This window comes from Macaca nemestrina, chromosome 17 (assembly GCF_043159975.1).
Source record: "Macaca nemestrina isolate mMacNem1 chromosome 17, mMacNem.hap1, whole genome shotgun sequence".
In the NCBI taxonomy this organism is placed as follows: domain Eukaryota; kingdom Metazoa; phylum Chordata; class Mammalia; order Primates; family Cercopithecidae; genus Macaca; species Macaca nemestrina.
This window is the reverse complement of record NC_092141.1, coordinates 59345175-59415472: the sequence shown is the minus strand read 5'-3', so window position 1 is coordinate 59415472 and position 70298 is coordinate 59345175. Positions and strand designations below refer to the sequence as shown.

The 70298-nt window shown below is 44.3% G+C and overlaps 1 protein-coding gene across 2 annotated transcripts; it reads left to right on the top strand.

Annotated features, from left to right (window-relative positions):
• Positions 1 to 14750: 14750 nt before the first annotated feature.
• On the top strand, positions 14751 to 55839 carry LOC105472354 (lysine acetyltransferase 7). 2 transcript variants are annotated; one of them, XM_011725510.2, is made up of 15 exons: positions 14751 to 14914; positions 18570 to 18717; positions 23787 to 23963; positions 25376 to 25615; positions 31523 to 31605; positions 35275 to 35364; positions 37697 to 37795; positions 41974 to 42084; positions 43982 to 44173; positions 47485 to 47574; positions 47798 to 47938; positions 49349 to 49442; positions 52745 to 52891; positions 53436 to 53542; positions 54144 to 55839. In XM_011725510.2, exons 1-15 carry the CDS (start codon positions 14900 to 14902, stop codon positions 54243 to 54245), a joined length of 1836 nt encoding a protein of 611 aa, XP_011723812.1. In that variant the 5' UTR covers positions 14751 to 14899; the 3' UTR covers positions 54246 to 55839. The 2 variants fall into 2 exon arrangements, with proteins under 2 accessions (XP_011723812.1, XP_011723814.1); XM_011725512.3 differs by lacking the exon at positions 35275 to 35364.
• Positions 55840 to 70298: the final 14459 nt, after the last annotated feature.

Sequence of the window (70298 nt, the reverse complement as noted above, 5' to 3'; positions counted from 1 at the left end):
AAAAAAAAAAAAAAATCACTTTGGGGGCTCCCCATTCAGTAAAAGAGTTTAAAAAATTAGACACATAGAATTAGGTATAGTGCCTTGGAAGGGGTCTGTGCAAGTGAGGGGCTCTGACTCCCTAAGTTTCACTAGCATCACTGTATATCTACTTCTCACCCCACCCTCTGGCCTCCCTCTGTTGCCCAGGCTGGAGTGCAGTGGCGCGATTTCAGCTCCCTGCAACCTCTGCCTCCCAGTTTCAAGAAATTCTCCTACCTCAGCCTCCCAAGTAGATGGGATTATAGACATGTGCCACCATGCCCAGCTAATTTTTGTATTTTTAGTAGAGACGGGGTTTTGCCATGTTGGCCAGACTGATCTCAAACCCCTGGCTTCAAGTGATCTGCCTGCCTAGGCCTCCAAAAGTGCTGGGATTACAGGCATGAGCCACTGCGCCCAGCCACTGTAAATCTACTTCTGACTGAAAGAATGAAGCCCAGTTATATCCCACCCAACACTTCAACCCTGACTGAATTTGGTGTCTATTCTTGGTTTTTACTGTGGATTTCCTGTCCCCAATACATCTACTCCACAAGATGGCCCTGGCTCAACAAAATGGCCTTGGCAGTCAAGTCTCCCTATCTGATGAAAAAATCCCAAAGGGCTGACTGACATTCCTCCCACTTAGTAACTTAGTGGCTCTTAGAACAGTGCTCCTTTCAGCAGGTGATTTCTCCTGCTGTGCATGGTGGAAGATGAGGACCTTGTACCCAATTCTGGAAGCCCCTGATGGTTCAATGCCTTGAGGAGTTGCGTTGTGCAGCAGAAGGGCCTGGAATGTTCCAGTACCTTCCACTAGTGGCCTCTGTGACCCCTGCTTCCATTCAACTTTGGCAAAGGCCTGGTAGTCTACAAAGTAGCCTGCATTCTGCTGGGGTAGGAAGCAGCTTGGCCTTGCTTCTTCCTTGCCACTCTGATAATATCACACAAGTTGGCACCCTCCCTGGAAGTCCCACCCAAAAGCTCAGTCCAACTCTCTGGCCTCCTGGGTGTTTGCCCAGAATGCCAAGTTAGGGTTTAGATACCAATCCTGTCGATTTCTTTGCCCTGTACACCCAATTCTGAATTCTTCTCCTGATTAGAAACCATGGGATTCCTGAACCAGTGGTGGGTTTGCATTCCTTGAAATGCCAAAAAAGCACCACCCCCCTCTCCTCATACGCCTGTGAAGACAGTAACATCAAGGCTCCAGGAAGGAAGTAACACAGCCAACAGCCATGATGTAACCGGCCACATTCCCCTGCTTTACAGCGCAGAAGGCTTCCACTTGCTGGGTGCTGACTACAGGCTAAGCAGTTTACACACATGGTCTCATTTGATCCTCATGACTACCCTATACAGTTGGTATAATCATCCCCATTTCACAGGTGAGGAAGTCGAGGCACAGAGAGGTTAAAAAATGTACTGATGGTTATATAGCTAAAAGGGACAGGTCCAACTGCTTTCAAAGACTGTGCACAACCACTACTGAGGGGCTCAGTGGACTAGGTCAGAGAGACCCAGACCCAAATAAGTGAGAAATACAAGCCAGACCAGTCATTCCCCTGCCTCTCTGTCGCCTTCCCCATCCCTAAACACTCTAGAGCTCTGATTTTGTTTATAATGCTAAGAAATTACGGAGGTACGTCTAGAGGTTTCTAGCTGCTCCTGGTATGGGAGTTGAACTATTCTTTGAAAGGATTATTATTTAATATTATGTCTCTGCCTCCAGAAGACTAGCCTAGGACCAAATCTACTCCCTTTCTCCAAGCTTCCTACCTTGGGGGAGGAGAGCAAGATGGGGAAAGCTAAGGGGTTTCCATGAAGGAGAAACCAGAAGATTAAAGGAGGAGGAGGCTGGCACTGCCCTTTCAGAAAGCCTGCCAGAGCTAGGGAACCGGGACTCCTAAGACACTTCAATAGTGTGCCAGGGAAAGTAGGAAAGCTCTTTGTGGGGTCAAAAGTGAAGCTGCAAGAGGAGGCCCTAGGGGAGACTTGGCGGAAGGGGGTAGAAGAGGAGGTAAGAATCTATGCAGGACCAGAAGTGTGTTTGGATTCTGAAACTACCAAAAATCAAAAGAGAAAAGGACTCACTCCTTGACTCTGTCTCCCCACCTCTTGGGTGGGGCAGCCAAATAAGGGGAATTCTTGCGGGACTGTGCTCTCCATTGCCAGAAAACACTGGCTGCATCGCCTGCCCAGCCTGCCAGAATGCTGCTGGAAAGAGTGGCTGGCCGCTGTGTTTGGTTGATAAATGATGGGCACCCCTGCCTGCTGCCCATTCTCTCTTTTCTCCCTGCTTAGCTTGCAGCCTTCTGCCTGGCAGGAAGCCTCAGGGTAGGGGTGGGGGAACAGGGTCCTCCAGACAGTATTTAATACTCAGTGATTTATAGGCTGCTGGAAGGGGAGGGGTGGGAAGCAAAGAGGGAAGCCCCAAGCCTAGTTTTCACGAGGCACCAGTGCACCACTGACAAGAGTCAAGGTATGTCTTTTCCTGATGCCTATTCCTTCAGACCTAGCTTTGGGACAGGATGCAGCCTTTACCCCTTGGGGCCTGGGACTCTGGTAGTATCTTGTATGAGACCTGTGGAACTGGCTGGAATGAGGCTAATGGACACACATCCAAATCCTTAACCTTTTCTTTAAGCTCCACACTGCTGGGAGAGGGAAGAAATAAGTGAGGCCAAGCAGCTCAATAGCTGTTTTTGGAGGATTTTTTTTTTTTAATGTTCAAGAATTCTTTTGAACCCTCCATGGCTCCAAGAAAAACTATTTGAAATGTCCCTTCTTATGGGGCCAGGGGGTTAAGTGCCAGGGATGGAAGGCTAAATGCCAGGGATGCTGGTTGCAGGGATTCTTGGGACCGGGGCTAATGGCCTCCCTGCTGTGGGCTCAGGAATACCAGGCCCAGGCACTGGTTGCCCTGAGAGATGCAGCCATTTTTACTTCTGACTGAAGGGCACCACCTTCTGGGATTTTCCCTTCTCTGGTGGGAAACAGAGTAGAATATGCCAAGGGACCAAGGGTCTGTGCCTAAGAGTGGAGGGCACTGAAGGCGATAGCATGGAGGCACTGGGGTAGGGTGAGACCAATGACTTATACAGCTTAGAATTTGGTCCTTCCTGGTGGGAAGAAGATGCGCTTTGTGGGAGCACACGGTAATTGCCCTTCGTAAGGATGATCTCAAAAGGTCAACGGATGGGCCTTGAATAGCCCTAATGTCCCTGAAACAGTCCATTGTGTAGCTATTGTCTATACATGTAAAGGAACCCTTCTTGACCCTATTCATACTTTTCTTTTTTTGCCTCTGGGGTTTCCCAAGTGAATAATTGCATACTACCTTATTTATCCTTCGACTCAAGTCTACCTCCTTTAAACTAACAACAAAAATAGTTCAGAACACATTTCTTGAGTCCCTATTAAGTGCCAGGCATCATGTTAGGTGCTGGAGATACACAGATAAATAACACACGGTCCCTCCTCTGGGGAATCCACAGTCCAGTTTTTCAAAAATGACCCTTAGCGTTGACTTTTGGGATCTGGAAAACAAATCTGCATGTATCACCTTTATATTTTCATATACATGGATCATGATATCAGCCTTTATCTTTTCACAATCTTTTAACATTTTGCCTGGTATAGTAGTCTCCACTTAGATCAATTTAGATGACTTTCCCCGACTCTGATATATCTTCCTTCGCAGGTAGAGTGACCAGATATAGTGCCAATATATTAGGCACTATATTTCACATGCAAATACTATATAAATGTATGTATGAGAGTAACACTATGTTTTCTAACTTTCTTCATTTACCCACTTGCCATTCATGCATACATCCGATAGTTATTGAATGCCTACTAAGTGCCATGAACTCTGCCAGGTCCTGAGAACGCAATGGTAAGTAAAATGGACACTGCCCTCATGGAACTTACAGTCTAGGGTGTGTGTTGGGGGAGACAGAAAGTAAAGAATCCAAATATCACACACATAAATGTATAATTACAAACTGAGACAAGTGCTATGAAGAAAAGCACAGTGTGCTATAAGAGCATAGCAGTGGGGGGCTTGATTTAGCCTGGAGGGTTCAGGAAAAGGTTTCCTGAGAAAATGATATTTGAGCTGAGATCTGAAGGATTAGTGAAAATAGGCCAAGAAGAACATGGAGGAAGAACATTCCAGGCAGAATAAAGAGTATGTGCAAAGAAGGAAGAAACCTGCACACTCCTAAGGAATTGCAGGAAGGCCAGTGAAGCTGCGGCACTGAGAAGGAAGCAGGTTTGTGTGAGATGGGCCTGGAGAGTTAGCCAGAAGACAGACCACGCAGGACACTGCAGGCCAGGGAAGGATTTCTGTCTTTATTCCTCCATGGACAGGCACGTGGAATTAAGGTCTTTACAGAAGAGCTGCCAACGGTTCTTTCTCCCAGATTACTAATGCTACTTATAGTTGTCTGGAAGGAGAACAGTCATGATGGTCTAAGCTGCTAGGAACTTTCCCAGCATCCTGACATGGTGTGGCTATGCCTGGCTGTCACTGGGGAGACCCCAGAACCCATGGATCAGCCCTAGCCTACAGCCCTTATGCAAGGGATAGCCCCCACCCGTGTGGACAGAGGGGCAGGGCAGAGGGTGGGTGGAGTGCTTTGCCTGAGATATCAGCTCCGCATGACATCTGGAACAGCTCCAAGACTATGGCTCTTGTTCCTAGATAACTCTATCATGCGTATCCCCCATTTAAATGGCCTGCCACCCTTCCTACAGCAGCTGTGCTCCCCACCCAATCTGGAGAAGGTCCCTGGATAAGAACTCTGACTCTGCCCAGAGCCTTGGGTCTTGACCTGCTGAGTTTAGGCCTCAGGACTGTTGGGAACCATGGATATAAACATATCCTTGATAGTTTTCCAGGGGTATTAATGGAAGAATAATACCAATCTTCCATTAAGATGGGAGAAGAGGGTCACAATGGTCGGACTCGGTCTTTCTAAAGCTTGTCCTTTCCTTCCAGTCATATCTTTGGAAAATGTGGTTTGGTGTAGTGACATCTGCTGGCAAGGCTAGGCACATAATACAATGACTGGATGTCCACTCATCCTCATGTAATTTCCAGACTAGCAAGAAAATCGTCCTTAACTGCTGAGATTGGATTGGGCTCAGTAACCTCAGCTGGTAAGAGCAAGACTAAGATGTCCAAAGTTGTGGGTCTGAACTATGTATGTGCTGGTTTGCCTTAAATAGAGAAAATGTGTTTCCTAGTTGTGGCTTATACCCCTCCCATTGGCCAGTTGATTCATATTTGGGTACAGTTAATCACAAGGGAGATTGGGCAAACATGTATAAATGACTCAGAGGAACCCGTTCCTAGCCACCATGCCTGGGAAAGCATCTCCCAACAAATAAAAAGACCCACATTTTACAAATGGCAAAATGCAGTGTCATTTTTGTATCCTCCTGAGGTTGACTAGTTTGGGAAACTTTTTAGTTTCTCCCAGGTCACCAGGAAAGCAGTGTCTACAGAATCATCTTCATGGTTCTTATAGTGGGCAAGACTGATTATGGCTTTTATAATGGCCCCTCCACACATGCTGGGGTAAGGGCAGTGGTGTGATCTCAGCTGACTGAAACCGCTGCTTCCTGGGCACAAGCAATTGTACCACCTCAGCCTCCCAAGTAGCTAGGACTACAGGTCCACCGGCTAATTTTTTTGTATTTTTAGTACAGATGGGGTTTTCCCATGTTGGGCAGGCTGGTCTTGAGCTCTTGGCCTCAAGTGATCTGCCTGTCTCAGCCTCCGAAAGTGCTGGGACTACAGGTGTGAGCTACCACGCCCAGCCTCTCCTCACCACTTTTATCCATGCCATGTACACATTCTGTTTACAATCTCTTCTTTTTTCTTTTTCTTTTTCTTTTTTTTTGAGATGGAATCTCACTGTGTTGCCCAGGCTGGAGTGCAGTGGCACGATCTAGGCTTGCTGCAAACTCCACCTCCCGGGTTCACACCATTCTCCTGCCTCAGCCTCCTGAGTAGCTGGGACTACAGGCGCCTGCCACCGTGCCCGGCTAATTTTTTAAATTTTTTAGTAGAGACGGGGTTTCACCGTGGTCTCAATCTCCTGACCTTGTGATCCGCCCGCCTTGGCCTCCCAAAGTGATGGGATTACAGGTGTGAGCTACCACGCCTGGCCTCTGTTTACAATCTCACCCTGTTTCAGTAGTATGTGGACTTGACAGCATTCACCACTAGATGTAATTCGGATGACAGAGGGAAAGAGTGAGGAGAAAATCCTAAAGAAATGAATCTGAAGCAAATGTTCTGCCTTTTTTTTTTTTTTTTTTTTGAGATGGAGTTTCGCTCTGTCACCAGGCTGGAGTGCAATGGCACAATCTCGGCTCACTGCAACCTCTGCCTCCCAGTTTCAAGCGATTCTCCTGCCTCAGACTCCCAAGTAGCTATTACAGGTGCCCACCACCATGCCCAGCTAATTTTTGTACTTTTAGTAGAGACGGGGTTTCACCATGTTGGCCATGCTGGTCTCGAACTCCTGACCTCAGTTAATCTACCCAACCTTGGCCTCCCAAAGTGCTGGGATTACAGGTGTAAGCCACCATGCCCGGCCATGTTCTACCTTCTTAGTAACAGTAACACTGACCCATAACTGAATGTAGCTCAAAGCATCGCTTTCTCTCACTCAAACTTAAGAAAATCATCAAGATAAATTGGTAATGAATAGGGTTTCCCAGAAGAGGAAACAGACCTAGTAAATAAACACATGAAAGACTGAAGTATATCCTCAGTAGAAATAAAATCAAAAGCATATTTGGGGTGCCATTTTCATTTTTATTAAAATTACAAGATTTTTAAAAAGTGGTAATGTTTAGTTCTGGAAACAATGACTTAAATTGGCACCCTTACACTGATGATGACACTGTAAATTGTGCGAGTCTTTAAGGAGAGGAAAGAAGCAATATATAAGTGGCAGAAATAAAAACAGGAGAGAGCTATGGATGCATGCAGACACTTACTGCAGCATTATCTGACATAAAAGAGCTTTAATAACTCCACAACAGGGGAATGAGAGCACATTACATCATAACACCACAGTGCAATGTCACCCAGTGAGTATAGTTACAATTACGAGGACTCTAGGGAAACACAGAAAATGCTGAGAAGATGTATAAAATATAAAATTTCGGCCAGGCACAGTGGCTCATGATTGTAATCCTAGCATTTTGCTTGAGTTCAGGAGTTTGAGACCAGCCTAGGTAACATAATGAGACCCCATCTCTACAAAAAATAAAAAAATTAGCGGGGTATGGTGGCATGTGCCTGTAGTCACAGCTACTTGGAAGGCTGAGTGAGAGGATCGCTTGAAACCAAGAGGTCAGGCCGGGTGCGGTGGCTCAAGCCTGTAATCCCAGCACTTTGGGAGGCCGAGACGGGCGGATCACGAGGTCAGGAGATCGAGACCATCCTGGCGAACACGGTGAAACCCCATCTCTACTAAAAAATACAAAAAACTAGCCGGGCAAGGTGGCGGACGCCTGTAGTCCCAGCTACTCGGGAGGCTGAGGCAGGAGAATGGCGTAAACCCGGGAGGCGGAGCTTGCAGTGAGCTGAGATCCGGCCACTGCACTCCAGCCTGGGCGACAGAGCCAGACTCCATCTCAAAAAAAAAAAAAAAAAAAAGAAACCAAGAGGTCAAGGTTGCAGTGAGAGGTGATTGCACTACTGCACTCCAGCCTGGGTAAAAGAGCAAGATCCTGTCTCAAAAAAAATAAAAATAAAATTTCATGTAAATAATGAGTGTATCTATATTAAAATAAGCACATAAAATGTATGCATGAGGAGAAAAAAATGGAAGGTAATATACAAAAAATAAAAATAGTTGGGCTGGGTGTGGTGGCTCACGCCTGTAATCCCAGCACTTTGGGAGGCTGAGGTGGGTGGATCACGAGGTCAGGAGATCGAGACCATCCTGGCTAACACAGTGAAACCCCGTCTCTACTAAAAATACAAAAAAAAATTAGCCGGGTGTGGTGGTGGGTGCCTGTAGTCCCAGCTACTTGGGAGGCTGAGGCAGGAGAATGGCAGGAACCCGGGAGGCAGAGCTTGCAGTGAGCTGACACCACGCCACTGCACTCCAGGCTGGGTGACAGAGACTCGTCTCCAAAAAAAAAAAAAAAAAAAAAAAAAAAAAAAAATTGCTTTGTGCCAGGCATGGTAGCTTATGCCTGTAATCCCAGCACTTTGGGAGGCTAAAGCTGGTGGATCACTTGAAACCATGAATTTGAGACCAGCCTGGGCAACATGGCAAAATGCTGTCTCTACTAAAAATAGAAAAATTAGCCAGGCATGGTGGCACGCACCTGTAGTCCCAGCTACTCAGGAGGCTGAGGCAGGAGAATCGCTTGAACCCGGGAGGTGGAGGTTGCAGTGAGCTGAGATCACGTCACTGCATTCCAGTCTGGGCAACAGAGCTAGACTCTGTCTCAATTAAAAAAAAAAAAAAAAAAAAAAAAAAGCTTCTGTGGCAGCAGTGAGATTAAGGATATCTTTTATTTTCCTCAAATTTTCATTTAGTGTTATTACACTGGGTTAATCATTTTGAAATGGTGTAGGGGGGTTGAGGGCAGGTGAAAGTGTTCCTCTAGCCCCTTCCTGTACATACTTGTCCTAAATTGACAGAGAGGAAAGACCATGTCTGCTTATTCAGCTTCTGGCCAATGCCTAGCACCCATCAGGTGCTCAATAAACATTTGTTGAATGTATAAATGAAAATGCCTGCAGTCTAAATGTCTCAGCCCATGGTGACCGGGTACTTTCCACCCTGGGGAATAGAGCAATTTGGTTTTGCTGGAATCAAAAAATGAAGGCTCATCCATAATGGCAATTCCCTGGTCTTCTTGGTAAGTGAATTTGGGCATGGAGAACCCAGGAGAGACAGTCTGTTAAAGAAAACCCAATTACCATTGTGGAACGTATGTTGCCCTGAGGCCTCTGCTGCCATAACAACATCTTGTAACTATAACTACAGCCCTGGAGGGCTTTGGCCCCATCGAATATGGAAAAGGATGTCTTCATCATAAGACAGCTTTGTGCTCAGATTGACTTCCCTAGGGAGCTTGGATCAGGGAAGGGAGGTAGATAAGTGGAGGAAAGGGGGAGATGAAGGGCAGAGGTGGGAGAAGAACTGCTATTGAATTAAGATCAGAGTGATTTTTTTTTTTTAGCGATTTTCAAAATGTGGTTATTTGACTGTTTAGCTTTGGTGGTTATTTATATCCCCAGCTGCAGAGGCGGGGAGCTGTGCCTGAGCCTGCTGGGATCTGTCCAATAACTTCTCCCAGGGTGAGGCTGCGGCTGGGGGCTAAGGGTGCTACAAGATCCAAATCAGGTAGCCAGAATGTAAGAGAAGCTCCAGGCCATCTCCAGCAAGAGTAAGGAAGAAGGGCCTATTAGTGACTGTGCTGACCCTTTTAAAGGCAGCTGCAAATGAAAATATTTTAATAGGAATTATAGTCACATCAGCAACCCCTGAGATTCTCCCAAAGGGACAGAGACTAAGCCTCAGAAGTTATGAGATTGGCCTGGCTACACTAGCATTGGCTTTAAAAGGCCAAGGCATGCTTCCCCCACCTTACAAGACTGCACACAGAGGAAATGGCTATCCCTAACCCCTACCAGCCACCTCACTGGTCAGAAAGAGGCTTAGAGGAGAGAGCATGGCTGGTTCTGTGCAAGCCTTTCCTAGCTGTGTCAACAACTGGTAGTGGGGTGAGAAACATTCAAGTTGGTGCCACCCCAACTACTGAGCCCTTTTGGGTGCCAGGCAGCAAGGGAGAAGCTGGAGATGCTGTGGCCATCCAGGCAAGGCTCCCAACCTCTGGGAGAAGCAAACAATGAACAACTACATTTTGTATTTGAAACATGGTACCTATAATTTTACTGTCAAGGCAACATTTTAAAGGACATCCAGGGATCTTTCAGGGAGCTTACAAAACTGAGGAGACAAGACACTGATACAAGTACAGAAATACACAAGCACACACACACATACAAGATTGCCCCCACTCCCAGTGCCTATTTCAGTCCCTTCTCGTCTCTGGCTAAGGCTATTTCAGCAGCCTTCTAACTGGTCTCCTGCCTTGGGTCTCCCTCCTACTCTGATCAGTGCCCTTCACAGCTGCCAGAAAGAGACTTCTAAAATGCATGTCTCACTGGGGGCCTCCTCTGCTTAAGGACTTTCAGAAATTGCCTACCACTTCCAGTTCAGTCTCCATAGGAGGGTGTTGAACACTCTGCATGAACTGGTTCCCATGCCTCTTATGCACCTCCTAGGCACCCACAGATAATGCTCCTCCACACCTCTGTACTATTGTACATTCTGTTTTCTTTGCATGTAAAACACATATATTGTCCTTGTTTACTGGCAAACATTCATCCTGTGAAATTCCACTCGTTTCATGTCTTTTATGAAACCTTTCCTAAACTTTCCAAATGAAACACTCTACCTCCTCCTCTGTAGCACTTCTGAACCTTGCTTATCTTCCTATTTTCCCATGTAATACTCTACATTTTCATAACTGTGTGCTTACTAGCCTGTCTTCCCTATAGGATTCTAAGCTCCTTTAGGGGAAAGATGGTGTTTTGTCCATGGGGTGTAACTCAGTGCCTGGTACCTGGGTGATTAATGCCTGGGTAATCACTCTGTGTGTCTTCAGTTAAAGTGGTTGAACAGAGGTTGAACAGAGTTAAAGAGGTTGAACAGATAAAAGCAAACAATCACTGAGACCATGTAAAGATATAGTCACTAACATTAGAATGTTATAGCCATGACTAGAGTGACTGGAAATAAAAATAACAATAGCCAGCTATTGAGCAATTACTCTATGTCAGGAACTGTGCAAAGTGCTTTACAACACTCATCTCCTTTATTCCTTACAACCTTGTGAGGTGGCTATTAATGTCCCCACATCACAGGTGAGAAAACTGAGACACAAACAAATTTAAAACTTGTCCAAGGCCGGGCATGGCTCCTGCCTGTAACCCCAGTGCTTTGGGAGGCTGAGGTGGGAGGATTTGGCTTGAGGCCAGGAGTTCGAGACTAGTCTGGACAATGTAGCAAGATCTTATCTCTACAAATAATTTAAAAATTAGCCAGGCATGGTGGTGTATACCTGTAGTCCTAGCTACTTGGGAGGCTGACGTGGGAGGATCGCTTGGCCCAGGAGATCAAGGTTGCAGTGAGTTATGATTGTGCCACTGTACTCCAGACTGGGTGACAAGAGTGAGACCCTATCTCTTAAAAAACAAAAAACAAAAACAAAAACTTGTCCAAGAGTAATGCAGGTAGGAAGCAGCAGAGCTGAGATTAAAATTCAGATCTGACATCAAAGCCTTGTACTGGACACTAGTAGAGCTGATGATACAATAAACATGATTTATGTATGTTTCTATTATCTATTTGGGAAGGGAAATGAACAGAATTATCTAGCAAACTGTACAAGGAAAATAACAAATCCAGCAGTTAAGTGCAAAATAACGTATCATTATGCCCTACTACCTTACAAAGAATGAATCAGAAAAGATTTTCTGAAAAAATACAATTTTACCATCCTGGCTAACACAGTGAAACCCTGTCTCTACTAAAAATACAAAAAATTAGAAGGGCGTGGTGGCAGGCGCCTGCAGTCCCAGCTACTGGGTAGACTGAGGCAGGAGAATGACATGAACCCGGGAGGCGGAGCTTGCAGTGAGCTGAGATTGTGCCACTGCACTCCAGCCTGGGTGACAGAGCAAGACTCCATCTCAAAAAATAAATAAATAAAAATAAATAAATAAAAATTTAAAGAGGGTTAGGAGATGTATCCAGGCAGGAAGTAAAGTCTAAGAAAATAGAAAGGCAAGGAGAACTGTCCAGAGTGTCAGTGGTGAAGTCTGGTGGTTGAGGATGGCCAAGGGGCAACCTGTCAGAGGCTTTGAAATCAACATCAGTTCCTGCTTGGAAAGCTAATTGTGTTGTGATGAGCATGACCCTCAAAGTAAATGTTATATTTGGTTTAAAAAAAGAAAGGAAGAAGGAATAAGCTTTTAACATCCTCCCCTTCCCCATTCTAAATATACCTAGCTGGTCTACTTTCAAGTACTATACACATTTTTTTCCTTATGATCATGTTTCTATCCTACTGGTGTTAGTTTTTTCATCTTTCTGCCAGAGTGTACATTTTCCAAGGACAAGAATCATATCTAAATGAAACTGTAAACTCTTTAGCATCAGCTGCAGTCTTAGGGAATCTAGTGTAAGAAATTAACTAACGACTAACTCCTGTAATGCTGGTATTTGTGTGATGGATGCGAGTCAGGATAAGATCTTATTCTAAAACACTAATTTCCAGGGAGGGTAACTTCACCATCTCTGAGTGCTATACATTCAGGGACTGTAAAACAGTAATGATATTCTTACTGAGCAGCAAGAATTTACTGTGGGAAGAACAAGGTTTGAGCACCACTAGAAAGGATGGTAAGGGGCGGGCGGGGTGGCTCATGCCTGTAATCCCAGCACTGTGGGAGGCTGAGGCAGGTGGATCACCTGAAGTCGGGAGTTCAAGATCAACCTGACCAACATGGAGAAACACTGTCTCTACTAAAAATACAAAAATTCGCCAGGCGTGGTGGTGGGCGCCTGTAATCTCAGCTACTCGGGAAGCTGAGGCAGGAGAATCGCCTGAACCCGGGCGGCGGAGGTTGCTGTGAGCCAAGATTGTGCCATTGCACTCCAGCCTGGCAACAAGAGCAAAACTCTGTCTCAAAAAAAAAAAAAAAAAGAAAGGCTGGTATGGCTGGGAGTGGTGGCTCACACCTATAGCCCCAGCACTCTGGAAGGCCGAGACAGGCGGATCACCTGAGCTTAGTAGTTCAAGACCAGCCTGGGCAACATGGTGAAACTCTGTCTCTACAAAAAATAAGCCGAGTGTGATGGCACACGCCTGTAGTCCCAGCTACTTGGGAGGCTGAGGCAAGAGAATCCCTTGAGCCCAGGAGGCGGAGCTTGCAGTGAGCTGACATTCAACCATTGCGCGCCAGCCTGGGCTACACAGCAAGACTCTATCTAGGAAGAAAAAAAAAAAAAAAAAAGAAGAAGAGAGAGAGAAAAAAAGAAGGATGGTATGAAATAATTGAGATATGCTCTTAATATAAGAGATTCTTACCACCAGTTGGGGAGCCAGAACATTCAAATGTAACCTCAGGAACATATCAGTAAGTACAAAATAACAGAGTAATGGTATGAAATTAAATGCTTAAGTGGTGAGGGGCTACAAAGGAAGATGTGAGCCATTTTCAAGTAAGTTCTTACGTGCAGTTCAACCTAAGTAGGTTATCAAAGGTATTTATACTAAGCACTAAAAGCTAAGTATTAAATACTAAAAGCTGCCTGTGTCAACACTGGCCCAGGACATCCCCAAGGAGAGTGCTGGCTAAGGGTCTGGAACTTTAACTCTTTTGAGTTCTTTACTTAGCACATCAATCAGATGTTTACCTTCTGCTACTTTGTTCTTTAGCCCCTGGGGAAAATCTCCATCTGAACGGGGGGGAAATCTCCATCTAAAGGGGCCTCAGATTGAAATTGGGGTTAGGGATCCTAACTTAATGACTGAGCGTGCCTGGGTTCCACCCAGCCGCAATTGGGCAAGACTTGGTCCTCTCAAGGCCTTTCCTCCAGAGAGGTTAAATCTTCAACGCCTGCTCTCCACTTTCCAGCCTTTTCTTAAGGCTCTTCTTTCAGCCTAGTATCAGTGACCAACCTCTCCTTCCTAGGCCCTCTCATTATTATTCAAATTTCCATTCTTTTGGGGGCTTCAGCTTCAGTAAAAACATTCCCTCTTCTTCCTCCGCCTCAAGCATCTGGATTCCAGAGGTCATTTGAGCTAAATGGGGTTCAATGCTTTTCTGACTCTGGTACTGCATTCCCGGGACACTTTCAAATCACATTTTTCACCCCAGGGCCCCCAGTGGTCTCAAACCCAAACACAGTGCGGGAAGGAAGTGGGCGCTCGCCACAGAGCTAAATTGGGAATTCTTTGAGCTGCAGCTTCTGGAGAATGGTTTTGCCTCCTCCCCGCGACATCAACTAACTTACTTGCTGTTAGCTAAGAGCAAGGACAATGTCTCCTCTACCATACAGGAAACTTCCTGATGGCGGACGCTACCCTTTAGTTCCTTTTTCAATTCCCCATTCCCACCCCTTCGGCACCAGGATGGTTCTTAAAATACAAAGTTTCTTTCACAAAACATCCCTCTGCAACTTTTGAGTTTATGTAATAAACGGAAACGTCCTTTAAACAATCAGGCAACGAAGGGGTTAAATCTAATCTCAGCAACCTGATGGATTCCGGGGGGTTTCCTTCCTCGACTCTGGAAATTAAAACGACCGGGAAGGGAAATTTTGCCCTAGGTAAAGATGAGAACCGTTTACATCAACTGTCAGGCTTCTGCCCCAAACAAGAATGGCTACCCACGCCCACAAACAGCGCCACTCACGTTAACTAAAAATGGCTGGCCCCGGATTCCACCACTGGAGTCACTTTCTGCCCAACTTCAAAATGGCGCCCACTAGCTTCACCAAAAGGATCTAATCTCCCAGCACCCTCTTTGGCCCGTAACGTCAGGGGACGCGAGACCCAGCCGGAAGTGAAGGAAAAAGCGCTTCAGCCCGCGGCGCCTGCGCAGAACGCTCCAGACGCTGAGAGGCAGGAGGCACTAGGGATCGTCCGCAGGATTGGGACTGCTACAGAGGCCGCCACGGAGCCCGCCGGAGCCACCGTTCCTGCTGCTGCTGCCGCCGCTGCCCGAATCGGAACCGTCGGGCCGCAGCCGCCGGCAATGCCGCGAAGGAAGGTGAGAAACGGGAGAGGAGGGATGGCGGGTTTCTAAGGACAGTCGATTGAGCACCGTGACGCAGTTGGCCACGCCTCACAGTGCTTGGGTCCCAACTTCCCGCTCCCCCGAACCTTGCTCAGCCACCCTCTCTTCTGTCCATATCCAACAGAAAAATGTGGGCCCGACCCTGGCCTCGGCCTATGCTTGCAACTATTCCCGCCCTCTGCTTGCCTGGATCGGAGGCGTTCTTATTAATTGGTCGCTGAAACGTCAGGAAGCATATTGATTGGCTGGTGACGCCGCCTGTTTGGGCTCAACGGTCACCTCCCCGCGTGCGGGGGCGGTGTCTGGCCCCGGCCCTAGCGCTCTCCCACTGGCTGGAGAGAACGATCCCTCCTCTCCTGATTGGTCGGGGTTGGTAGTCTGTCCTGTGGGGGCGCGGCTTAGGCGGACCTCGATTGGGTGGCCCGAATCCCCGCCTTTCCGAGCGGGGACGCTGATAGGTGCAGAGGCGGGGTTTTGGAGGCCTCGTTACTTTCCAGGTGAGGGGCACAACAAAGCAGAAGACTGGGTGGTGGGAAGCCGGCGCCCACTCCCAGGGGATCCCACTCAGGCCAGTTGCCTCCAAGCTGTAATCTTTACTTGCTAGTTCGACAGCTCCTAGAAAATGCAGTTGGTAAAAACCGAAAACTTCTAGAATTAGAAGGGACTTAGGAGGTCACCCAGGAATGGCCCCCTACTTCTTACAGTTGAACTAACGGAGGTCCATGGAGTGCCGCAAGCCACTCAGGCAGTGGCAGATCCAGAATATAGAACAAATCTAACTCAATTGAACAAATGTCTATTGATTACTTTCTGCGCGGTGGTTGCTGACGATTCAGAAATTTTTTTTTTTTTTTTTTTTTTTTGAGACGGAGTCTCGCTCTGTCACCCAGGCTGGAGTGCAGTGGCCGGATCTCAGCTCACTGCAAGCTCCGCCTCCCGGGTTCACGCCATTCTCCTGCCTCAGCCTCCCGAGTAGCTGGGACTACAGGCGCCTGCCACCTCGCCCGGCTAAGTTTTTGTATTTTTAGTAGAGACGGGGTTTCACTGTGTTAGCCAGGATGGTCTCGATCTCCTGACCTCGTGATCCGCCCGTCTCGGCCTCCCAAAGTGCTGGGATTACAGGCTTGAGCCACCGCGCCCGGCCTCAGAAATTTATTAGATGTGATCCCTGGCTTAAGGGTATCACAGCCCGATAGGAGAAAACAGACATGAATAACCTTAGGACGATCTAGTAAGTTCTGTGCTTGGAGGTGTATACAAAGTGTTACAGGAAGGAAGTGAAGGAGCAGTTGGTCTGCTCTGGAGTACAATGGGAGGTATACTGGTAAAAGCCACAGGGAAGAGCTGAGTTCCAGGATCAAGCCAGGAAGGAACAAGTCTCACATCAAGGCTTTAAATATCTAGGTAATTAGACTATAATGGTGACTTTTAAGATTCCCCCTTCATTTTAGCTGTTTTCTGTGATTCTTGCTTATTTTAGACATTTTCTGTGATTCTTGCTCATTTCCTGGCAGGTTACCCTTGAGATATTTGGAAAACTGGGTGGTATTCTTGCTCATTTCAGTAGAAATCTTTCTCTTCACAGAGGTTTTTCAGGCTGAAAATGTATGCTTTTTAATGTCTCCTAAAATGATCTCAGCTGGTGGGTGGTATGTATGGGTTTTTTTTTTTTTTTTTTAAGATGGAGTTTTGCTCTTGTTGCCCAGGTCGGAGTGCAATGGCATGATCTCGGCTCACTGCAACCTCTGTCTCCCGGCTTCAAGCGATTCTCCTGCCTCAGTCTCCCTAGTAGCTGGGATTACAGGCGGATTCCATGACGCCCAGCTAATTTTTGTGTTTAGTAGAGACAGGATTTCACCATGTTGGTCAGGCTGGTTTCGAACTCCTGACCTCAGGTGATCCACCCGCCTCGGCCTCCCAAAGTACTGGGATTGAAGGCATGAGCCACCGCGCCCAGCCGGTGGTATGTGTGTTAAGGCTCACCAAATGCAGGAATAATATTGGTGCCTTGAAATAGGGCCCCAGTCTTCTTTCTTAATTTCCTGAATACCAGGAGTTTCTTGAAAATGTACATTTTTTTAGTAACCTGTTTGGCGGCAAACCTGTCTTAATCTGTCCTGAGGCTACTTACGGTTTTTGTGTGTCTCATTTAGTGTGACTGTTTATATCTTTTGCTGCAGAAGTATTATGTTTTGTTATTGCACCCAATATTTGCAGGATACATGCAAAGTACTCCCCTTCTAAAAATAAAAAAAAAATACGAATTCTAAACACAACTGGCCCTCAGGGTTTTGAATAAAGAATTGGGACTTACAGCGTGAATCTTTGTATTTTTAGCAAATATTTTTTCCTTTCTGGTTTTGTAAAGGGTATAGTGTTAGTGCTCAATTGATAAAAGTTATCTTTATGGCTAAGAAAGAACTCCTGAGGAGGTTAATAATTGACAAATAATTGTTCATTGAAAAGATGGTTTTGAAAACAACTGTTTTTGAATACCCATGAGTCTTCATGTGCAAGCTGCCTTTTTGAAAGATAGATGGCTTTCATGTGGAGAAACTTCAAGGATAGATGGCACTTTGGGAGGCCGAGGCGGGTGGATCACGAGGTCAGGAGATCGAGACTATCCTGGCTAACATGGTGAAACCCCGTCTCTACTAAAAATACAAAAAACTAGCAGGGCGTGGTGGCGGGCGCCTGTTGTCCCAGCTACTTGGGAGGCTGAGGCAGGAGAATGGCATGAACCCAGGAGACGGAGCTTGCAGTGAGCCGAGATCAGGCCACTGCACTCCAGCCTGGGAGACACAGCAAGACTCCGTCTCAAAAAAAAAAAAAAAAAAAAAAAAAATTGGTACTGCATACGCAGTAACAATTTTCGTCTTTTTCTGCTTAAATTCTTTTGGGATCAGAGTTGTGGTCCATGATATTTTGAGATGGTATATGGTTTTAAAAAAATATGATAGCTTTTCATGGAGACATTTAACAAAAGCTACTCTAAAGTTAAATGAGGTCTAGCACCAACGATTTTTTCACTACAGTGGACCTTTTTTTGTGATACTGATCTCCGAATGATCTTGGTTCATACTTAGTGCTAATACAGTAAGAATTAATTATCTTCATGGCTGGGTGTGGTGTCTCACGTCTGTAATCCCAGCACTTTGGGAGGCCACGGCGGGTGGATCACCTGAGGTCAGATGTTCAAGACCAGCCTGGCCAACATAGTGAAACCCCATCTCTACTAAAAATATAGAAGTTAGCTGGGCGTGGTGGTGGGTGCCTGTAGTCCCTGCTACTTGGGAGGCCAAGGCAGGAGAATCGCTTGAACCCAGGAGGCGGAAGTTACTGTGAGCTGAGATTGTGCCCTTGCCCTCCAGCCTGGGCAACGGGAGCCAATGAAATGGAAGCTCTTCATTTATTTAACAAAAGTCCCTTATTTGTACATTGTTCCATTTAAGTGTTCTAAATAAAGTGAAGTTGCCTGGGTGGGTGGGAGGATGGGAAATGCTTGTGGAATCCTTTCTTAGGTTTGAACTTGGTGTTTTCGGTGTCACAGCTTGTTTTATTTTCAATGTTAATGCAAACCCTCAGACCAAATGCTTCTGTGCTAATATCTGGATCTATGGTATTACAGAGGAATGCAGGCAGTAGTTCAGATGGAACCGAAGATTCCGATTTTTCTACAGATCTCGAGCACACAGACAGTTCAGAAAGTGATGGCACATCCCGACGATCTGCTCGAGTCACCCGCTCCTCAGCCAGGCTAAGCCAGAGTTCTCAAGGTAAAAATCTTCATTTTTCCTTACCACTCCTCACATCTGACTGACTGGCCCATCACATTATTTTCCTAGTTAATGTGGAAACTGGTCCCTTGGCTTGGTGTAGATGACGGTGCACCAGATGATTGGTAAAATGTGGAGTGAATGCAGAGTTGTCAGGTCTTTAACAATGCTTCTGTTGGGGGCTGCTATCCAGTTTGTAGACCCAAAGGAACTGTGGATGGTATAATGGATAGAGACACATGTATGTCTTGAGTCATTTGTGTTTTTTTGTTTGTTTGTTTGTTTGTTTTTTTACATCGCCGTGTCTCCATCAGTAAAATGAAAATGTTATCCCTTCACTTTCTGTTTGAATGGTTTAGGCTTAGGGACTTGAAGTCCAGATGGTATCTGACTTATGGTGGTTTGATTTAATTATTATTATTTTTTTAACTTTACTGTGGTGCTAAAGCAATATGCATTCAGTAGAAACTTTTCGAATTTTGAATTTCAGTCCTTTCTTGGGCTAGTGATATGTGGCTGAAATATTTTCTTGTGATGCTGAATAGTGGCAATGAGCTATAACTCCCAGTCAGCGAGCCGTAACTCCCAGTTAGCCATTTGATCATGAGGGTAAACCAGTACTCTTCAGTGTACTGTCTTCAATAAATTACATGCAATATTCAACACTTTATTAAAAATAGGCTTTGTGTTAGATGATTGTGCACAATTGTAGGCTAATGTAAGTGATTTGAGCCTATTTAAAGTAGGCTAGGCTAAGCTATGATGCTCGGTAGGTTAGGTGTATAGTGCTTTTATTTTCTGGAGACAGGGTCTTGTGCTCTGTTGCACAGGTTGGAGTGCAGTGGTGTGATCTTGGCTCACTGCAACCTTGACCTCCTTGGCCCAAGTGATCCCCCCACCTCAGCCTCCTGAGTAGCTGGGACTACTTGGGAGATCTTATTATGCTGTCCAGGCTGGTCTCAAACTCCTGGACTCAAGCAGTCCTTCCACCTTGGCCTCCCAAAGTACTGGGGTTATAGATGTGAGCCATCATGTTCAGCCTGTTAATACTTTCAACTTATGATGGTTTTATTGGGACTTAACTCCATTATAAGTCAAGGAGCATCTGTAGTCTCTTGGACTTGTTATTGGCAGAGGCCCAGTTCTTCTAAAACCATGTTTAATTCTGGAATGTAATCCAATACACACTTGATAAATATTAATAATTGTACCAAAATATCAGTGTGGAAATATAGAATTTTGCTTTGGTAATAAAGAATTGAGAATCTTGGGGTTGGAAGGTAGTTTGAAGTATCTCTAGTGCATTTTAGGCATCTGGGGTTAAATTTGGAGGGTACCCTTGACCCCTCCTGGCTCTTCTCTGGTATTCCCTGAGGAGGAAAGAAGGTTGTAGCTAATATAGAGAGCTGATGATCAATAGGTGGTAATAGATTAGGGGAAAAAAGCTTTAACATGTTTTGAGCACTTCAACAGTGTTGCTTTGGTTACTTTTTTTTTCCCTGAGATGGAGTCTCGCTCTGTCGCCAGGCAGAGTGCAGTAACGTGATCTTGGCTCACTGCAACTTCTGCCTCCTGGGTTCAAGCAATTCTCCTGCCTCAGCCTGCAAGTAGCTGGGACTACAGGCATGTGCCACCATGCCCAGCTAATTTTTGTATTTTTAGTAGAGGTGGGGTTTCACCATGTTGGCCAGGATAGTCTCAATCTCTTGACCTCGTGGTTTGCCTGCCTCGGCCTCCCAAAGTGCTAGGATTATAGGCGTGAGCCACCGTGCCCTGCCGCTTTGGTCACTTTTATATCAGTATGTTGCACAACGAGAGAAAAACCATCAGTTTTTCAGCAAGAAAGTGGGAATATCCTCTTTAACAACTGTTCTTAACTTTTTTTTTTTTTTTTTTTTGAGACGAAGTCTTGCTCTGTCGCCCGGGCTGGAGTGCAGTGGCCGGATGTCAGCTCACTGCAAGCTCTGCCTCCCAGGTTTACGCCATTAACTTTATTTTTGAATTTAGGATTTCAGCTAAAGTATTGCTATTGTCTCTTGATTTCTTAAGCTTTAAATTTTTACCACAATGAGACTATGGATAAATAGCTACTATAACTCAAGCACTATGTTATGTCCTAGGAACCATGATAGAAAAATCATAGTTCCTGTCCTCAAGGATCTTACAGTTCAGTGCAAGATATAGATATGAAAATTGGTCATGGGAATATATTATGGCAAGGGCTGTGAGAGGGGTTTGCATAGAGTACTACAGAAGCCCAGAGGTGGGATAGCCAACTTAGGGCAGCACTCCCACAACGATGAAGTCTTTTTTGTTGTTGTCGAGACAGAGTCTCGCTGTGTTGCCCAGGCTGGAGTGCAGTGGCATGATCTTGGCTCACTGCAGCTTCCGCCTCCTGGGTTCAAGTAATTCTCCTGCACCAACCTCCCATGTAGCTGGGATTACAGGTGAGCGTCACCATACCTGGCTATATTTTGTATTTTTAGTAGAGACAGGGTTCGCCATGTTGTCCAGGCTCGTCTTGAACTCCTGATCTCAAGTGATCTGCCCACCTCGGCCTCCCAGAGTGCTGGGATTACAGGCGTGAGCTGCCGTGCCTGGCTGCACACTGACGTCTTAAAGGCTCTGATAGGAATTTACAAGTTGAAAGATGGGAATATGTTATTCTCGGCAGATGGAACAGCATATGCTAAGGAAAAGACATAATGTTCGTAGAAAGTATAATTGACCATGCCCTAGACACCTAAAAACTAAATATTCAAAACAGCTAGGAAATGCGTAAGCCCTGGGTCTTGACCTCATGACCACAGAGTTGCACAACTCTGGGGTACCATTTACAATGTCATCAATGTAAGGTGTTCCTCCCTAGAGCAAAATGTAGATCATATTGTGAAAGGAGGCCCCTGGAGATGTACAAGTTGATAACCTTGCTGTGTGCTAACTTTTCTCACCCGAAAGTTTGGAAATTTTCAGTTTTCTTCTTTGGAGAGTCTATAAGATTTCTTCAGATTTTTTGTTGTTAAAATATCCGTTGGGGGGTGCAGCTGCAAGAGAGTGAGGCTGACACCTGGCCTGTGCATCCTGCCCTCCAAAAAAAAAAATTAATTAATTAAAATAAAATATACTTTAGAGAGGATTTTGAATGTTCTCACCACAAAGAAATGACAAGTGTTTGAGATATGGATATGCTAATTATTTTGATTTCATCATTACACAATGTATACATCTATCAGAACATCACAGTATACTCCATAAATATGTACACTTATGCGTCGATTAAAACAAAACTAAGACTGCTAGGGGCTTACGCGGAGGGAGTTGAGCCAGCATCACCACGATGATGTTGGAGAGCGAGCAGTTCCTGATGGAGCTGACCAGACTCTTCCAGAAGTGCTGGAGGTTGGGCAGCATCTATATCACCTTGAAGAAGTAGAGTGGTCGAACCAAACCTGTTCCAAAGAAAGGTTCTGTGGAGGGCTTTGAGCCCTCAGACAAGTGTCTGCTAAGAGCTATCTATGGGAAAAAGAAGGTCAGCACTGTGGTGAGCTCCAAGCAAGTGAATAAGTTTCAGATGGCTTATTCAGACCTACTGAGTGCTAACATGGATGGGCTGAAGGGACAAAAAGAACAAAAGTAAGAAGACAAAAGCAGTAGCACAGTAAAGGGCACAAATTTCCTGTTTTCACCAATTAACCACTGAATTGCTATTTTTTCCTTTGGGTTTTACTTTTGGCCACATAGCTAGGTTTCTGGTTCCCCCACACTAGGTGTTTTCACATAAGATGTAGGATCCTTTTGCAAAGAATAGCTGCAGTGTTTATAGGGTAGTTGTGGTAAGAATCTAGTTTATTTTACATTTGGCTAATTGGTCTGTACTGCATGGTTATATACTCCCGGATTATAGATTAAAAGTCTCCGTAGTCATCTCTGTAGAGCGTAAGCTATCATTAAGCATGTCTGTTTATCAAAAAAAAAAAAAAAAACTAAAACATATCTATATATTTTAAAAAATGCTTTACTTTTAGCTTTGAATTTCTTTCATTTCCTTTGTCATCAGGTTGGAGATATAAAAGGGGGGCGCTGAGTGCCTCAGAATAGGTTTTTCCATCCAAAAAACTTAAAATGCTGCATTCCTATTTTACCTTTTTTTTTTTTTTTTTTTTTTTTTGAGACAGAGTCTCACTCTGGGGCCCAGGCTGGAGTGCAGTGGCCGGATCTCAGCTCACTGCAAGCTCCGCCTCCCGGGTTTACGCTATTCTCCTGTCTCAGCCTCCTGAGTAGCTGGAACTACAGGCGCCCGCCACCGCGCCCGGCTATTTTTTTGTATTTTTTTAGTAGAGACGGGGTTTCACCATGTTAGCCAGGATGGTCTCGATCTTCTGACCTCGTGATCCGCCCGTCTCGGCCTCCCAAAGTGCTGGGATTACAGGCTTGAGCCACCGCGCCCGGCCTATTTTACCTTTATGAATCTATTATGATTGTGCTAGAGAGAGTAATAAGAAAGAAAAAAATTGGCCCCTTAAGAAAGGAAATCAAGGCCGGGTTATTCTATTATCTAATATTCTATTATTAGATAATAATATCTAATTATTATTAGAAAAATAATAATTAGAAAAAGGGTTAGAAAAAGGGAAGAATGAGAGGATGCAGCTAATATTTACAAAGCACTGTGTACCACGGATGATGTTAAGTGCTTCACGTGCATTATCTCACCTATTCCTCACTACAATGTTATGAGGAATGTGCTACTAGTATTTTCCTCTTTAATAGGTCAGGAAACAGGCTTGGAGAAAATAACTTGCCCAAGATGCCATAGCTAGTTGGTATGAATCACATTCAGTCGTAATTCCAGAACCTAAACTATTAATGCTGTACTACATTACATCTCTATACCTGAGCTAGGCTCTTTTGCTTATATTTTATTTAATTAAATAGACATTTTAAGGATTTGTTGGATTTTTTGAAACATGAAGAGGAGGAGGAGGAGCTACATTCTAATAAATTATATGGATAGGAAGTAAAACAGATTTCCATCTTTTTTCTTTATTTTCTTTTAAAATCGGGATCAGATTCCAGTCCTGTTCGAAATTTGCAGTCTTTTGGCACTGAGGAGCCTGCTTACTCTACCAGAAGAGTGACCCGTAGTCAGCAGCAGCCTACCCCAGTGACACCGAAAAAATACCCCCTTCGGCAGACTCGTTCATCTGGCTCAGAAACTGAGCAAGTGGTTGATTTTTCAGATAGAGGTGAGTGGGTATGGTATGACTTAGACCTATCACAGAGCATCTGGGTGAATTTCTTTTTAAGGAGGGCTTGGGGCCACTGCAGGTAGATGCCTAATACTTCAGCTAGATGAATGCTGTTTGCTTGTTTCCTTTCTTATATCTTGCTGAGGACAGTTTGATATCAGAATATTCTCAAGGTCCAGAGTAACTGGAGTATATTAAAATGGACCTGTAATAGGAAAAAGAGACTGGGGCCTTCTTAACCACAGATGAAAAGGGCTTGAAGCAGACTTTTCTTATAGCCATACTTCTGAGCCCATTTATCTCCAAATTTCTTCATGCAGAGGTTACCGACTGGTGAACTACTTCTAGTCTGTCCGCATGGTTGGTTGGTTTGCTTGCACAGTGTTTAAAATTTTTAAAATTTGTTTCTAGTATTTGAAAACACAGTGATTTCATATAAAAACCTGGATTAATCATTTATTTTAAACAATGAAAAGATCTGGGAACACTAGGTGGCCAATCACCCATAGTAATAATTGGCTGGAGTTGAATAGTAGCTGTCCCCTTTGGATGGACAATGAGCTGTCTATTTGGCCTTGCTGAGCCCCTGTAGCCATTTGGTTTGCAATTCCTGATTTACAGTCTGGAATTTCAAGATTGAATTGTTAGACTACCAACAGGCTCACTCAAGAGTCTAAGTCCATTCACATCTTACACCAAGCCTGTCCAGTGTCATCAAGAAAGACAGTCACTGTCACTTATCTTCTGTCCTGTGTCTCTCCTGGAAGGGAAATGGGATAGTAATTGTTTTTGTGTGTGTTTTTTTTTTGGGGGGGGGCGGGGAAGGAGTCTCGCTCTGTCGCCTAGGCTGGAGTGCAGTGGCGCGATCTTGGCTCACTGCAAGCTCTGCCTCCTGGGTTCACGCCTTCCTCCTGCCTCAGCCTCCCAATTAGCTGGCACTACCGGTGCCCGCCGCCATGCCTGGCTAATTTTTTTTTCTGTATTTTTAGTAGAGATGGGGTTTCACCGTGTTAGCCAGGATGGTCTCGATCTCCTGACCTTGTGATCCGCCCACCTCGGTGTCCCATAGTGCTGGGATTACAGACGTGAACCACTGCGCCTGGCTGTAATATTTTTAAAATTTATTTCCATCCAGTTTTGATTATCCATGATTAGCAACTCAGGAGAAATACAGATAGGTGTAATAGGTAAAGTACAAATTTAATTTTAATTAGAATTTAAAGTTGCACAAAAGGAATGTTGTAGAAGTGCCTCTTCATTTTCCACTTAGCTGTCTAGCAGACAGGTAGCTGAAAGTTACTGGTTAAATCATAGAAAAAGAATCTGGGAAGCCCATAAACTCATCTGAATAGTAAACCTCTAAATAAATGAACCTCACTCATGACTTCTACCAATTGTTTTTGCTTTAGAAACTAAAAATACAGCTGATCATGATGAGTCACCACCTCGAACTCCAACTGGAAACGCACCTTCTTCTGAGTCAGACATAGACATCTCCAGCCCCAATGTGTCTCACGATGAGAGCATTGCCAAGGACATGTCCCTGAAGGACTCAGGCAGTGATCTCTCTCATCGCCCCAAGCGCCGTCGCTTCCATGAAAGCTACAACTTCAATATGAAGTGTCCTACACCAGGCTGTAACTCTCTAGGTCAGTGTGCCCCAGCTTCATGACATCCTTTGTTCTGTGGTTCTCTCTCCCAGGATCATCCAGAAATGTTTTGTGTTCTGTTGGGGTTTAGCTTCTTAGGCTCTTCGTGGTCATGTGCTGAGTGATAATGAGTTGCTCACTTGAATAAAAGCCTTTCTCTTCTTGACTGATGGTCCATAATAATAGACCTGGTTGTAAGGAAATTAACTATGATAAACAATTTAGTTTATCAAGAGCTTTTCCCAGTGAAAAATTCACTCCTTTACCCAGCAAAAACAAAAAAGACTATCTTCAAATATCTTATTGCATGGCACATAGCTCATACTCAGTGAGGACTAGTTAAGGGTAAGCTAGTACAGAATAGTGGTTGCGCAGCCATAGCTGTTAAGGAAATGAGGAAAACATTTCCTGTCAGGAGGCTGTGAAATTAAGAGTACACATGAGACCCTAGCCTTCTGTAACTTTAGTAGCTTTAGGTCTTGTGCTTTGTGTGCTTAGTAAGTATAAAGAAGATAAAATATTTCTTCTGTGATAAATATCTTATTTTCTTATGAGTTTTATCCCTTAGTGAATTACTTTAGAGATTCTTGGAGTGGTTTGAACCTTATTTGTGCACCTTCAGTGAGCTGAGGTGCGTATATTGGGCTTAAGCTTTTGTCTAGAGTTGGAAGAAGCTGATTGGGAGATAAGGGGTCTTTCACTACTGGGTCTACTTCTCAAAATTCACACTTTGCATGTGGCTATCAAGTTTGAAAAACGGTAGAACAGAGTAAGTTACTGCTTGGCAGGCCAACAATACACTTTCTGTAGTGGTTTTTTTGTTGTTGTTTGTTTGTTTGTTTTTGAGACGGAGTCTCGCTCTGTCGCCCAGGCTGGAGTGCAGTAGCGCCATCTTGGCTCACTGCAACCTCCACGTCCCGGGTTCAAGCGATTCTTCTGCCTTAGCCTCCCAAGTAGTTGGGATTACAGGCGCCCACCACCAGGCCTGATTTTTGTATTTTTAGTAGAGACGGAGTTTCGCCATGTTGGTCAGGCTCGTCTCAAACTCCTGACCTCATGATCTGCATGCCTCTGCCTCCCAAAGTGCTGGGATTACAGCATGAGCCACCACGCCCGGCCTTTTGTTCATTTTTATAGAGAGACAGGGGTTTCACTTTGTTCCCCAGGCAGGAGCGCAGTGGCATAACCATAGCTCACTGCAGCCTCAACTCCTGGGCTTAAATAATCTTCCCATCTCAGCCTCCCAAGTAGCTGGGACTACAGACATGTGTCTTGGCTTTTTTTTTTTTTTTTTTTTTTTTGGTCTTATTTTTTAGAGATGAGGTTTTTTCTGTGTTGTTCAGGTTGGTCTTCCAACTCCTGGGCTCAAGCAATCCTCTCCACTCATGCTGAGTAGCTGGGTCTACAAGCGTGAGCCACCATGCCCAGTGGTTTTCTGTAGTGTTTAATTAATTTGGATCATTTCCTGGTCTTATAGCAGTTTCTCAGATAATTTCAAACCATCAAAATGAATAAATACAGCAAAGTTCTCTTGAACTCCATACCAGTTGTCACTCAAAGAGGATAATTGTTTCAGGCCTGCATTGATTTCCTTGGAATAAATAATGAAAAACTAAGAAAGACAACATATTATACTAGTATAAGAGATGATGGCTAACGTGCTTTAAGAGTTGAAGGGGATCTACTTGCCATGCAGCAAGAAAAGGAATTTTCTTTTGCTTCTGCTTGTTACTAACCATTCGTTGCTAAATTGTTTCTTTTATGTACTATATTTGGTCATTCATGCAGTAAATATTTACTGAATATTGGTCATGTGCCAGACACTGTTTTAAGTTATGAGGATGTAGCTATGAACAAGTCAAAGTCTCTGCTCTCATGGAGCTTATAGTCTAGCTGAGGAAGGCAAATAGATAGATGTATAATATATCAACTGGAGGTAAATACTGTGAAGGAAAATAAAACTGGGAGTACTGAGGGTAGGATATTGTGTGCATACATACATGTATGCATACATATGTATATGTATATGTGACATGTATATATGTAGTTGGTTAGGAAAAGCTACTCTGATATGGTCACATTTGAGCAGAGACTTGCTGTTTGAATATTTTACAATAAGCATTATGGGTAGGGAGAACAGCAAGTGCTCTGGGCAAGAGAATAATTAACCAGTTTGAGGAACACTTAGAGGCCAATATACTTGGGGCAGAGTGACTAGAATGGAGAGGAGGAGGTAGGCGAGAATGGGGCCTGATTGTGTTATTTATGCCCAGGAGTTAACCTCTTAATGGGGTAGACCATAGGGTAAATAAAAAAGATGTTGCATTAGAGGAAAGTTTATTTGTATTTATTTGTTTATTTGTTTGTTTATTTTGGAGACAGTCTCATTCTATAACCCAGGCTGGAGTGCAGTGGCGTGATCACTCACTGCAACCTCCGCCTCCTGGGCTCAAGCGATTCTCGTGCCTCAGCTGCCTGAGTAGCTGGGGTTCACAGGCATGTGCCACCATGCCTGGCTAATTTTTTGTATTTTTTAGTAGAGACGGGGTTTTGCCGTGTTGACTAGGCTGGTCTCAAACTCTTGGTCTCAAGTGAAAAAGTTTACTTTGACTTTGGTTTTCATGTATTGGAACTTTGAAAAATATGAACCTGAGCTTCCAAAGTATCCTTTTTTTTGAGGCAGAGTGTTACTCTGTCACCTAGGCTGGAGTGCAGTGGTGCGATCTCAGCTCAGCCTCCGCCTCCCAGGCTTCATTGAATTGTCTCCCAAGTAACTGGGACTACAGGCACATGCCACCATGCCCAACTAATTTTTGTATTTTTTATAGAGACAGGGTTTCACCACGTTGCCCAGGCTGCTCCTGAACTCCTGGGCTCAAGTGATCCTCCCACTTCAGCCTCCCAAAGTGTTGGGATTACAGGTGTGAGCCACTGCACCAGGCCCCAAAATATTCTTGACCCTAGTCTATTCCTTAAGAATTTTATGTACTTGTGAAAAATTAAAGCTCTATAAGAAAGTTTGAAGTGCATTAAGTAAAAATTTCCCTTCACTCATACCCCCAGAACCGTGCCACAGATACAAAACTTCTGTTTGCAGTTTTCTATGAATGCTTCCAAGAAGTTTTTCTACATATATAAGCACACATATATGTACATGTATTTCCTTTTTGTGATTATTCATAAAAGGGAAAATAGGATACATTCGTTGGTTGTACATCTTGGATATTTTACGTTATTAGTATTTAGAGGTCTGTCTTTTTAAAAGATGCGGAGAATTTCATTGTGTTGATAGTTCATAAATATTTAAATTGTCTCATTGACATTTAGATTGTTTCTCATTTTTAGCTTTTTTGAACAATACTGTAATGGGTAGCCTTGTATGTACATATTTTGGTGTCTTTCTAGCAAATCTGTAGGATAAATTCATAGCAGTGGAATTTTTAGGTCAATAGATAAGCTGTTCCTTTTTTAACGTACATGGTAGATTGGTTTTCATTAACATGTAAAAGAAAACATGACCTGAATAAGTTACTAAGAAGTGTGGATATGCCCAGGCACGGTGGCTCACGCCTGTAATCCCAGCACTTTGGGAGGCCAAGATGGGTGGATCACCTGAGGTTGGGAATTCGAGACCAGTCTGGTCAACATGGTGAAACCCCGTCTCTATTAAAAATACAAAATTAGCCAGGCGTGGTGGCGGCGCTTGTAATCGCAGCTACTCAGGAGGCTGAGGCAGGAGAATCGCTTGAACCTGAGAGGTGGAAGTTGCAGTGAGCCAAGAACGCCCGATTGCACTCCAGCCTGGGCAACAAGAGTGAAACTCCATCTCAAAAAAAAAAATAAAAGAAGTATGGATACATAGTATCTGAAAAGCAAGTCTTGCAATTGTAATGACACTCCTTTATATACATATATATATTTTTTGAGACGGTCTCTCTATCACCTAGGCTGGAGAGTGGTGGCGTGACCATGGCTCACTGCAGCCTTGAATTCCTGGGCTTAAGTCATCCTGCCACCTCAGCCTTCTGAGCAGCCAGGACTACAGGCATGGACCACCATGCCTGGCTAATTATTTTTATTTTTGTAGAGGTGGAGTCTCACTATGTTGCCCAGGCTGGCTTTGAGCTTTTGGATTCACGTAGTCCTCCTGCGTTGGCCTCCCAAAATGCTGGGATTATAGGTGTGAGCCACTGTGCCCAGCTGACACTATGTTGTATATATGGTATTTGATCAGTGAGGATGGTTTTTCTGTCCGAGATAATTTTGCGGATCTCTAAAATTGCATTTTTTTTTTCTTTTTTGAGATGGAGTCTTGCTCTGTTGCCTAGGCTGGAGTGCAGCGGCGCAATCTTGGCTCACTCAGCCTCTGCCTCCTGGGTTCAAGTGATTCTCCTGCCTCAGCCTCCCAAGTAGCTGGGGTTACAGGCATGCATCACCATGCCGGTCTATTTTTTATATATTTTTAAGTAGAGATGAAGTTTCACCATGTTGGCCAGGCTGACCTCAGGTGATCTACCTGCCTCGGCCTCCCAGAGTGTTGGGATTACAGGCGTGAGCCACCGTGCCTGGCCCTAAAATTGCATTTTTAATAATACAGTCCCAGAGAAACGGTGGCCTGAATGTTCTAAAATCACCCAATCCCCAGTACTTGGACTGTTTTTTCCTTTTAAAGTTTATTCTATAAATTATGTTGTGTAAGCTTTAAACTCCCACTGTCTTCTTTACCCCAAATTAAATATATATATATTTGTAATGAAAGATGAAGATTTTTGTAGACTCGCTATTCAGCTTAGCTAACTTTTTATCCCGTTAGAATTGTCCTCTGAGCCCTTTCAGTCTTAGGTGTTTTATAAACCTTTTGGTTGAAGAGAAATATATAAAAAGGAAATAATGTTCAATTCCCTGTGTGTTTTCAAAAAAACCACATGAAAAATAGATGAATGAAGAGAAACCCATTTAAATAAAACAAGCTTTCGTGTATTGTTATTCCTTATGTTTTTCCGTCTTCAGAAGGCCTTGTGTTACTGCCTGTTTCGGGCGTGGTGGCTCATGCCTGTAATCCTAGCACTTTGGGAGGTGGAGGCAGGAAGATTGTTTGAGTCCAGGAGTTCAGGACCAGCCTGGGCAACACAGTGAGACCCATTTCTACAAAAAATTTTAAAATAGGCCCAGTGTGATGTGAGCCTGTAGTCCTGGCTACTTGGGAGGCTGAAGTGGGAGGATCACTTGAGCCTAGGAGTTCAAGGTTGCTTTGAGCCATGGTTGCACCACTGCATTCCAGCCTAGGTGACATAAAAATTTTTTAAAAAGTAAAAATATATGATTATAGAAGAATCCTAAATCTTTAAGCAAAACTCTGTTCTCCCTCCAAAAAATAAGTATTTAATCTGGTTTAAAGTTATGTAAATATGTTTACTTATATGATAGAAAAGGCCATTTCTTTCTCCATTTTTCATAAATTTATTTTGAGTATTGAAAGGGGCTAAATTCAGGTTGGATAGCATTGCACAGTAGAAAGAAAAGTACACTTATTATACATATGACCTGATTAATTTAGCGTAGGAGAGTTACATTCCACCAAAAGAAAGTGTTCCTCTTCATTGTCTTGTGCTTAATCACAAATGTTGACTTCATGACATTTTGAGATTTGAGAAGTCTAAGAGCAGAAAGAACTATGGTTTATATTGATCATACATAAGCATGTTCAAAGATAGCCAGATCCATCCTGTGGAAGAAAAGAATGAGTGCAAGTTATAGCCCTAGCAGCCTTACCTTTGGTGGATTCAGTCTGATCAGACATATATTTGATAAAAATGATGTAGCGAAAAAACAGGTTTGTTGTGGAGAAACATACTACTTTCTAAGCTTGTCTTCTTTCCTGAGATTGAGTTTTCCCTCCTTTAACAGGACACCTTACAGGAAAACATGAGAGACATTTCTCCATCTCAGGATGCCCACTCTATCATAACCTCTCAGCTGACGAATGCAAGGTAATTGTGTTCTCGTTTTTTCAACATATGCTTTTTGAGTGCTTACCATTTGCCAGACACTTTACTAAACACTGGGGATACAGTGGCCAATAAGATGGGCAGGGTCCTTGTTCTTAACGTTGTAATGGAGGAAACATAAAAACCAATGTGCTTTTTTAGAAAAAACTAGTTAAACAGACAAAAGAATTGTAATATGTTATGAATGATTTGAAAGAAATTAACAAGGAGATTATGAAACATTTGGAACATCAGCTGCTAGTGCATTGATATTTTCTATTGAAAATTGGCTTCGAAGACTGCTAGGGACTTATTCCACTAAGGAATAATTTGCATATTTTATTTGCATAAAATATGTGATCTTAATATTTATGCATTCAGTTCTCTTCTTGTAAATCTATGAAGTCATTTTGCTTTTAAAATCTTTTCATAATTCTTGTTCCTTTTTCTGTCCTTTTCTGTGAAATACTTTTTGTTACTCTCAGTCACAACTACTCTTGGCTAATTCTTCTTTTAAATTCTTGAAACATAGCTCCTAAATAACCTTTGGGATTTTGAGATAACGTATTTAGGAGTAGAAGCTCAGATCCTATTTGTATGTTCCTGTGTGGGTTGCTCTTCCCAAGGATGGAACCAAAGATCTAATTATGGGGAAGCAAGAGTGGAAAATGTTATTAATTAAATGGGTTGCTTGAGTAGTATTGGATAGGTTATCTAAGCTGGTTAGACCAAAGTATTATTGTTGTTTTTGTCATTACTTTGCTAATGATGCCAGGGTCACAGGTTTATTCCTGTCTGAGCCAATTTCATTGTGAGGAAAATTAGATTCCCTAGCTAACATTGATTTTCCTTGATTCAGGAATTTGTTCTCTTATTTACAGGTAGACTGCAGGGGTGAAAGTTTCTTTTATGTGGTTAGTCTTTCAGCAAACTACTGTACTTTCCGTGTTTATATGGATTTTAAGGTCAATGACCCTACTCTTATTTTTCTTCATTCCAAATCTTTTTATAAGCGGCAGTTCCTTCTGCTCTGTGTAAAAGTAAGTTGTAGATCTTCCCATTGTCTTCCCATTAGCCTGGGACTAAATCAAAACAGAAAAAGCTGTGCCCCCATCTGTGTCAGAAGCAGGCAAGTCTTTAGGTACTTCTTTCTCAGAAAATAACTGCGATCCCTGCTTGTTGAGAGTTGTTCTCTACCACTTGTCTCTAAATGTAATGATCTGATACTATGGATGGTTTTACATAAAAATCTTCTGACATGTCTTTTGCTTTTGAAATTGTTAGTTTATAACAATATGACTGTGTTAAGTTAAGCAGTTTATTTTAGAAAAAGAAAAATTTGAGTTTGGAGAAGAAAATTCTGATAAAAGGAAAACATTTCTATCCTGAATTTATCCTCTTTGTTTCCTCTTCTTTGCAAGAGGCATTAGGCTCAGCATAATCCATCTTTACTACTGGAACGTGTGCATGGAGGATCAGGAGAATTTCTGAGATGATATATTTTTATTACATTTAGAACTGTAAGTGGAAAGATTAGACAAATTCCCCACATTTATTAACAGCTCTAGTGTTTTTGAAGAACCTTCATATACGTGATTGCTCTTGAGTTTCCCAGGACACCCTTGCAATCAGTGATGTTACATTTGTATTCAGTCATATATTTCTGTAGCTGCATGTACCAAATACAGGTATCTGAAGATTCAGTGAATAAAAGACTGCATTTAAGGAGCTCATGTTCTCATAGGAGGAGGCAACATAAACCTTCAAATTAATAAGTAAATAATTTTGTGCAATGATAAATATTGTGAGGAAAAAAGACGAATGACAGAGTCTGTTTTGGGGGTGAGGGTAGGGATAGCCCTGCTTTTCCCAGGATGGTCCAGGAAGACCTTCCTGAGGAGTTGGCGTTTGATCTGGGACATGGATGATGGCAAAGAAGCAGTTGTGTAAAGATCTAGGAGAAAAGATACCTAAGTAGAAGGAACAGCAAGTGCAGAGGCCATGAGGCATGGCTAAACTGATGGGTTTGAGAGGCTGAATGAAAGTAGGTTATGTATGGCTGCATCTAGATCATAAAGAACCTTGTGGACTTTGGCACAGGAGTATACTTCTGTTCTAATAGAATGAGAAACATTTGGGGGGCTTTAACAAAGGCATGATAGGATTTCATGCACACTTTTTAAAACTGAAGGCTTGCTAACGTGGAGAATGGAGTGTGGGGGCAAGAGTTGATGCAGGGTATAAGGTGCTTGGGAGACTGCATGGAAGTTCAGGCAGTAATTGGTGGACTGGACTAGCTTTGTATCGGCAGCAATTCTAAGACTAGGTTGGATTCAGGATACATTTTAGAGGGGAGCAACCTGTTAGGCTTGCTGATTGATTTGATGTGAGGTGTGAGAAAAGAGAAGAATCTAGGATAACATTCAAGTTGTTGACCAGATCAGCTATTTAGACAGTATTGCCGTTTATTAATACTGGGAAGATTTGGGGTAGAGCAGATTTGTGGAGAAATGCCCGGCGTTCTGTTTTGACCATTCTGAGTTTTAGTGGTGAAGTGGAATAAGCAGTTGGATATGAGTTCCCAATTCCCAGATTATGAAACAGAAACTATTGAGAGCTGATGTCATTTGTCTGAGGTCATGTAACTACAGAGTTAAGTTTCCCTGGAGACTTGAACCCAGGTTTTCTTTTTTTTTTTTTCGAGACAGAGTCTCGCTCTGTCACCCAGGCTGGAGTGCATTGGTGCAATCTCGGCTCACTGCAACCTCAGTCTCCTGGATTCAAGCAATTCTCATGCCTCAGCTTCTTAAGTAGCTGGGATTACAGGTGTGCGCCACCACGCCTGGCTAATTTTTGTATTTTTAGTAGAGACGGGGTTTCACCATGTTGCCCAGGCTGGTCTTGAACTCCTGGCCTCAAGTGATCTGCCCATCTTGGCTTCCCAAAGTGCTGGGATTACAGATGTGAGGCACTGCGTGTGGCCAAACCCAGGTTTTCTTTTTTCTTTTTTCTTTTTTTTTTTTGAGACGGAGTCTCGCTTTGTTGTCCAGGCTGGAGTGCAGTGGTGCAATCTTGGCTCACTGCAACCTCCGCCTCCCAGGTTCAAGTGATTCTCCTGCCTCAGCTTCCCAAGTAGCTGAGATCACAGGCGCCTGCCACCATACCCTGCTAATTTTTTGTATTTTTAGTAGAGACAGGGTTTCACCATGTTGGCCAGGCTGGTCTCGAACTCCTGACCTTAGCTCATCTGCCCGCCTCAGCCTCCCAAAGTGCTGGGATTACAGGCGTGAGGCACCACGCCCAGCCCAAACCCAGGTTTTCTAATGTTTCCTTTGTACTTCCATACTCTATTCTTGCACTTCCTCATGCTTTTTTTTTATTTGTTGTACTTTGGGAAGAGTCCAGGCTCAGAGTCATCAGACATGATTAAAACCTTAGTGATCCCATCATTTAGCTGTTATCATTTCAACTTCTCTGATTCTGTTACTGGCTGAGAAGGCAGAATGTGAAGCTTGCCTTATCTCTTTCTTGTAGAGATTGTGATAATAAGTGTGAAGACACTTTGAAAGTAAAGTACAACATAAATCCAAGGCATTATCATTGTATTCTTATGCTTTAAGTAAACGTAGTTTTAGAAGCAGGTGGATTTATTGACGTTGTTGATGGTTGCAGGTGAGAGCACAGAGCCGGGATAAGCAGATAGAAGAAAGGATGCTGTCTCACAGGCAAGATGACAACAACAGGCATGCAACCAGGCACCAGGTATGGGCCTTGTTAAAGCGCTGGCCACTCATAGTTTGAGGTCCATTTCTTGGATCTCCTCTATAATTGTCTTCAGGCATGTCTATGGCCTCATTTCCTGTGATATGTCTTCCAGATGTACTTAGAATCACGTTTCTTTTTCAAACAGTAAATTTTCATAAAACAAACACTTCTACCTTATGAAGGAATCATGCTATCTGTAGTAATAGTAGTAGTACTAGTAGTAGTAGTAGTAGTAGTAGTAGTAGTAGTAGTAGTAGTAGTAGTAGTAGAAGAAGAAGAAGAAAATTCTGATTATTCGAAAGATTACACTTGCTGCTTCATTTCCTCACTTGGCATCCTTTAAGACTATTGTAGCTTGCTTTCAAACCTCTCCACTCTGCTAGCACCTTTCCAAGGCCACCAGTGACTTTTCCCCAGCATTTGACACTCGCTGACTGTGTTATTTTTCTTGTACTTGTCTCTTCCCTTGGTTTGTAGGGAGCATCCTGGCTTGGTCCTAATCCTCCTCCTGCCTCTCTGAACATTCCTGCCACATTGGTTGCACTTAATTCCTTGTTCTTCCCTAAATGCCTTTGGTCTTCACTCTTGCTGTTTTCCTGCCTGGAACACTATACCTGTACCGAGAAGAGATTGTATTTTCCTTCAAGGCCTGTGCAGTTCTCAGCTGTTGCAGGAATTTTTCCCAAATTCTCTCCCACCGTTAATGAATTTCTTCCTCATGTATTACCATTGTAGCGCTCTCAAAATATGCCTTTGTGTCTTTGTGACATACTGTATTTTGTTCATCATTTAGGTGTCTGTTTTTGCAGTTAGATTAGGTGGATAGCAGAGATGTATGGTGATAAGGAAGAAGTTTGGCTTTGGAGCCAAACAGATGTGAATTTGAATACTGATTAACTCTAGCTATGTTGTCCTGGGCAGGTCAGCTAACCTATTTCTTTGTTAATAAGAAGAGGTGAATAATGCCTTCCTGGCAGGGGAGTCAGCTAAATTATGTATGTAAAACACCTCTACTCAGTGCTTGGCAGGTAAAAAGCACTCCATAAGTGGTAACTACACTTTTCTTCATTGTCTATCTTGGGTGTTATTTTATTTTATTTTATTAATTTATTTATTTTTTAAACAGAGTTTTCACTCTTTTTGTCCAGGCTGGAGTGCAATGGCGCAATCTCAGCTCACTGCAACCTCCGTCTCCCGGGTTCGAGGGATTCTCTTGCCTCAGTCTCCCAAGTAGCCAGGATTACAGGGGCACGCCACCACGCCCAGCTAATTTTGTATTTTTAGTAGAGACGGGGTTTCACCATGTTGGCCAGGCTGGTCTTAAACTCCTGACCTCCAGTAATCCACCCACCTTGGCCTCCCAAAGTGCTGGGTTTATAGGCGTGAGCCACCGTGCCCAGCCTTGAGTTTTATTCTTACTCAGTTTTTCTATTTAAATGAATGTATATAAATGAATTTTTGTATCACTGTTGATGAGATCAATAAGCATTAATTGGAAAACAGTTCTTGTTGCTTTGGTGGAGACGTCCATCCTTAGTTTATGTTAATAGTAAAATAAGTTTGTATTCCTGAACCTGTATTTAACTGACAGTAAAGGTGGTGGGGTGGTGATAACCTGATTTGGAATTTTTAAATTGCCATATTCATGAAAAAATTAGCTGGGCATGGTGGTATACAACTGTAGTCCCAGTTACTTGGAAGGCTGAGACAGGAGGATGGCTTGAGCTCAGGAGGTAGAGGTTGCAGTGAGCCATGATTGTGCCGCTGCATTTCAGCCTAGGCGACAGAGCAAGACCCTGCCTCAAAAATAATACAAATGAATAAAATAAAATTGCCATATGATTTGCAGTGTGGCTAGAACATTTCTAGGTTTTTTTTCTCTTTACATTTTAAAAAATGTTTTGGTACCTTCTTTTTTTGTTTGTTTTTGAAGAGTCTCGCTCTGTCTCCCAGGCTGGAATGCAGTGGCGTGATTGGCTCACTGCAACCTCTGCCTCCCAGGTTCAGGTGATTCTCCCGCCCTCAGCCTCCCGAGTAGCTGGGATTACAGGAGCACACCACCACGCCTGGCTAATTTTTGTATTTTTAGTAGAGACGAGGATTCACCATGTTGGCCAGGCTGGTCTTGAACTCCTGCTCTCAGGTGGTTGGCCCGCCTTGGCCTCCCAAAGTGTTGAGATTACAGGCGTGAGCCACCTGGTTGGCCCGCCTTGGCCTCCCAAAGTGTTGAGATTACAGGCGTGAGCCACCGTGCTGGACCTTGGCACTTCATTTTGAAGCTTAGCTTTTATAAGCAGTTTTCTCTCAGTTTTCTCCTTTTTCCTTTTAGGCACCAACGGAGAGGCAGCTTCGATACAAGGAAAAAGTGGCTGAACTCAGGAAGAAAAGAAATTCTGGACTGAGCAAAGAACAGAAAGAGAAATACATGGTGAGGAAAAGTTAAATATTTAATGAGCATGAACTCCTGCTATCACATTTGATTCCTTTTGCTTTCTGAGCTTGTGCCTTTCAGATTTGCCATTTAGTATGCTCTACATGTGAATACTAAGTGACTCTTCTATGGCACTTAGAGTTTATTTCATCCCCTAAAACTGAGTTGTTGAGAGTGGAAACAGGAGGTCTTGGGAAAATGAAATACCATTAGAATTTAGATTTAAAAAAATTTGAACCTCTGGTTGTTCATAAATTTTACTTTCATCTTAAAGGGTTAAATTTACCCACTAGAACACATGCCATGGCACTAGAAACTTATGTATGAAGAAAAGTAGTCAACCTTAATAGTAGGCTGCTTATTTTAATGGAAAAATAGATTTCCTCCATGATTAAAAGGTATTAATCGGGTGAATATTCTATAATAGATATTCTTGTAGTATTTTAATATTTTTTTCTAATTTTAGAAGTAATTATCTTACATTTGTAAGATAATTTGGAGTGATTAAGCAAAGTATATGGAAGAAAACAAATCCTACCACCTAAAAATAGCCACAGTTAGTGTTTTTGGATATATCCTAGCTTTTTCACAATCCCTTATTTATGTAATTGCCTTCTTACTGTATGTAGCACTTTGAATTCTGTCTTTTCACTTAAACGTCTTTTTTTTTTTTTTTTTTTGAGACTGAGTCTCACTCTTTGTCAGCCAGGCTGGAGTGCAGTGGCATGATCTCAGCTCACTGCCACCTCTGCCTCCTGGGCTCAAACAATTCTCCTGCCTCAGCCTCCCGAGTAGCTGGGATTACAGGCATGTGCCACCACGCCTGGCTAATTTTTGTATCTTTAGTAGAGACAGGGTTTCACCTTGTTGGCCAGACTGGTTTCGAACTCCTGACCTCAGGTAATCTGCCTGCCTCAGCCTCCCAGAGTGTTGGGATTACAGGTGTGAGCCACCATGCCTGGCCTTAAACATCTTTTTTTAGGAAAATATTTTATTATACATGTATTAATACATGCTTACTACTGAAAATACCAAAAATATAGAGAAGAAACATTCCAATAAAAAAAAATTGTCCTTCAAGATACAAACCACTGCTTAACATTTTTCTTTTTCTTTTTTTTCTTTTTTTTTTGAGATAGAGTCTTGCTCTGTCACCCAGGCTGGAGTGCAGTGGTGCAGTCTTGGCTCACTGCAGCCTCCGCCTCCCGGGTTCAAGCAATTCTCTGCCTCAGCCTCCCGAGTAGCTGGGACTACAGGCACCCACCACCACTCGTGGCTAAGTTTTGTATTTTTAGTAGACACGGGGTTTCACCATGTTGGCCAGACTGGTCTTGAACTCCTGACCTCGTGATCCACCCACCTCGGCCTCCCAAAGTGCTGGGATTACAGGCGTGAGCCACTGCGCCCAGCCTTTTTTTTTTTTTTTTTTTTTTTTTAGTATTTATTTATTTTAAATTTTAGATAAGGGGGTACATGTACAGGTTTGTTACATACATGTGTTGTGTGATGCTAAGATTTAGGCTTCTATTCATCTTATCCTGTCACCCAAGTAGTGAACATAGCCCCTGATAGGTAGTTTTTCGACCTTTGCCTGCCTCCCCACTTTTGGAATCCTCGGTGTTTATTGTTCCCTTCTTTGTGTCCCTCTGTACCCAGTGGTTAGCTCCCACTTATAAGTGAGAACATGCTGTGTTTGGTTTTCTGTTTTTGTGTTAATTTGCTTAAGATAATGGCCTCCAGCTGCATCCATGTTGCTGCAAAGGACATGATTTCATTCTTTTTTATGGCTGTTCTTTTAGTTTTTTTCTGACATTTTAGTTTTTTTCATAGAATTGGAATGTTTTCTTATTTAGCCATTAGAATAGATTCTTAAACGTAGGGCATGTGAATACTTACTCAGGGCATGGCTTCACTAAGACAAAAATATGCCAGACTGTGTATAGATGACCCTTTGTATCCATGGATTTTGTTCCTGTGGATTCAGCCAACCATAGATCAGAAATATTTGGGGAAAAAAATGTGCGTTTGTACTGAACATGTACAGACTTTTTCTTGTCATTATTTCTGAAATAGTACAGTATAACAGCTATTACATGGCGTTGACATCACGTAAGTAATCTAGAGATTAATTCAAGTATACTGCTGGATGTGCCCTGGTTATATGCAAATATGACATCATTTACATATGAGACTTGAGCATCCATGGATTTTGTTATATGCAGGAAGGTTGGGGGGCGTTCCTGGAACTCTTCCCCTAGGGATATCAAGAGATGACTGTATTTACTTTTTTTTTTTTTGAGACAGAGTCTCACTCTGTCACCCAGGCTGGAGTGCAGCAGTGGTGCAGTCGCAGCTCACTACAACCTCTGCCTCCCGGGTTCTGGGTTCAAGCAATTCGCCTGCTTCAGCCTCCCAAGTAGCTGGAGTAATAGGCGTGGGCCACCACACCCAGCTGATTTTTGTAATTTTAGTAGAGACAGGGTTTTGCCATGTTGCCCAGGCTGGTCTCAAACTCCTGACCTCAAGTGATTTGCCCATCTTGGCCTCCCAAGGTGCTAGGATTACAGGTGAGCACCTGGCCTATATTTACTTTTTTGACAGTCATCACTGTCTTAAATGATAATTTGACGAATAAGTCCACATAGGCCAATGTGAGATGGGTTGTGGGGTGAATTTGTAGTTAGACCTTTACACCAGACTGTTGGTTTGTAGAGTGAGGGCTTTAGTAGTGGGCTGTAGGGTACCAGGTTGTTTGCTTGCCCCAGTCTTGCTCACTGTTTCTATCTGCAAACTGGTTAGAAGAGTAATAAGACAATGATACTGTATATTGAGTGATTAGTACTAGGCACTGTGGTTGTGATGTTCCTTTGATCTTTTAACAGTCCGGTATGATTGGTGGTATTTCCCGTATTTTATATACAGGAAAACTGAGACTGAGAGAGGTAACTTGCCCAAAATCATACAGGTAGAAAGAGTGTCTGAAGTAAAAGTTCCTGAAATTTTTAACCTTAACAAACATCTGCTCTGCTTTTCAGTAATTTGGGATAGGTTAGTAGGACCCAACCTCCTTGATTAAAATGCTGGCTAGGATTTTTTTCAAGCTTTTTTTTTTTTTTTTCAGTGTTCCTCAAAATAGAAGAAATAACTAATGCTTAGAACCCAAATCTTAGATGTTAAGGGTCCAAATTTAAAAAGATTCACAGCAGATGGAATCAGATTAACCAGAAGAAATTTTAATAGGGATAAAGATACTGATAAGTGGTGTCTTCATATGCTAATATGTGTGTGAAATCTATAATGTTTTCCTGGGATAAGCCGTCCACTCCACTTAACTACTATTATCTCCTATTCTCTGGATGGGAGGTGGAGCCTAGAACAGAGTGGGAAGGGCTAAAATCAAAGGCTTAAAAGGGAAGTTTCCTTTGTAGAATCTCTTTCCTGGAAAGGATTCTTGTAGTGACTGCCATGGTAAGATTGGGAAATTATTTTGAGACTGGATTATTTTCACGCTTTTAATTTTCTATGGCTTTTCCCTGTCTTATTCTTGCTTAATATTTAGTAAGGCATTTTTTAGAGTCCAGCCTATTTTTCCTGAGCATGTGGACTGGAGTTTGAGGGTAGCACGCCTTTTGCAGACAGTGTAATGGTGGCTGGAGCAATTCAAGTGAAAGAAGTTACAAAGGACTACTTCATCCAGCTGCCCCTGCCCCTCCCTTCCTGCAGATTTTCTTTTGAGTCTAAAATCTTAGACACTAAGGCTTAGAGAATCTGGTTTTTGTGTGTTTTGTTTTTAAATCCGGGAGTATCCACCAAAGCTCCTTCCATATCTCAGGATTCTGGGAATTTGTAGTGTCTCTGGGTTTGTGGTACTTTATTTATTTGTACTGTCATGCACATTTTTACATGAAGGAATGGAGGCATAGAGTTCTGATCCACGAAGAAATAGAATGAAGTTCCCTTCTGGAGGTGTGGGAGCATTTCCTTTCCAGATTCACTGGGGTGGGTAGTGGCATTAATCTGATGAGTATGTCTTGTGCTCAATGCCTAGCACCTAGTATGTAGGCACTAAATAAATAGCTTATGGTTGTGTGGTTTGCATGGATTGAAGTGAAACAGATTAAAAAGTTCTTAGAAGCAGAGAGTATCAGAGTGTCATGCTCTGGTTATTTTCCTAGGAACACAGACAGACCTATGGGAACACACGGGAACCTCTCTTAGAAAACCTGACAAGTGAGTATGACTTGGATCTTTTCCGAAGAGCACAAGCCCGGGCTTCAGAGGATTTGGTGAGTATTAAAACCTCCAAACTGAAGACCACTTGTGAAAGGTGCTTAGAATTGCCAAGAAAAATGATTGCAAATCAGTTTGGTGGGAATTAAATGTACCTTGCTTCTTGAATCTCTTTCCCTCTCTTCCCAGCTGTCCCTTTTTGGAGACTAGCCTTTCCCTTTCAGATTTAAAACAAATCACCCCTCCTCCCTTCCTTTTTTTATTCCCTTCTTTCCACCTCAGCTCCCGGAAGTACCAGTTTGGCTAGAGCTGATGAGGCTGGATAAAACTATAGGCTCCCCTTTGTCTCAGCTGGGCAATTTGCAATTCTGAGAACCTGTAGCCTAGGAGAGACTCATCTCTGTTGTTTTCTTAATCCCAACAGGAACTCCCCTTTTGCTAGGTTTCCTCTGCACTAAGAATGAAAATAACAGTGAAGGGGAATAATGGAAAAGGCTGTTGTCAGATGTTTTAGAGTTAATCTTTGACACAGTCAAGTTTGATACATTGGTTGTCCATTCTGATATTTATTTAGAGCTAGTTTATACTGAGTTGCTGTCCTAGGCAGAATTTTTAACAACTTTGCTTGAAGAAAATTCTGGTGATTGAGTTTACCTCTGATATAACAGATTAAATGTGTTCAGGGAAGCTCAGTTTTTAAAGTGAATCTCATCTTCACCCCCTTCCCCCTTGTATTAAAAAAAAATTGTATCAAATAATAGACTTGTTGAAAACTGGGCGGAGGCAGGGTTTGCTGGCTACCCTTGGCTGGAATGGGCAGTTCCTACTGCTAGTTTTCTCTATCCTGTTTTGTCATGGAGCATTTCTGAGCTAGCGTTTCACAACTTTACACCTGGTTATACTTACAAATTATAATATTTTTGTAGCCAACTCAGAGTCACTGAATTTTCTTTTTTTTTGTCTGAGACAGAGTTTTGCTCTGTCCCCAAACTGGAGTGCAGTGGTGCCATCATGACTCACTGCAGTCTCGACCTCCAGTGCTCAAGCGATTCTCCCACGTCAGCCTCCTGAGTAGCTGGGACTACAGGCATGCCACTACAGCCAGCCCAGAAATATTTTCTGCCTTCTAGAGTTTAGATTCTAGAATTATCATGCACATTTCAAAAATATTTTTTAAAAGGCCTACTTTTTTTTCTAAGTGAGCATTGTGGATATATGTCACAGAGATTCATATAGCTTTATAAAAGTTTCTGCAGATAAGGCAGATTCTAAATCAACTTTTCTGTTTAGTTTTAGAATACTTTCTAAGGGTGGGCAGTTTGTATCTGTGATGATTTTCTTTATAATTCAGTTTGGTCTAGGCTGATAATAATGAAGTTTCCAAGGTCTCATTCTGGTGAGGCCCAGAATGTGGGAGGTAGCAGAGAACCCCTCTTTTGAGACCTGTGCTCTGAGCAGTATGGGCAGTAAGTTTTCTGTATGCCTGCCTGATTTTTCATGTAGCTCTCTTTAATGTAAATTCTCATAGGTAGAAGCCAAATCTGTCTGATTTTTTTTATAGCCTAGCATGGTGGCATGCACATACGCTTTTAGAAACAAGACAATATTTATTTTTTTAAAACAGAGTCTCGCTCTGTCTCCCAGGCTGGAAGTGTGGTAGTGCGATCTCGGTTCACTGCAGCCTCTGCCTCTTGGGTTCAAATGATTCTTCTGCCTCAGCCTCCCAAGTAGCTGGGATTACAGTTGTTTGCCACCACACCTGGCTAATTGTTGTATTTTTAGTAGAGATGGGGTTTTGCCATTTCGGCCAGGCTGGTCTCGAACTCCTGGCCTTAAGAGATCTGCCTGCCTCAGCCTCCCAAAGTGTTGGGATTACAGGATCCATTGTGTCCTTCCTGAAAGCAAATATAATAAATTCTAATCCTCCTTTGACTTTTGATTTCTTGGCAATAGGAGAAATTAAGGCTGCAAGGCCAAATCACAGAGGGAAGCAACATGATTAAAACAATTGCTTTTGGCCGCTATGAGCTTGATACCTGGTACCATTCTCCATATCCTGAAGAATATGCACGGCTGGGACGTCTCTATATGTGTGAATTCTGTTTAAAATATATGAAGAGCCAAACAATACTCCGCCGGCACATGGTGAGTTGTCTTGGGTTCCTCTGCCTTGACCATGATGACAATAAGCTGTAGGATCTCTAGATTTTGCCATAGTGATTGCCTCTGTTCAGGCACCTTCTCAGTGGTCCTCAGCAGTGGGATGAAGGCATAGGAAATGGAAGGCCACAGCTTAAGGTGGGGTGTAGAGCCTGAGGCATGGCTTGTGCTGGGTGCCACCCAAAGCAGCTGAGGGCCCTTACCCACATCCTGTCATGTACGTCTTCCTGTCTTTTGTTCTTACTGTCTACTCCTCTTCATTTCCTCCTTGGAATATGAATTATCTCTGCCCACAGGTTTTGTGTGTCCCAAACTAGATGAAAATACAGACTTCATTAGGCAGAGCAGGGACAGCATGGCTCACCTTCATATCCCTAGCAACTAGTGTGGACAACTGATGCCCAGGAAATATATGTTGAATGGGTACACTTACTAATATGTAAGAGTGATCAGCCTGTGACAGATTATGAAAGTAGCAGAATGGGTTCTTTGGTGCCTTCCTCTCTTTTTCCTAATAAAGCAGGTATAAGGAGTTGAATCCGTTATTGTTGACAAATATGTTTACTAGATTTTTTGCAGCTTCAAAAAAAAAAAGCCATTTCCCCCACCCCCTCTGTTATGAAATAAGAAGTTTTGTCTTAAGGGATATTTCTGCCATGGAGCAAGGGAAGGAGTAGAGATTAGATTAGCCTTTTAGGCAGAGAAGCCTTTTTCTTGTTTTTTTGTTTGTTTTTTGTTTTTTGTTTTTTTTTTTGAGACAGAGTCTTGCTGTGTTGCCCAGGCTGGAGTGCAGTGGCGCGATCTCGGCTCACTGCAACCTCCGCCTCCCGGGTTAAAATGATTCTCCTACCTCAGCCTCCTGAGTAGCTGGGACTACAGGTGCACACCACCACACCTGGCTAAGTGTTGTATTTTTAGTAGAGACGGGGTTTCACCATGTTGGCCAGGATGGTCTTGATCTCCTGACCTCGTGATATACCCGCCTCAGCTTCCCAAAGTGCTAGGATTACAGGCATGAGCCACCGTGCCCAGCCCTTGTTCTCATAATCACAATATAGTTTGGCTCTAAGGCCTTGGGGGTGTCTCTTTTTCTTTCCCCTTCCTATTTTATTTCCCAGGATTTCCATATGCTGAGCATCTATGACCCAGTCTTCCTGTGATTTCTGTCTTTATACTCTTCTCCCCAGTTTGGTTGGTGATACTGCTTTTTTATGTTCCCAGTTCAGGAGCATGTGGTCTGCAGGTTCAGGGCCCAGAACTGTTGCTTTGACTCAGGTTCTGCAGGCCCTGGCACACTTGACTGCATGGGGCTAGAGTCATGGAGGGGAGGTGATTGGCGGGGATTGGTAGAGATACAGTGTACAGGGAATGATGGGGTCAGAAGGAGGGGCACTGACACAGATGGCAGTTCATGGAGATAAAGTAAAATGGTTTTACTGTGTGAAAGCAGGTATTTTTATTGATGTGCACTGCTTACCATTTATGCCTTTTTTCCTTTTTGTTTCTGGTTGTTTAGTGACACTAACCGATGAAATAGCTAAAAGGGCAAGAAACAGTAATAGAAGGAGAAAACAAAGGGTCTGAATAAATCTGAGGATCGAATAAACATTATGAATATTTGAAAATCTTCCATATTATATGGTATAAAAATCAGATTTCAGGAAATTCCTATTTTATTCCATGCCTGTTCTTATTCCCATTGCTTCAGGTGTGATCACTGAAATGAAATGGTCTTCCTTTGGCTTGGCTTCTGTTTCTAAACGATAATTGTTACATGAGTTTGCTTATTGTTGGGAAGAGCCAGCATGAGTAAAGGGGTAGAGATAGGAACAAACTACAGATGGAATTTTCTTGGAGGGATTCCAGTTAATAAATATTTGGATTTACATATGACAAATTGGAACATGCTTCTTGAGTTGACAAAAAGAGTTTCAGTAAAATTGCTTAATAGAAAGTGTTTAATGGGCCAGGTGCGGTGGCTTACACCTGTAATCCCAGCACTTTGGGAGGCTGAAGTGGGAGGATTGCTTGAGGCCAAGAATTTGAGACCAGCCTGGGTAAAATAGTGAGACTCTGTTGCTTCAAAAACCATTTTAAAAATTAACCAGGTGTAGTGCCACGTGCCTATAATCTTAGGTACGTGGGAGAATCTTTTGTGCCCAGGAGTTTGAGGCTGCAGTGAGCTATGATCGTGCTATTTCAGCCTGGGTGACAGGGTGACACCCTACCTCAAAAAAAAAAGTTTGTGTATCTATACTTTTTAAACACTTTTTTTTTTTTTTTGAGACGAAGTCTTGCTCTGTCACTTAGGCTGCAGTGCAGTAGTGTGATGTCGACTCACTACAGCCTCCATCTCCCGGATTCTTTTGCCTCAGCCTCCAGAGTAGCTGGGATTACAGGCCCCCGCCACCACACCTGGCTAATTTTTGTATTTTTAGTAGAGGTGGGGTTTCACCATGTTGTCCAGGCTGCACTCAAACTTGTGACCTCAGGTGATCTGCCCACTTCAGCCTCCCAAAGTGCTGGGATTACAGGCGTGAGCCACCGCGGCGTTAAACATTTTAAAATGTAAACCTTTTAAAGAATTCACCTAACAGCAGAATGCAGCTGACTGGCTGCATTAAAACAATTAGCACTTGAGAGTTAGGAAAAGGGGGTACTTCATGCCTCCTTGTGGCCAAGTGACCCTAGCTTCCTGCTGCTCAGCTAGGCTGCTTGCTTTTTTTTTTTTTCCTTTTTTTGCCACAGGACTTTCTCTTAATTTCCTTATATAACTAAGGCAATGCAGTTGCAGGGGAGAAGGGCAGACAGGTAATGGTACATGGTTTTTATCATTGTGAGTGAGTTTTCTAATCTGAACAAAAGAAGACCATAATGGTTAGGTGGTAATGAGAAGTTATGGGTAAAGGTGAGAGTAAAGTACTTAGCCACCCTAAGCTGCTGGAAATAAGCTGCTTAAGAATTTCCTGTTGGCTTGAGGCATAATAAGCAAGGGTATTGTTATTTATTTGACCTTTATGTAGTGGGTGATTTTAATCTCCTGGGCTAAAGCAGTGCCAGAATGTAATCCAGAGTACTTGTTCCAGATTGCTATAGAAGTGTCATAAATATATTCAAATGACTTTGGAAGTCTTTGTTTTATGGAAAAAAAATCTGTGTTTTACAGTATGTTCTCAACTTGTCCAACTGTCCTGTAGCTCAGTTAATCCCATTTGACCTGTCATTCCTTTTCCCTTTTGAGGAGCAGTCTTGTTGGGAGGCTTTGGTTCCCTGATGTGAATTTCATTGTCTCGCAGGCCAAATGTGTGTGGAAACACCCACCTGGTGATGAGATATATCGCAAAGGTTCAATCTCTGTGTTTGAAGTGGATGGCAAGAAAAACAAGGTAAAAAGTGGTGGCTTTAGAAAGGAGTTGTAATGTTGGATATTCACAGGTTTCAGAAGGCATGTGTTTTTTCTCCATCATACCTTGTGAAGGACATAGAACTCTTCTTTTGCCAAAATACACAATATGTTTCATTAATAATTATGGTATATTTGTGAATTTTAGGCCTTTATCTGTTTAGGAATCAGTGGCCCACACATGAACTCTGTTTCTCTGCTTCCAGATCTACTGCCAAAACCTGTGCCTGTTGGCCAAACTTTTTCTGGACCATAAGACATTATATTATGATGTGGAACCCTTCCTGTTCTATGTTATGACAGAGGCGGACAACACTGGCTGTCACCTGATTGGATATTTTTCCAAGGTAAGCAGGATCTGGAGATTAAGAAGCCACTGGCCAGAGCAGGGTGATCCATGTTCGCAGCTGGGGGCTCAAATCACCGACAGGAAGAAGCCGCACTCTGGGCAATGATGACACCCCTTCCTTAAATTAAAAAAAAAAAAGGGCAAACCCATGTATCAAAGATTGTTTAATGAAAATGCAGTTTTTATTAAAAGCTTCTGGTTAATTCTTTTCTGGAATTGTGGACTGGAGCTGCCTATTAATAACTGGCCAGAGCCCTTCCTAGTAACCCACAAGCCAACATCTTGTAGTCAAGCCAGCTCTCCTGGCTTTGCCTGCCTCTGTGTTATCAGCTTAAAACCAGGAATATACTCCTTTTGCCTGATTGTTTAGCTGGGCTCCTAGCACAGTCCCTTCAGTGATAACACTACTGTGCCTTTTAAAGACCCAAGGCCAGATATTTTTTTTTTTTTTTTGAGACAGTCTCACTCTTGCCCAGGCTGGAATACAGAGATGTGATCTTGACTCACTGTACCCTCTGCCTTCCGGGTTCAAGTGACCCTCCTGCCTCAGCGTCCTGAGCAGCTGGGATAACAGGTGCCTGCCACCACGCCCAGCGAATTTTTTGTGTGATTTTAGTAGAGATGGTGTTTTACACCATGTTGGCCAGGATGGTCTTGAACTCCTGACCTCAAGTGACCACTCGCCTTAGCCTCCCAAAGTGCTGGGATTACAGGTGTGAGCCATTGCGCCTGGCCCAAGGCCAGATTTTATGACTTTTAGTGTAACAACTTTATTGAAATATAATTCATACACCATAAATTCACACACTGAAAGGGTACAATTTAGTTGTTTATAGTGTATTCACAGAGTTGTGCAATCAATCCAGTTTGCATTATCCTGAAAATAAATTGTTAGCAATCACTTCTTTTTCCACTCAATCCCTCTCAGCTCTTCTGTCTGTACAAATTTCCCTATTCTGGACACTTCCTGCAACTGGAATCACACATTTTGATTTCATTCGATTTGATTTTTTTTTTTTTAAATCCCTTTGCAGAATGGAGACTTACTGTGTTGTTTCCTTCCCTTCTCTTCCAGTAGGCAGCTCCTTTTCAAAAATTGCATTTAAAGTGGGCTTCTATATACTGAGTCAGCAGCCTTAACCTTCTTGCCCTGCTCTGTGGCTGTCAGGAACCCAGAGTCAGCCCCCTTAAAATGAGACTGGAGGTCTCAGCTAGGGAAATCCTGGGATGATTAATGGCTTTGGCCATGATAAGGGGTGTGGTTATAACAGCTGTGAGCCTGACAGCCACTCCTTGGGACTGGTTACCCAGATGTTTTGCAAGCAGCCTTATTTTGTATCTGTGGAAGTGCTGAAACCTTTGGTTTCAAATCCTCGTGACGTGTTCATCTGTTTGCTCTTGATTTTAGGAAAAGAATTCATTCCTCAACTACAACGTATCCTGTATCCTTACCATGCCTCAGTACATGAGACAGGGCTATGGCAAGATGCTTATTGATTTCAGTAAGTGAAACTGCTAAGTCATTAGTTCCACAAGGCAGGGACCATGTGAATATTGCTGTTTGTCTTTTTGTCTTGTGGTCTCTGCAATTCCTGAAATGTAGTGGAGGTACATGGATATTTAGTAAATGAATGAACAAGTAGGAAAACCTGAACATTGTCATTCTGCCTGATACACATTGACCATTGAAGGGATATAGGACTTCTCCTTAATGAGTAGGAAGTACAGAGGATGATAAAGTGAGCTCTTTCATATTATCCCAGTTTGAGACTTTTAAACAGCACATACATGCATGAGGCTTAAAATCTGTTCCTTGATGCTAGGGATTTCACTTTTGTAGGGACTTGTCTAGAAGTAATCCATGCACCCAATGGACCCTTTGCATAATATACTCTGCCCTCATTAATTGTGGATTCTGTGTTTGTGAATTTGCTTACTCACTAAGTTTTATTTGTAACCCCAAAATCAATCTTAACATTTTTGTGGTCATTCGTGAACATGCACAGAGCAGCAAAAAATAAGAGTCATGGATGCACGCATTCCCAGCTGACTTCGGAGTTTTCAGCTCTTATACTGTAAACAAGTTCATTTTCAGTCTGTGAATGCCACACGGTTTTGGCTTTCTGTTGATTTTAAATGGCCCCTATGAGTAGTGCTGATGTGTCTGGTGTTCCTAATCTCAGGAATCCTGGGGTACCTTACACTAATCTCAGGAATCCTGGGGGGATACCTTACACTAATCTCAGGAATCCCGGGGTACCTTACAGAGGTTAGATGGCTTTCTTCAGGTGAATTAGAGAGTTGCTGGCAGTGAGTTCAATGTTAGTGATGTCAACAGTGTATATTAAATAAGGCATTTTTAAACAGAAACATAAAATAAGGTTATGTATTGATGGTTGACCAATGTGTGACCAGAGGCTTGTGGGAACCTAACCCTCCCTGTATTTCTCCTAGTAGCAGTGGTTCAGTATTCACTAATTCAGGTTCTCAGTGACTTTATGGAACATAACTGCTGTGAAAAACAAGACTCCACTGTGTGTTATTCTCTATTTGATGTCCACTGTCAAAGGACAGGGTATATTGTAATCAAAATTGGAATTCCTAGAATTAGCCTTCCAAGCCTTCTTTCTTTCTTTTTTTTTTTTTTTGAGACGGAGTCTCACGCTGTTGCCCAGGCTGGAGTGCAGTGGCGCGATCTCGGCTCACTGCAAGCTCTGCCTCCCGGGTTCCCGCCATTCTCCTGCCTCAGCCTCCTGAGTAGCTGGGACTACAGGCGCCCGCCACCGCGCCCGGCTAATTTTTTTTTTTGTATTTTTAGTAGAGACGGGGTTTCACTGTGGTCTCGATCTCCTGACCTTGTGATCCGCCCGCCTCGGCCTCCCAAAGTGCTGGGATTACAGGCTTGAGCCACTGCGCCCGGCCCCAAGCCTTCTTTCTTTCTTTCTTTTTTTTTTTTTTTTTTTTGAGACGGAGTTTTGCTCTTATTGTCCAGGCTGGAACACAATGGTGCGATCTTGGCTCATTGCAACCTCCATCTCCCAGGTTCAAGCGATTCTTCTGCCTCAGCCTCCCGAGTAGCTGGGATTACAGGCATGTGCCACCACGCCTGGCTAATTTTGTGTTTTTTTAGTAGAGATGGAGTTTCTCCATGTTGGTCAGGCTGGTCTCGAACTCCCGACCTCAGGTGGTCCGCCCACCTTGGCCTCCCAGAGTGCTGTAATTACAGGTGTGAGCCACCTTGCCCAGCTGCCTTTTTTCATTTTTAAGTCACCTGAGAAGAGATGAACTGGAAAGTGACATAAGAGGGGAACTATATATCTTTGAATAGGTAACACTGTTCATATAAACTTGATTTTATAGGAAGTTTTAAGCATTAACAAAAGTATAATAAACCCTCCTATCCCATCACCCAACTTCAATAATTACTGTTTTTTGGGGGTGGAGGGGGCTAACCTCGTTTTACCTATACTTTCACCTGCCATTATTTTGATATTTCTAAAAAATAAGGTCTATTACACCTTTAAAAAAAAAAAGTCCTTCATATCATAAATTGTGATACTCAGATTTCCCTGGTGTGATTTTGTTCTTTTTAAAAAACTTTTTTTTAATACTTAGATCCAGGTAAAATTGATAGTGAGATTGAGAAATATGGCTCATAATTCACTTTCAGTCTAAAATTTTCCAGTCCCATCTTTTTTTTCCTTGCTGTGTTTTTATTGAAGAAAGGAGGTTAGTTGTCTAAAAGGATTACCCAGATTATGAACCTTGCAGACTGCATCTCCATAATGTTGTTTTGTATATTTTGTATAAATTGAATGTTAGGTGTTTAGACTTTACAACTAGAGGCTTCATCATTTGGGTTTTTTACACACACACATCCCCCCCACTATCTCATAGGTGGTACTGAGCTAATCTGTTCTTACCATTCAAAGATTTAAAAAATATTTTAAAACTAGGTAATGAAGTGGCTTCACATTTTTTTCCTGTCTCCCTTGTTTCCAACACACACCTATAGAGAACCATTGTTATCAAAATGATTAATAGTGAAGCCTTCCGGAGTTCTTTTTTTTTTTTTTTTGAGACGGAGTCTCGCTCTGTCGCCCAGGCTGGAGTGCAGTGGCCGGATCTCAGCTCACTGCAAGCTCCGCCTCCCGGGTTCCCGCCATTCTCCTGCCTCAGCCTCCCGAGTAGCTGGGACTACAGGCGCCCGCCACCTCGCCCGGCTAGTTTTTTTTTGTAGTTTTTAGTAGAGACGGGGTTTCACTGTGTTAGCCAGGATGGTCTCGATCTCCTGACCTCGTGATCCGCCTGTCTCGGCCTCCCAAAGTGCTGGGATTACAGGCTTGAGCCACCGCGCCCGGCCCCGGAGTTCTTTTAGTGCCTATTACAGTAGTGCCCTCCTTATCCGCCATTTCACTTTCTGCAGTTTCAATTACCTGTAGTCAACTGCGGTCCAAAAATAGGTGAGTACAGTACAATAAGATATTTTGAGAGACAGACAACCTTCACATAACTTTTGTTACAGTATATTGTTATAATTGTTCTGTTTTACTATTACTGTCTTCCTGTTCCTAATTTATAAGTTAAACTATAGCATAGGTATGTGTTGATAGGAAAATACATAGTATATATAGGATTTGGTACTATCCACAGTTTTGGGCCTCCACTGAGAGTCTTGGAACACATTCCCTGGAATGAGAGGGGACTGTGCTTCTTAAACCTTCTTGCATGTTGGCACACTGTTTTTTGCTATTCGGGTAAGATCTAGTGCTGCTAGAAAAAGTCTGTATTTGTTCCCTGGCAGGTTATTTGCTTTCCAAAGTCGAAGAAAAAGTTGGCTCCCCAGAACGTCCACTCTCAGATCTGGGGCTTATAAGCTATCGCAGTTACTGGAAAGAAGTACTTCTCCGCTACCTGCATAATTTCCAAGGCAAAGAGATTTCTATCAAAGGTTGGTTTTTGACTCCTTGGAATGGTTGATTGTTGCCCAAGAAGTTAACTCTAGTGGGTGTTGTGTTTCCCCTAAATATGAGAAAGGAAGGCCAACTGAAAATGGACCACTGCAGAGACCCTCACTAAAGTTGCCTAGGAATCCAAAGCATTTGGCCCCTGGGAATGGTTATTAATTGGCTTCTCAAATCCAGAGTTGCTAACACTAATTCTTGTAAAAGTCAAGAAGAAAAACTTCAGGTCTTTTGGTTCATCTTTCTGAGAAAGACATCCCTGTGTATTTATGCAGGGGTGGAACAATTTAGTTTGGTCTATATTTGACCCTGATTTCTAAGGGGCCAAGAATAGCTTCTTGCTGTAATATCCTTCTGTAGTTATTTGGACTGGTCAAATGAATACTTTGTAAACTCCTTCTAAACAGATTGGGTTGAGTACAGAAGATTCTGTCCATTTGGATTTCCTTTAAGGGAAAGTAGACCTTGGTTGGGGGCAAAGGGGTGGGAACCTGCACTTTGGTCAGGTTGTCAGTAGATCTTCTGTTTCAGAAATCAGTCAGGAGACGGCTGTGAATCCTGTAGACATTGTCAGCACTCTACAAGCCCTTCAGATGCTCAAGTACTGGAAGGGAAAACACCTAGTTTTAAAGAGACAGGTAAGGTTTTCATCAGCAGCTTGCTCATTGTTGGATGTCCTTCAAGGCTTAGCAGAGCAAAGTAGGGGCCTTACGACTCAAGAGAACCTTCCCTTAAAGGAGTTTGGCTACATGCCCCTTTTACTGGGTCTCGTTTCTGTAGCTGGCAGTGATGCCTGCATTGCCTTATCCGTATCAGAAGGTTTTGGTAAGCTCCTGTCTCAAATTTGGATGACACAAGTTAAGCAGCTCCAGTTAAGCAGCTTTATGTTGTACAGCACTTCTGTCATTTGATGATTTTCTTACATGGGAGGAAATTGCCCATCTGTAGAGGAATCTTCACAAATGCTGTCTCAACTCATACTCACTTCTAATTTTTAAAATTGTTTCATACATACAATAAAGGTAGGTGAGCGATGATTTTCATTTCTCACTGAGGGTAAAGTAGGAAGAATGGATTAGATAGAAAAGTCGTTTGTAAGTCAAAAGATAGTATTTTTTTATACCCTAATATGTTGTTAAACCTTTGGCAATTCCTTCTTGGTGGTTAGTTATTTTGGAATCTATGTAAAGGCATTTGAGTTGAAAGTATATAATCCTTTTTCTCATTGTTCTCCCCTAGGACCTGATTGATGAGTGGATAGCCAAAGAGGCCAAAAGGTCCAACTCCAATAAAACCATGGATCCCAGCTGCTTAAAATGGACCCCTCCCAAGGGCACTTAAAGTGACCTGTCATTCCGAGCCAGCGAACCCCAGCAGTAGGAATCCGTACCCTAGGGATCTGTCTGTCATTTCTGTTGCTCTTGTGATTGGCAAGTACAGTATCCTTTGGGAAGGCCATCCCCCTCAGGACTGTTCTGGCTCCGACCTTTGTGTACACTGCAGACGCTGGTTCTGAGGAACTGTTGTTTCGGCCTCAGTGAGGTTGCCTGGATGGGATCTGTATTAGACTTGAGTGCAGGTCTCTCAGCACTGACCCAAGGAGTTCTGTTATGGTACTGTACCTGTCCAGTCACTGGTTCTCTCCTCATGTCCTCTCGCCCCATGAGGTTGTGTTGTGTCTTCTAAGCGTGGTACTAGTGCTTGCCGCCTGGTCACCAGACCTCCAAATATGGCTGCCACCACCAGGACCTTTCCAGTTACTCCTTATGTGTGTGTTCTATGGAGGGGCAGGGAAGAGGTGGCACTTGTGAGTGTGTGTGGATTGGCAGGGGATCCATTCACTTTGGGTTTCATCTTGCTTTAAATTTCTTTCCTTCATTTTGATTAAGAGACCTCTTTTTGATCTGTATTGGGCTTACCAGAGCCAAATACTTCTGAAGAGTTTCCCAGGGACTAGTCTTGGTAATAGCATATAATTGATCTGAATAAGATGGAGAGAAGAATGAAGAAGTGGTAGTTCTGGGTTTGATTTGAGTTCACCTGTGGGCAGTGGGCAGTGTCTTGGTGAAAGGGAGCGGATACTACTTTTTGCCTCACCGTGAAGTACCCACTAGTAAATATTTCCTTCTCTCTTTACTCCCAGTCCCTTTTTACGTTTGCAGGTGCCAAAGTAATGTCCACTTCTCCCTTTCATGCTGCATGTTAACTGATTAATTATACTGCAGAAATCTTTTCACCTCCACTAGTCTGATACAGTACATCTTTACTTCTGTATACATTGCACTGATTCTGTCTCAATGCCCTGGGAGAAGTTGAAAATGATTGAAAGTGACTTTCATATCTCAGCTCATGACTCAGCAAGGCAGAATGGCCACCCCTGCCAAGGTTTGCTTCTCTTTTCAACAGTGCCTCACCCTCCCTCTAGGATTAAAGTGCTTCTGCCCTTCCACAAACTCCTCCTCCATTTCCTTTTTGGGATTTGTCACCGTCCTTCTATTCTCTGGTCTTCTATTTTTGGTGTTGTTCAAGTGAAGGAAGAGATGTTCCCTCTAATTTCTCTGTAGCCCATTATAACCTGCTATCTTGGGGCAACTTTTGATGTATGACATGTCACCCTTCCCAACTTGGTCTCCTCCAACATGCTGTCTTCATGTGGAGCCCTCACCACAATCCCTGACTCCGGTCATTTGTGCCTTTCTCTTGTCATCTCTGTACACTACTTATATTCACTGTGGGTTGGGGGAGCTAATTTTAAGCATGTTCAGTGGCAGCTCCCCTCCAGTTTCAGTGTCACTGTTAAAATTTATCCAAAATCAACTTCACTAGGGGTTTTCTTAAGGGGTAAAGGCCTTTTACAGAAGCTAAACCCTTCCCCACATGTGGTAGAATGTGCTCTTCTATATCTACTCCTCAATAAAGCATGTTCTCTGCTCAAGTCTGTTTTATCTGGGGGCTCTCATTTATATATGAAAATGATGCACACAATCTGCTACTCATAGTAAACGCACTTAGGATTTGCTTTGCCTAGCAGTACACTGTTGAGGGATGTGGTTTGTGGCTATGGAATGTTTTTCCCTGTGATGCAGGCTATCTATAAAGATCGAGGGAGTGCTCACTCTGAACTTATCTAGATGGTGGCACAAATTTGATCTGCCTCACTTTGGTTCCAGCTAATCAGTATACATAGCAATGATTAGTCAGTATTACCCATTCTTTCACTAAGTGCCATTTTTCACTGATTTTAGGGGCAAAGGAACCAATAGGAAGTTAGGATATATGGGGGTACAGTTGATGCCTGTGGGAGATGGGAACAGATATCCCTTCTCATTTCCAGGTTCATTCACCAGTATTGAGCAATGTCACGTCTAATTATTGACTCCCAGGTTGAGATGATTATTTTTGAAAATAGCTGCATTTTCCTGTAAGATATACCCAGCACAGGAAAAGGGTGGCTGAGCACTTACCTCTGTATGGTGGAAAGGAGGAGGCTGGGAATTGTATGTGCTGGAATGGTTTTGCTCGCTGTGGCCAGTAGTGGTGAGAACCCATACAGTTGAAGTTTTTTGCACAGTCCTGATCCCAAGCCTCCACTCGCTTTGCCATCCCACTTTACTCACTGAAAAATAAAAGAATTTATTATCTCATTTAAACTCCCACAAGTGTGGGAACAGACTTCCCTTGGCAATTTTGAGTAAGACTATCCCATTTCACTCCCTCTTTTTTTTTTTTTTTGAGTCAGAGTCTGGCTGTGTCACCCAGGTTGGAGTGCAGTGGCCGATCTCGACTCACTGTAACCTCCGCCTCCCAGGTTCAAGTGGTTCTCCTGTCTCAGCCTTCCGAGTAGCTGGGATTACAGGTGCATGCCACCATGCCCAGCTAATTTTTATATTTTTAGTAGATACAGGGTTTCATCATGTTGGCCGGGCTGGTCTCGAACTCCTGACTTCAGGTGATGGCCTCCCAAAGCGCTGGGATTACAGCTTTGAGCCACTGCACCCAGCTTTTAACTCCCTCTTATCTGCATAACAGAAGCTTAGCTGCTTAAGCTCCTTTATTAGAAGAGCAAAAGTCTGAAATTATTACTGAAACCTGCTCAATGGAAGTACCTACTCTTATTTCTGGAGGAAGAGAGCTGTAGCATGGGCTGGTTGCTTCCCATATGGTTGTCACCGTACCTTCATACTGCCTCATTTGACCCTCATACTAGCCCTGTGCAGTAGATGTGTACACTGGTTTGCCAAAGGAGACCTGAATCCAAGGTGGAAGTAAGCAGCGAATCCAGAAACTTCAATTCTGGTCTGTCTGCCTTGATAGCCCGCACCCTCCCCTCTACCGTTTGCTTCCACAACTTTTTTTGATTCCTTAATGATGAATCCTCCTCTCCCTTCTAGTTGGATTTCTTTGTTACAGGCACCCATGTTTCTAATGGCTTCCATTACAAGGATAATAATGAAACTGGTGAAAACTTTCAGGCAAAGGGATTGATTTTCTTTTTACGTTTTTTTCTTCTTATTTTTTTAATTATTAACCAACTCAACTCATTACAGTAAAAAGGACTGATTTTTAAGCCAGCCATGATAGCTGTGTAATAGTCTGTAATCTCAGCACTTTGGGAGGCCAAAGTGGGCAGATTCCTTGAGCCCAGGAATTCGAGACTAGCCTGGGCAGCATGATGAAATCCCAGCTCTACAAAAAACAGAAAAATTAGACGTGGGCATGTGCCTGTAGTCCCAGCTACTCGGGAGGCTGAGGCATGAGAATCGCCTGAACCCAGGAGGTAGAGGTTGCAGTGAGTTGAGATGATGCCACTGCACTCCAGCCTGGGTGACAGAATGAGACCCTGTCTCAAAAAAAAGAAAAAACAGAATTGATTGATGTTAGTTGGCTTTACAAGCAGCAACTTTGGGGGGCTACAGAGTTAAACCAGGAAGCAAAAGATGTACCTCATGGTGGCATTGTTTCTGATTTAGGATAGGAAGCATTGTCCCTTTACTTCTGTGATTTTCTTCATTCCTCACCACAGCACAGTAAGGTGGATATTATAGCCCTCTGCCAGATGAAAAATTGAGGCTCATAGCGGTCTTGCTGCTGTGTTAGAGCAACAGAATGAGACAGCCTTGCTTCCCTGAGTCCAAATCCCATACTTTTGGCATTGTTACCATGAGGTCTGGTCATCTGATGCTTCCATGCTATTTTCCCATTTCTTACCTGGGGATAATGAGTCATATTAAGTAATTTTTTTTGGTTTTGTTTTCAAGATGGTGTCTCGCTCTGTCACCCAGGCTGAAGTGCAGTGGCATGATCTTGTCTCATTGCAACCTCTGCCTCCCGGGTTCAAGCAATTCTCCTGCCTCAGCCTCCCAAGTAGCAGGGATTACAGGCGCCCACCATCTCGCCTGGCTAATTTTTGTGTTTTTACTAGAGACAAGGTTTTGCCATGTTGGCCGGGCTGGTCTCGAACTCCTGACCTCAGGTGATCCACTCACAGCCTCCCAAAGTGCTGGGATTACAGGCAGGAGCCACCATGCCCAGCCAAGTAAGTTTTAACAGTGTGGTATAACCTTTAAATGACAAGGTGATGCTTTTGACTTGTCCTCTACTTTGATTTGTCCTGATTTGTCCCTATAGTTCTGAGTGGGTCAAAACAAAGTCTCAGGGGCTGCACCAGGATCAAGCAGCACAGCTCGGCCATGATCCTTTTACCACTTTTTTCTTCTGTCCTGTGAGACTCTGATTAAAGCACTGGATTTTTAAAAAATACCCTTGTAAATACACACACATTTGTCTATAGTTGAGGAAATTGTGCCTTTGAAGTCCATTCTTGGACGTGGAGTTAGGAAACCCTGGTTTGAGAAGAAGCCCCAGTGAGACAGCAGGAATCCTCTTACCACACAACCCCTCAGCTAGTTCTTAGTGTGCTCAGGCTCAAATAACCAATCCCATCAAGTGAAATGAATGGCAGCAGGGAGAAGGCCTGGCTCACTGAGGCTCTCGGCATTAATTTCCTCTACCTCATGTGTCTCACAGGTGCACATATGTACAGCATATCAAGGTATTGAATGTCATGAGAATAAAATATGAAAACTGCTTTGCTGAGTGATAGTATGTGATGTGTGCTAGGACTTCTAGAAGCCACCCTTTGCTGTTCATTGGGATCATGGAATCGGACCTCAACTGGTTTTGCCTCAGCACTTTCTTCCACAAAATTATGTGTGACTGCCTCCTCCAGACTGTTTCCTGCTGATAGGCGCAGTTTAATAGCCTTCTTCCTGTGTGGTATCTGCAACAAAATCCCAATGAATGTTACTAAGAAGGAAACAAAGGATTGCCCAGCGATGAGAAATGTCCCTGGTGCCAAAACATCAGTTTGCACCTAACTTCTTGTGCAATACCTTTAAGTCCAGGTCATGTTGTTACCATTTGGGGGTTTGGGGATTTGTTTACTTGTGCCCAAGAGTGGAGAAAATAACCTGTGCGATTGCACAACTCTGGCTCCATGGTTCCTCACAAATGTTCCATGTGAGATATAAACATCTTTATCCTCGACAAGTCATGTTCGTTCCAAGAAACCCGTCTTTGTTCTTAATTGGGCATTTGTTTCTGGAAACAGCTTACCGTACATTCAATTCCAAAGTTATCAGAAACCTACACTCTTATCTCACAAATTTAGAGGTATGGTAGATCATCTCCAAAGATGGCCACCAGCAATTGCTCTCATCCTCTGTGCACATGCTACTTCCAATAAGGTCTATTTTTTTCCTCAGTGTGGGCTGAACTTGTGACTTGTTTTGACTAATAGGATGTTATGGAAGTGATATTTTGGTAGCTTCCACTTTTGTTCTTGAAAATGCGCTGACATGTTTTCAAAAGAGAAGCTTGGGCTAAATTACTGAATGGTGAGAGACGATGCATAGGAGAACCAAGGTGCTCTAGTCACACACAACTAAAAGCCCAGACTTGTGTCTCTTGAAGGTTTCAACCCCGCCAGACTCCCAGCTGAATGCACCCTCGTGATGGCCCTTGCTGATACCACATGACACTAAAGACATCTAGCTGAGCCCTGTTAACCCAGAGAATTGTGAGAATACTGTTTTAACCACACGTTTTGGAATGGTTTGATACATGGCAATCGAGAAGTGAAACAAGGGGACATTGGAAACTGAAGGGCTGGAATTCAGTTTGCCCTGTAGGTTGATTGGAAGCCAGATGTGCCTAGAGGAAGGCGGCTACTACCTTGTGCAATTCCAAGGGACACTGTTTATATTCTGTGTAAATGGCAGCCTCAGACAGTTCACCTCGTTTGGTTATTTATCGTGTCAGCTGTCAGTCAAATTGCTTCTGAGGTAACTGGCTGGCCTTGGAATTCTTAGCCACCTCCTTAAGCGGATCAGGAAAACTGAAGAATATCCTTCTATATGTATGTATGTATTGGTTGATTGACTGATTTATGAGACAGGATCTCTTTCTGTCACCCAGGCTGGAGTGCAGTGGTACAATCACAGCTCACTGCAGCCTCGCCTTCCCAGGCTCCAGCGATTCTCCCATCTCAACCTCCAGAGTAGTTGAGACCACAGGCATGCACTACCATGCCTGGCTAACTTTTTGTATTTTCAGTAGAGACGAGGTTTCACCATGTTGCCCAGGCTGGTTTCAAGCGGAGCTCAAGCAATCAGCCTGCCTTGGCCTCCCAAAGTGTTGGGATTACAGGCATGAGCCACTGTGCCCAGCCTTCTTCTGCTGTCAAGATACTGCTCATCACTTGTGTGCTCCAGAATTCATGTGGCTTCTCATTGCTCAGTGGGTTAAGTTCATGTTTATCCTGGCTTTCAAGTCTTTCTGTAAGCTGACTCAACCTACACGTAGCTTTCATCATTCCCTTACACATAACCTCAACATGCAACAGGATTAGTCTATTATTCCCTTTCTTGTATTTACTGAGAAAGCCTCCACTTCAACGTTCCATGAAGTGTGTTCCACTAAATACCAAAGTATAGGCAAAAAGTTCTGTGGTCAAATAAATCTGGAAAACACCGAGTGTTTCCAAAGTTAGTATCAGGCCAGTCATGGTGGCTCACACCTGTAAGCCCAGCACTTTGGGAAGCTGAGGTGGGAGGATCACTTGAGCCCAGGAGTTTGAGACCAGCCTGGGCAACATAGGGAGACCCAATCTCTACAAAAAAATTAGCTGGGCGTGGTGGTGTGCACCTGTAGTGCCAGCTACTCGGGAGGCTGAGGTAGGAGGATCACCTGAGCCCAAGAAGTCAAGGCTGTGGTCATCTGAGATCCCACCAGTGTGCTCCAGCGTGGGTGACAGAGCAAGACCCTGTCTCAAAAAAATTAAAAAAAAGATAATACCAGTATGTTCCTTGACTTCAAGATTTCCCAAAACCTTCAGTGGGCTAATGGGCATTGGGGTTTTCCAAGAAGACACAGGATATAACATTTCCTAAAATGATTTGATCTGGAAGGAGCCTCTTGGACTGGTGTCCTGGGGTAGGGCTTTTGGAAATGTTTCCCACCCAAATAGGCCCCTAATTCTGCCTGAGACTTGTCTGAACTATCATGACATAGACCAAGTGTGAGGGTTGATGCATGTGAAGTCAAGCCACCATAGCCCAAATCCTGACCGTCATTTCCTTTGTAACTTGAAGCAAGTGGCTTATCCCACATTGGCAGAATGGGGATAAAATTGTGGAAAATTTGCTTGCAGTACCTGCCATACATTCATTCATGTAGTCAGTAAACAAGTTCTGTTGTGCCCACCAACTAAGGTGGGAATTAGTTGAGTCTGGGGAACCAGTGGTAACCCCTGTCTGAAAAAGGGCCTTTATCCTGGGAGCTAAAAGATGAGTTAGTGGGGTGAGGGCAATATGGAGTAGAGGGACTGGGGCAGTGTCCAGATCCCAGAGCAGGCCAGCATTTGGTGTGTGTGTCTGAGAGAGCCTGGTGGTGATTGTGACAACCCAGAGGAGAGGGACTAGAGAGCACAGGCCCCTGGAGGTTTCTGCAAGAATATCAAGTGTGTGCTAGGACACTGTTGGACTGTGGCCAACAAGGGATGGACTCGATCCTATTTCTCATTTTAAAAGGTCACGCTCCAGTGGACAAAGGCTGGGGGTAGCTGGCTGGCTTGAGGGTGGAAAGCAAGGAGGTCTGCCAGGAGGCTGCTGCCCTCCAAGACAAGGGAGGAAGGTGGCTGCTACCAACAGTGACAAGATAGCAAGAAGTTAGGTGGACTCCAGATAGATTGTGGAATGTTCAACAGCTAGGGGATAATGAGTTGGGTTTGAAGAATTGAGGGGAACTCCCAGGTTTGTAGCTGGGTGCGTGGAGGTGCCGTTTGTAGAGATGGGGAAGATGGTGAGGAGTAGTTTTGGGGCAGTGGATCAGCAGTTCAGTGTATGGACAGGCCGAGTTTGAGAACTGTGGGACGTATTCAGGAAGTAGCAGCTCTACTGTTTATTTCAGTTACTTGTATTAAGTTTGGCTCCTAGAGACAGACTCCTCGAGGACTCCTCCATCACAATGCTCTCCAGGGACCTCTCGTGCCAAGCACTTTTATTGGCGCTGAGGACACAAAGATAATAAGATGTGGTCTGTGTTCTTCAGAAACCCTGTTTTGCAGGGGAGGTAAATCATTAATTACAACATCAACATTGTAACATAGAGGAAGTGCTGAATGAAAGAACTTGTCAGGCATTTCGGGAATGCCAAGGAGGGAATGGATGAGTGTTTCCTGGGCTGGAAAACCTTTACAGAGAAATGGATCTTGGCAAAGAATTCATTCACCAGGATGGAAAGAATGGTATGTGCAGAAGCCAGAAGCAGGAGTGAACGTGGTGAGCTTGAGAAAGATAGGACTGGGGAGCAGAAGGCGGGATTTGCATCCGTTAGTACATCTTGGCTCTCCTATAATACTGTGAGGTCTTCAAGGGCAAATTCCAATCTCACACTTCATTCATATCCCCGGTCCCATCTGAGTTCCTAGTGAAATGCTGGCACATAGGTGAAACTGGTGAGTTCACTTTTTTCTTCAAACACAAGAATGAGGTTTTCAGCCCTCTTTACTGGTGCTTTGAGTTGGGTTATTGCAGTGAACCACCTCTTGGCACCTCACTGGTGGCGGGGTGGGGTGGAGTAGGCACGGGGGATGCCTGGTGGGTTAGGAGGTTAGGAGTGGGTGAGGTGGGAAGTACATTAACTGGAAAATTCTGCAGCAGTGTCAGAGTTCCAAGGAGGAGGCTTGCACTGGCCCCCACTCCCATATTCATTGCTGGACATGATAGTAAGGTGTGAAGATGGAGAAAACGGGACCCTGAGGTTTATTCGGGGCTCACAGTGAACATTCAGTCTTGGGAGAGAGAGTGCCTCACTACAGGTTAAGTGCAAGGACTCTTCCTGCCTGTGCTGGTACCATTTGGCCTCCTCCTTGCAGCCGCCTTTGTTGTCGCTAAAGCCTTTTCTGGCACCCACAGGAGGGTCCTGCCTTCTGTACCAGCACGCCTGCTTCCCCTCCTTTTTTTTTTTTTTTTTTGAGACAGAGTCTCGCTCTGTTGTTCAGGCTGGAGTGCAGTGGTGTGATCTTGGCTCACAATAACCTCTGCTTCCTGGGTTCAAACGATTCTTCTGCCTCAGCCTCCCAAGTAGCTGGAACTACAGGTGCATGCCACCATGCTGGCTAATTTTTATATATTTAGTAGAGACGGGGTTTCACTATGTTGGCCAGGCAGGTCTCAAACTCCTGACCTCATGATCTGCCTGCCTCAGCCTCCCAAAGTGCTAGGATTACAGGTGTGAGCCACCATGCCTGGCCCCCCTCGTTTTAAACATAGCCCGGCTCCCAGCTCCTCTCTACCCGCCTGCAAAGAATCAAACACCCAGAAAAACTCCTAACCTGTTTTCTTTTTTTTTTTGGAGAGAGGGACACAGAAGCTAAATGCTTTGTAGCCTAGTGGATTAATGAGCCTCTTTTACTGCTGGACCCACACACAATTCCCAGTGCATTCCTTGGTTGAGCCCCGCCATATTTAGAACCTAGGTTTGCCTCCAGGATTTCATGCTGGCTCATGCGCTGCTTTCTAAGGGGTCTTCTGTGTCCCACCTCCCTATACACTGCTAGTGCAGGGACAGTTGCCTCCTCAGTCTGGGGCTCCCTGAGGTTGGGAACTGTTTTGCTCTTCTAAGGTGCTCAAGAATGAGACTGTGTCTTAACCATAAGACAGTTAGTTGAAGAGTCACCTTATACAAGACAATTGATGAATAACCTGGAACCCTGTTCTCTGAGTCAGGAGACATGCATTTGAGCCCTTGAGATCATGTCTGTGAGTAGGGAGAGGGTGTTTTCTTTCAGGCTTGGGTTTCAGAGGACCCTAAAGGGAAGAAAGACCCCTTGTTTTCAAATCCCTTCCATTCCAAAATCCCTGCAATACCTTCCCATCCTGTCATGGTCTCTTTCCTGTTTCTGTCATCCTTACCTGGGTCCCAAGCCTGTTTTCCCACCTGGGGGCGGGACCAGGGCTGTTCGGTATTTCTCTGCGATTCTGTGAAAGGGCTCTTGGCCTCTTGACATATCAGTGAGGCCACTGAAAAGTCTACAGAGCCCAGGCCATTCCTGCCCTTTGCTCTGCACCAGAGAAGGAGCCGTTCACTGGTTACTCATTTATTGAGTGCCTACTGTGTGCTAAGCACAGGCTACAGAGTGTATGAGTCTCCTCACTGCTGTGCAGTGAGATGCCAGCTCTGAGTGTGAGGGAGGGCAAAGTCAATGCAGCTTGCAACGGCGAAGACTGCATTTATGCAGGACTGCTGCCTGACACCGAGAGTCCAGGAAGAAACCCAGTGGGTTCAGTGTGGGCCTTGTGTGAAGTGCCAGCGATGAGGACAGGAGACACAGAGAAGAGAGTTGGCCTGCCGGCTTGTCAGCTGTGACATCCAGGTAGGAAGAAGCAGCACCACGTCCTCTGGGAAGTCTGCGGTGGGGGCTTTTACTCTGAACCTTGGGCCTCATCCTCTCTGCCTGGGGAGAGTTTGGTGTATGAACCATGGTTAGTGGGGGGGTCTTGTCTGGCTCCTCCACCCTTGGAAGTCTTCCCTAGTCACATTGAAGGCCTTCATCTTCCTAACCCCTCTCTCCTGTCTGGAGATATCTAGGGCAATGGAATTGCAGGCTCATCTGTCATATCTTCCATTATTCAGTTGCTAATGCCTCCAGAGCATGGATGGAGCCCACCCTCAGTTATCCTCTTTAAAGGTGGGGAAGGCTATCCAAGAGTCCTGGGAACATGGCAGCTGACATGAACTAGGAAGCAGGAGACACAGTTTAGTCCTGGCTCTGTTATCAGCTCACTGTGTGACTTTGGGCCAGTAGCTTCCCATCTCTGAAAAATGATGACTGACTCCTAATATTCCTGCCCACACCATGCATGGAGGAACGTTCATCTCTATTTGTTATCGAGGTGACTTCCACGGCTCTTGAATGGAATGAGTTGAGCAGGTGTTCTACCAGGGGTGCTAGGGAGGGGAGGGGTCCAGAAGTCTGCAGCTCCAGTGGAAGAGGTTAGGCACTAGGGAAGGCAGACGGGAGCTCAATATCTGTGACCTGCTGGGGCGCCCACTGCCTGTCCTCTTGTGCCCACTCACTTGAGCCGTGACCTTTCCCCAACCTGATTGATTTACCTACTTTCATGTCTGGTCCCCTGGAACCATTTGGGGCTGTGGCCTCTGCTAGAAGGTGTGAGCTGATAACTGCTTATGGTGTTATTCCTCCCAGAGTGATCTGCACTTACTTACAGTTGTTGAAGGCAGAAAATCTCTGAAGACTAAAGGCGTGACCCTCTAATGATCAATGATTAGTATAACGATCAGTGATTAGAGCTTTGCAAACAGTGAGGGAATAGGGGATGTTCCAAGGTCTGGAAAACTAGGCTTCAGTCCCCATGGTTTCAGCTGGCCCTGAGGGGCAGGGGTGGGGGCAGGGCAGAGTGTGCCTGGGTGTGTCATGGGTGGGGAGGGTGCAGCTTCTGGGCCAAAGCGATTTCAGTCTTGGATCATCAAAAAGACCACCTCCTTGCACTCGACTGCCTCCCCTGGGGGCCTCCCCATGATGGCTTGTGGGGAGCCTGTCTGTCTAGCTGCCCAACCCCCACCTTGGAGACTGGCAGCAAAGTGTATGGCCATTTTCCCATGATGCCCTTGCAACCACCAGCAGCCCTCGTCTACCTTCTGTGGACAGACTTCTCTTGCCCAGGAGGCCCTGGAACGTGTGTTCCACCTGATACGCTGGCGGTGGGAGAGAGAAGTGGTAGAGAAAAGAGAGGCAGCAGAGGTGGACTGTCTTGGGAACCAGGTAATGGCAGGGCCAGGGCCAGGGCTGGGGCCTTGCAGATGCAGTCATTTCTCCGGCATCCCGAGAGGTGAGGAAACACCATGGACTGATTGATTTATTCACTGGTTCATTCACTGATTCCTTCCTCCCGCTCCTCCATTCTCCCTCTGCTCTCCCTTCACAGACACCTAGTGGTGCTTCTAACAGGCAGAAACTGCTGGGAACTGGAGATACAGAGGTGACAGCAGACCTGATGCCTGCCTGTTGGGGGACCTCCAGTCTGGGGACACCAGCCAGCCATGTGACCCAGCAAGACAGTGTAATGCAGTATGCCAGGAACAGGGTCACACCAGGCAATGGCGACAAGCTCTGTCTGTGTAGGGCAGGCGGTCAGGGAAGGAGAGCTGGTTAGGATGGGACTGGGAGTCAGGTCAGTGAGGCAGGCCTGAAGGATGCAGTGAGTCGTGTTAGGGGACTGGACTTGGTCCTGAGAGCACTGAGGGAGTGGAGGGTACAAGTTGGTTTCTTTTCTTTTTTTTTGTTTTTTGAGACAGAGTCTAGCTCTTGCTGCCCAGGCTGGAATGCAGTGGCAAGATCTCGGCTAACTGCAACCTCCGCCTCCTGGGTTCAAGCAATTCTCCTGTCTTAGCCTCCCGAGTAGCTGGGATTACAGGCACCCGCCACCACGCCCAGCTAATTTTTATATTTTTCGTAGAGACAGGGTTTCACCACGTTGGCCAGGCTGGTCTCGAACTCCTGACCTCAGGTGATCCACCTGCCTCAGCCTCCCAAAATGCTGGGATTACAGGTGTGAGCCACCACACCCACCCGGCCGGTTGGTTTATTTTCTTTTGATTTTGTTTTTCCCTTTTCGCTGAAAGATTTAAGCAGAGTAGTGGCTTCTCAGATTTGTACTTTTTTTTTTTGAGACAGTCTTCCTCTGTCACCCGGGCTGGACTCGACTCACTGCAACTTCTGCCTCCTGGGTTCAAGTGATTCTCCAGCCTCAGCTTCCGAAGTAGCTGGGACCACAGGCACCTGCCACTACACCGGGCTAATGTTTGCATTTTTAGTTGTATTTTGTATTTTTAGTCACCATGTTGGCCAGGCTGATCTCGAACTCCTGACCTCAAGTGATCTGGCTGCCTTGGCCTCCCAAAGTGCTGTAATTACAGGCGTGAGCCACTGCCTGGCCCAGATACACACTTTTAAGATCATCTGGGTGCCAGGGTTTGAAGATTTAAGCACTTCTTATCTCTAGTGGTTGACTTTTTTTTTTTCCCCCTCTAATTCCAGGCTTTAGACCTAAAGTAATTTTGAAACGCTGGTAGAACTAGATCCATCATTGTCTGTTCCTATCCCTGCAGCCACTCCTTAGGACCACCCCTCTAGGAAACAACCAGAAAGCCTAGCATGGACAAACCATACTGGCCCCACCTCTGCACAGCAATGCCAGCCTGGCCTGCCTCTGGCCAGAGCATCTCCCCTCACCCACCTGGTTTGTTTGTGCTGAGGACAACTCAACCCTCCCCAGGGGCATGTTGAGGGCAGGTTTGGGCAATACTTACCTTTTTTTCTCCTTGGCTGGATCAGAGGTCTTCTTCATTTTACAGATGGAGAAACTGAGATGTAAGGAGGTTAAGTGACTTGTCCAAGGTCACACAGAAAGAGGCCGAGCCAAGATTCAAAGTCTCACTTCACAGTACTGGTTCTGCTCTATCTTGGGAAGTGTCTCCAGCATAGATGAGGAGAGGGCAGCCAGTGAACTTATGATGGGTCCCCAGGAGGCAAGGCAGGACTGCTTCCCTCCTTTTCCCCACTCTAACGCCCACTTACCTCTCTTCCCCAGGCACTTCCCCCATTGCCCCAGATTTCCCTTGCCTTAGAGCCTGGGCCTCCTGGAAGGAAATGGCATGTGGTCTGGGGGTGGAGGCTGTTACGCTGGGCAAAGACATTTTAATCCTTGAGCTGATGGGGCAGGCGTCCTGAACCAAGAACTGTGGATTGACATTCTCATTCTTCCATTAGCTTCTGTGACCTTGGCCAAAGCCTTCTCCCTCTCTGACCTTAACCTGAACTTCTGAACTGGGGCTTGCTCAGTTCTGCTGAAAGGGAGAGTTGCTTCCTAGTTGAGAGAGTGACAGTGGGTTACATTCATTAGACTGTCTTCACATGTCTGTATCCCCAGTTCCTGGCACTGAGCCTGGCACACATAGGATCCCAGCACACGTGGGACACAGAATGCTGAATGAGGAGTCCTTTCTCTGAGAGTCTGGGAATAGGGAAGAGGCTGGAGTCCCCTTTTCCAGGAAAGCTAAAGATAGACAAACAGAGCCCTAGAGTAACACAAGCTGTCTGCCAGGACGCTGGGAGCTGGGCTTGCATCAGAGGCTCTTTCTTCCATCCCCAGTTTCCCTAGGGGTAGCGCTGGAGCTCCTGGAACCAGCAGGGACCTGGCTAGGGACAATATAAACCCTCTTGCCTCTCACAACTTGTGTTGTCGTACCTTTCAGGATCAGGAACGGATTGTTTTCTAAGCCTTGGACTAATTCACTCACTTCCCATCTGCTTCCCTCACATCCCACCATGACATCAGTGGCTGGGGCAGCTATCTTGAGCTGGAGTTGCCCAGCCTGGCCAATAACTGGAAAAGTCTTTTTGGAGATTTGGACCCATTTCTGAAAACCACTTTGCCTTGGTAAGAGGCAGCCTTCAGGTGCAAGTTGGAGAGAATGGTCACTTATGAATTCCATAGGACTGACCTTTCTCCCCCACTGGGTTTCTGTGCCTGGCGGGGAGCATTCGGAGACATTGGTTCCCATTCACTCTGAAAGGACTCCTACCCCCACCCAGAGCCCTCCATATCCATTTAACCCAAATCCCCAAATCCAGGGATGATTACAGGTTGGGGGAGCCCCGAGAGCAAGGGAGGTAAGTGATGCGATCGTGCCCCATTCTTGTCACCCTTTTTTTTTTTTTTTTTTGAGGCAGGGTCTTGCTCTGTTGCCCAGGTTGGAGTGGAGAGGCACAAGCACGACTCACTGCAGCCTCAACTTCCTGGGCTCCAGTGATCCTCAGTCTTTTGAGTAGCTGGGGCCACAGATGTGCATCACCGTGCCTGGCCAATTTTGTTTATGTTTTGTAGAGATGGGGTCTTTCTGTGTTGCCCAGGCTGATCTTGAACTCCTGGCCTCCAGCAGTCCTCCTGCCTCAGCCTCCCAAAGTGCTGGGATTACAGGCATGAGACTCCACAGCCAGCCGTCACTTAAATTATGCTTAGCATCCCACAGTGTTTGTAAGTTCTTCCTGACTTCTAACCCAGTCTCTCCTCCCATATTCCAAGCCCTGTATTTTGGGAAGCAGAGGGATGTGATATTAAAGGAGAGTGAAAGGAGAATAAGGATTAGACCCAGCTGCAGGATGAGGTGCTTTTGGGAAGCAGTCCAGCAGTGCTAGTTGAAGTTTTTAATGTTTCTCATGGGGCTGCATAGATGAGGCCGCATCACCCAGCAAGGCTTCTGTCTCTAGACCAGGTACCCCGATGTTTGGCACTGACTCTATAAAGCATGGCAAAGCTGGAGAAAAGCTTTGGGGGGTCACTTCCCTCCTCCGTTTTGCAGGTGAGGAAACTGATGTCTGGAAAGCAGCAGGTGTCAGTGGAGACACTCCTAGCCCTGCTGCCTTCTCACTGCACACACTTCCAGATTCAGACAAACCAGAAAGGAAACCCACCATGCAGGACTGTCCATTGCGTGGCTCTTCCTGTGGCCCCATTTCTACGCGCTTCCAAGGACCTCACCATGGTCCAGGACCACAAGCCAAGGCTACCCCAGCGTCCTTACCATCCTGGGAATGGGAGGATCCAGGCCCAGCTCTGTCTTGTCTGCCCCCCGGAAGTCTTCCCTGAGCGCTGGCCTCTTATTAACCCATCTTTGTCTCTGGCTTGTTGGTCCCTGTTTCTTGTCTGATTAGGGAACCCCTGAGGTCAGAATCTTTGTCTCCCCAATCAGATTGTCAGGTAGGAGTTGGGGGCAGATGCGGGGTCATTTCTACATGTGAGACCAAATAGT

Bases quoted from the DNA above. Each gene is read 5' to 3' on its own strand.
- LOC105472354 (XM_011725510.2), top strand. The intron at 18,718-23,786 runs GTAAAAATCTTC...AATCGGGATCAG, and splicing joins GCTAAGCCAGAGTTCTCAAG to ATTCCAGTCCTGTTCGAAAT. The intron at 52,892-53,435 runs GTTGGTTTTTGA...CTTCTGTTTCAG, and splicing joins CAAAGAGATTTCTATCAAAG to AAATCAGTCAGGAGACGGCT.